At 45.5% G+C, this 66,636-nt stretch overlaps 1 protein-coding gene across 2 annotated transcripts; it reads right to left on the bottom strand.

The window, feature by feature from the left end:
* Positions 1 to 30,391: 30,391 nt before the first annotated feature.
* On the bottom strand, positions 30,392 to 59,101 carry LOC106581451 (TCDD-inducible poly(ADP-ribose) polymerase). 2 transcript variants are annotated; one of them, XM_014163517.2, is made up of 7 exons: positions 58,550 to 59,101; positions 56,532 to 57,568; positions 41,114 to 41,300; positions 39,247 to 39,434; positions 34,205 to 34,486; positions 32,761 to 33,018; positions 30,392 to 30,971 (listed from the first exon to the last, which is right to left on the bottom strand). In XM_014163517.2, the coding sequence occupies exons 2-7, from the start codon at positions 57,533 to 57,535 to the stop codon at positions 30,782 to 30,784; spliced, it is 2,109 nt and encodes a 702-aa protein (XP_014018992.1). In that variant the 5' UTR covers positions 57,536 to 57,568; positions 58,550 to 59,101; the 3' UTR covers positions 30,392 to 30,781. The 2 variants fall into 2 exon arrangements, with proteins under 2 accessions (XP_014018992.1, XP_014018991.1); XM_014163516.2 differs by lacking the exon at positions 58,550 to 59,101 and adding an exon at positions 57,846 to 58,373.
* Positions 59,102 to 66,636: the final 7,535 nt, after the last annotated feature.

A 66,636-nucleotide genomic window follows, 5' to 3' on the forward strand; every position in this document is an offset into this window, starting at 1 on the left:
AGGTATAAATACACAGGGGATAATGGGGAAGATGTGTGACACCTAGCAGGGGGTGGATACAAGCACAAAGACAGGTGAAACAGATAAGGGTGTGACACACTGTTTACAGCCTGCTCTCTGACTAACTGTATACAGCCTGCTCTCTTACTCACTGTATACAGCCTGCTCTCTGACTCACTGTATACAGCCTGCTCTCTGACTCACTGTATACAGCCTGCTCTCTTACTCACTGTATACAGCCTGCTCTCTGACTCACTGTACTGTATACAGCCTGCTCTCTGACTCACTGTATACAGCCTGCTCTCTGACTCACTGTATACAGCCTGCTCTCTGACTCACTGTATACAGCCTGCTCTCTTACTCACGCATTCCCGGGAAGTGAAGAAGCAGAAAGGTATGTGCTTCATAGCGGGGAGATCAGCTCAAATACATATTGAGTGGTGTGTGCCTGCGTGTGTGTGTGCGTGTCTTTTTACAAGATTGCTGTAAGTGTGTGTGTAGAATGGATTTGCCTGAGATCCAGTACGGTAACCCTGTCTCAGTGCTCTGTGTAACAAATATGAGAAGCGGATGTCGTGAGAGCGCTCCGCCAGATCACTTCAAATAAGAGTGGTGTGGCTGAGGCAGGGCAGTCACGCAGTAGTCAGTCAGGGTCTGAGAGAGAGAGAGAGAGAGAGAGAGAGAGAGAGAGACAGACAGAGAGAGACACAGAGGGAGAGAGAGAGAGACAGAGGAGAGAGAGAGAGAGAGAGAAAGAGAGACAGAGAGAGAGAGAGACAGAGAGAAAGACAGAGAGAGAGGGAGAGAGAGACAGAGAGAGGGAGAGAGAGAGACAGACAGAGACACAGAGGGAGAGAGAGAGAGACAGACAGAGACAGAGGGAGACAGAGGGAGAGAGAGAGAGAGAAAGAGAGACAGAGAGAAAGACAGAGAGAGAGAGAGAGGGAGACAGAGAGAGAGAGAGACAGAGAGAGAGGGAGAGAGAGAGAGACAGAGAGCGAGACAGAGGGAGAGAGAGAGAGAGAGCGAGAGAGAGAGAGAGCGAGAGAGAGAGAGAGAGCGAGACAGAGTGAGAGAGAGAGACAGAGGGAGGGAGAGAGAGAGACAGAGGGAGGGAGAGAGAGAGACAGAGGGAGCGAGAGAGAGAGACAGAGAGAGAGAGAGAGACAGAGGGAGAGAGAGAGACAGAGAGAGAGAGACAGAGAGAGAGAGAGAGAGAGAGGGAGGGAGAGAGAGAGAGAGAGAGAGAGAGAGAGAGAGAGAAAGAGCGAGAGAAAGAGCGAGAGAGAGAGAGACAGAGAGAGAGAGAGGGAGAGAGAGAGAGAGCAGGAGAGAGACAGAGAGAGGGAGAGAGAGAGAGAGACAGAGAGAGAGAGAGACAGAGGGAGAGAGAGAGAGAGACAGAGGGAGAGAGAGAGAGAGAGAGAGAGAGAGCGAGAGAGAGCGAAAGAGAGAGCGAGAGAGAGCGAGAGACAGAGAGAGGAAGAGAGAGAGGGAGAGAGAGAGCAGGAGAGAGAGAGAGCGATATTAAGCTGTCTATGTGTTATCAGTTTAAATTTGGGATTAAGTTTATTATTGTTTTAAAACAAAGATTACCAAGGTCTCACAAGGATATAGTTGACAGACAAATTGTTCAATCAGATCCATTCAGTGAGTAAAGAAGGCCACAGTCTCCACTCGTGCCAGTGCGTGAAACACAAGGACACCCATCACACGGAGTCATTGATGACGCGTGAGGCGTTAGAAACCTCACAGTGTGGAGCATCACAAAGGCAGTTATTTTCCCAGAAACTGTGATCTAAAACCCTGGAGCATGTTGGTAGGATAGCTCCCGTCTAACATGGTCCATATCGTGTCACACACCCCGTCAGCCGCCTGTAGGCGCCGGGGAAGGCGGTCTAGGGAGCACCCTGGCTGTGTGTGTGTGGGTTGGCTGTAAGACATCATTAAAACAGATTAGTGCAGCCACACAGAGACTGGGCTGAACTCGTCTGGACCACGACAATGACCTCTGGAAAACCCCTCTCATGTCACGCTGCCTTCAACAGAAATAACCCACAACTAAACGGTATCTTCATTTGAACTCACTGATGAAGTCTGATATCACATCAGAACGGTGTGTAATAGTCTGATACCACATCAGAACGGTGTGTAATAGTCTGATATCACATCAGAACGGTGTGTAATTGTCTGATATCACATCAGAACGGTGTGTAATAGTCTGATACCACATCAGAATGGTGTGTAATAGTCTGATATCACATCAGAACATTCTGATACCACATCAGAACGGTGTGTAATAGTCTGATATCACATCAGAATGGTGTGTAATAGTCTGATACCACATCAGAACGGTGTGTAATAGTCTGATACCACATCAGAACGGTGTGTAATAGTCTGATACCACATCAGAACGGTGTGTAATAGTCTGATACCACATCAGAACGGTGTGTAATAGTCTGATATCACATCAGAACGGTGTGTAATAGTCTGATACCACATCAGAACGGTGTGTAATAGTCTGATATCACATCAGAACGGTGTGTAATAGTCTGATACCACATCAGAATGTTGTGTAATAGTCTGATATCACATCAGAACGGTGTGTAATAGTCTGATATCACATCAGAATGGTGTTCAATAGTCTGATATCACATCAGAACAGTGTGTAATAGTCTGATATCACATCAGAACATTCTGATATCACATCAGAACGGTGTGTAATAGTCTGATACCACATCAGAACGGTGTGTAATAGTCTGATATCACATCAGAACGGTGTGTAATAGTCTGATATCACATCAGAACGGTGTGTAATAGTCTGATACCACATCAGAACGGTGTGTAATAGTCTGATATCACATCAGAACAGTGTGTAATAGTCTGATATCACATCAGAACGGTGTGTAATAGTCTGATATCACATCAGAACGGTGTGTAATAGTCTGATACCACATCAGAACGGTGTGTAATAGTCTGATATCACATCAGAACGGTGTGTAATAGTCTGATATCACATCAGAATGGTGTGTAATAGTCTGATATCACATCAGAATGGTGTGTAATAGTCTTATATGACATCAGAATGGTGTGTAATAGTCTTATATCACATCAGACATGACTTACTTAAATGACAGGAGCAAAGGGCAGGGCTGGCTGACTGTGGAACACCCACAGTCCTTCACAAACATAGTGAAACATCTCACTCAGCAGACTTCTCTCTCAAAGAATACCATGAGATAATGAGATGTTATAATTTCAAATGTATTTCCCTTTAATTTCATCCCATTTGAAAAACAAAGCTAACACACAAAGAAAACATCTGAATTGAATGTATTTTTGTTTTTAGCCAGTTCATCAACTCTTCAGCAGAAGAGAAGGGTGGAGTACCTCTTCATTTCTCTCTCATTCTGGTGTGTGTGTGTGTGTGTGTGTGTGTGTATTTCACTGGGCAGTGCTCCAGCCAGTCATCCCAATCTGATCGGTATCACATGTTATCTAGAGGAGGACCACCCTGCTGTGGCAAGAGAGGAACAAATGAATGTCATTCTTCTCCACCGCTGAAACAGAGGGAGGAAATCTGTCCATCCACAACTAGGGCTTACTTTCAATAACCAGCCAATCACAGACCTACACTGAGAGGGCCAGCCAAACACAGACCCACCCTGTGTTGTACTGTATACCAGTGCTGATGGTTTCTTCCCCTCTTCTTAGAACAGCGATAAGGGGCTGAATAAGGGTCTAGTCAGGCATGCTGGTGGGTTGTGTATCTAATCATGCTACCACCCAATCAACTACCACTGAACAAATGGGACTTGGAGATATGCCCGCAATGTTAATGTTTCTCAATTCCTCTCCATTGTTTTGTCTTTCCATGCTTCCATTAAAGGAAGACATGTCAAATGGAACAAGCAACAGAGAGATGACCAAATTCAAGTCGGCTCAAATGTAATCCTTTCAGATGTTCACAAGGGCCTTGGAGACGGTAGGACCTTGGAATCAGTTTGGAATTGAGAGGTTGTTTACAAAATTCCTTGCTCAAGATTTGAAAATCATTATTTTATTGAAACAATTAAAAGCTTGACGTTACTGTAACGTGTACGCTGGGAGTCGGGAAGCAAGTTCATGGAGTGTATTTAATAAATAAATGAACAAAACAAGAAACACGGTTAGCATACCGACATGAACACTGGAACAGAAACAATAACGCCTGGGGAAGGAACCAAAGGGAGTGACAGACATTGGGCAGGTAATCAGGGAGGTGATGGAGTCCAGGTGAGTCTGATGGGGCGCTGGTGCACATAACGATGGTGACAGGTGTGCGTAATAATGAGCAGCCTGGTGACCTGGAGACCGGAGAGGAAGTATACCTGACAGTTACAGCCTTCATCAATGGGCTTCATCAGAAAAAATCCTCCCACACTTTAACCATGTCATTACATTCCTATAGGGCCTCAGTTATAGAAGCTCACCTGTTGGCAATCCCAGAGTGCATTGAGTGTGGATTTGCATCCCAGGCATGAGTTAGCCACGTGCTAGACAAAGTGTTTGCGTTTGATTTGGCCCAAAACAACTCTGCCCTTTGTCAAGGTTGCACAAAGGCCTAGTTCCATAAACACAGGCCTAGTTACTTAAACACAGGCCTAGTTCCTTAAACACAGGCCTAGTTCCATAAACACAGGCCTAGTTCCTTAAACACAGGCCTAGTTCCTTAAACACAGGCCTTGTTCCTTAAACACAGGCCTAGTTCCTTAAACACAGGCCCAGTTCTTTAAACACAGGCCCAGTTCCTTAAACACAGGCCCAGTTCCTTAAACACAGGCCCAGTTCCTTAAACACAGGCCCAGTTCCTTAAACACAGGCCTAGTTCCTTAAACACAGGCCCAGTTCCTTAAACACAGGCCTGCACTGACACATGCATGTAAAATAATTACACCAAAACTGCAACTGTAGGCAGTTACATTACCAACTAAAATATTATAATCCAATTTCAGATACTTTTGAAAAACTAGATGACTTTTGGGATGACTTAAACATTTTGAAAGGATGTTTGCAGATGCGTTATGACCTTTTCTGTTTTCTCAATGACATTCAATTCAGCATTGAAGTTTATGTTTACGTTTGTTCCACCTGAGCGAGTCTGACCACCAATCAGAGACCTCTATGATGACACACCAAATGATAACCACCAATCAGAGACTACTATGATGACACCAAATGATGACCACCAATCAGAGACCACTATGATGACACACCAAATGATGACCACCAATCAGAGACCACTATGATGACACACCAAATGATGACCACCAATCAGAGACCACTATGATGACACACCAAATGATGACCACCAATCAGAGACCACTATGATGACACATGGATCTTTTTGTCATCTTCTAATGGCTCTTAAGGGGAAAGTAACTGAAAGTAATCAGATTACATTACTGCGTTTGGATAATCTAAAAATGTATTTACTGATTACAACTTTGGACAGGTAACTAGTAACTGTAACAGATTACATTTAGAAAGTAACCTACCCAACCTTGCACACACAAAGTCTCAACAAGCCAGAGCCTTGAATACTTCCTCACCACCTCACACGAGAAAGTGCATATTCACACATCTTAAAAAGTAGATGTTTTTATGCTCTCTTGTTCTCTCCCTCACTCAACAACCATCTTCCACTCCCTCCCTCCCTCCCACTTTCCACCACCATCCTCTGCTTCCTCCCTAAATTGGTTTTCTGTTGACTATTTGGTCATTGGCTCAGTTCTATTCCCAACTAGTAATTAAGCATTTGTTTTGAATCTCTATTGCATTTGCATGTGAAGCAGTAGAAACGCCCAGACAGTAAAACTATCCCTGGGTTCTCTGTAGACACACAGACCCCGGGTAGACATCACAGAGAAGAGAGGGAATACTGTATGGAGGAATAGAGGGAGGACAGAGGGAAAAGAGGGAGAAGTGCTGAGAGGGCAGTAGACAAGCCACAATAACAGACAGTGGAAGAAGAGGGAGTCTCACCAGAAATTGAAAGACCCAAAATGCTATGACACATAATGATATGACCATAATCAATCAAATTTATTTATAAAGCCCTTTTTACATCAGCCGATGTAGATTATAATAGTGCATGGTCAAGATGTTCAAACATTCATAGATGCCCAGCAGGGTCAGATAATAATAATCACAGTGATTGTAGAGGGTGCAACAGGTCAGCACCTCAGGGTGCAACAGCTCAGCACCTCAGGAGTAAATATCAGTTGGCTTTTCATAGCCGATCATTCAGAATTAGAGACAGCAGGTGTGGTAGAGAGAGAGAGTCGAAAACAGCAGGTCCGGTGAACAGGTCACGGTTCCATAGCCGCAGGCGGAACAGTTGTAACTGGAGCAGCAGCACGTCCAGGTGGACTGGGGACAGCAAGGAATCATCAGGCCAGGTAGTCCTGAGGCATGGTCCTAGTACTCAGGTCCTCCGAGAAGAGAGAGAGAGAGAGAGAGTGAGAGCGTTAGAGGGAGCATACTTAAATTCACACAGGACACCGGAAAAGACAGGAGAAATATATAACAGACTGACCCTACACCCGACAAACTATTGCAGCCGCCCAACAACCTGCCCGCTTGACCCTATCCCCTCCTCTCTTCTCCAGACCATTTCCGGAGACCTTCTCCCTTACCTCACCTCGCTCATCAACTCATCCTTGACCGCTGGCTACGTCCCTTCCATCTTCAAGAGAGCGAGAGTTGCACCCCTTCTCAAAAAACCTACACTCGATCCCTCCGATGTCAACAACTACAGACCAGTATCCCTTCTTTCTTTTCTCTCCAAAACTCTTGAGCGTACCGTCCTTGGCCAGCTCTCTTTCTATCTCTCTCAGAATGACCTTCTTGATCCAAATCAGTCAGGTTTGAAGACCGGTCATTCAACTGAGACTGCTCTTCTCTGTGTCACGGAGGCTCTCTACACTGCTAAAGCTAACTCTCTCTCCTCTGCTCTCATCCTTCTAGACCTCTATCTGCTGCCTTTGATACTGTGAACCATCAGATCTTCCTCTCCACCCTCTCCGAGTTGTGCATCTCCAGGGCGGCTCACTCTTGGATTGCGTCCTACCTGACAGGTCGCTCCTACCAGGTGGCGTGGCGAGAATCCGTCTCCGCACCACGTGCTCTCACCACTGGTGTCCCCCAGGGCTCAGTTCTAGGCCCCCTCCTATTCTCGCTATACACCAAGTCACTTGGCTCTGTCATATCCTCACATGGTCTCTCCTATCATTGCTACGCAGACGACACACAATTAATCTTCTCCTTTCCCCCTTCTGATAACCAGGTGGCAAATGGCATCTCTGCATGTCTGGCAGACATATCAGTGTGGATGACGGATCACCACCTCAAGCTGAACCTCGGCAAGACGGAGCTGCTCTTCCTCCCGGGGAAGGACTGCCCGTTCCATGATCTCGTGATCACGGTTGACAACTCCATTGTGTCCTCCTCCCAGAGTGCTAAGAGCCTTGGCGTGACCCTGGACAACACCCTGTTGTTCTCCGCTAACATCAAGGCGGTGACCCGATCCTGTAGGTACATGCTCTACAACATTCGCAGAGTACGACCCTGCCTCACACAGGAAGCGGCGCAGGTCCTAATCCAGGCACTTGTCATCTCCCGTCTGGATTACTGCAACTCGCTGTTGGCGGGGCTCCCTGCCTGTGCCATTAAACCCCTACAACTCATCCAGAACGCCGCAACCCGTCTGGTGTTCAACCTTCCCAAGTTCTCACTCCTCCGCCAGTGGTTCCAGTTGAAGCTCGCATCTGCTACAAGACCATGGTGCTTGCCTACGGAGCTGTGAGGGGAACGGCACCTCCGTACCTTCAGGCTCTGATCAGTCCCTACACCCAAAGAAGGGCACTGCGTTCATCCACCTCTGGCCTGCTCGCCTCCCTACCTCTGCGGAAGCACAGTTCCCGCTCAGCCCAGTCAAAACTGTTCGCTGCTCTGGCACCCCAATGGTGGAACAAGCTCCCTCACGATGCCAGGACAGCGGAGTCAATCACTACCTCCTGGAGACACCTGAAACCCCACCTCTTTAAGGAATACCTGGGATAGGATTAAGTAATCCTTCTAACCCTCCCCCCCTACCCTCCTCCCCAAAAAAGATATAGATGTACTATTGTAAAGTGGTTGTTCCACTGGATATCATATGGTGAATGCACCAATTTGTAAGTCGCTCTGGATAAGAGCGTCTGCTAAATGACGTAAATGTAAATGTAATTACTGGAGGCTGAGACAGGAGAGGTTCGGGAGAAACTGTGGCCCCGTCCGACTATACCCCCAGACAGGGCCAACCAGGCAGGATATAACCCCACCCACTTTGCCAAAGCTCAGCCCCCACACCAGAGGGATATCTTCAACCACCAACTTACTACCCTGAGACAAGGCCGAGTATAGCCCACGAAGTTCTCCCACATGGCAGGAACCCACTCAAGTGACGCACCCCTCCTAGGGACGGCATGGAAGAGCACCAGAAAGCCAGTGACTCAGCCCCTGTATTAGGATTAGAGGCAAAGAGAATCCCAGTGGAGAGGGGGGAACTGGCCAGGTGGGTGGTTCATCGCTTCAATGCCTTTCCATTGCCCTTCACACCCCTGGTCCCTGGGCCAGACTACACTCAATCATAGGACCTACTGAAGAGATGAGTCTTCAATAAAGACTTAAAGGTCGAGACCGAGTCTGCGTCTCTCACATGGATAGGCAGACCATTCCATAAAAATTGAGCTCTATAGGAGACAGCCCTGCCTCCAGCTGTTTGCTTTGAAATTCTAGGGACAATAAGGAGGCCTGCTGTGATGATCGTCATATGGAGTAGACCAAGGTGCAGCGTGTTGAGTGCTCATGATAAATATTTATTATTGACTCAGAACACTAAAGTAAAATAACAAACAAACGGAAAACGAACGTCACGTCTTGCAGGCTTTACAGAGCTGTGCAAAAACAAGATCCCACAACACCAGGTGGGAAAAAAATCTACTTAAGTATGATCTCGAATTAAAGACAACGAGGACCAGCTGCCTCTAATTGGAGATCATCCCAAACAAAACCAACATAGAAATACAAAAACTAGAACATGAACATAGAAATACAAAACATAGAATAACACCCCCTGTCACGCCCTGACCTACTCTACCATAGAAAATAACATCTTACTAAGGTCAGGACGTGACACCTGCGTCTTGTGACCGTAGTGTATGTGTAGGTATGTTCGGCAGGACCAAATCGGAAAGATAGATAGATAGGAGCAAGCCCATGTAATGCTTTGTAGGTTAGCAGTAAAACCTTGAAATCAGCCCTAGCCTTAACAGGAAGCCGGTGTAGAGAGGCTTTTTGGTTCTTGTCAAGATTCTAGCAGCTGTGTTTAGCACTAACTGAAATTTATTTGGTGCTTTATTCCGGGTAGCCGGAAAGTAGAGCATTGCAGTAGTCTAATATAGAAGTGACAAAAGCATGGATTAATTTTGGACAGAAAGTTTCTGATTGTTGCAATGTTACGTAGATGGGAAAAAAGCTGCCCTTGAAACAGTCTTGATATGTTCGTCAAAAGAGAGATCAGGGTCCAGAGTAACGTCGAGATCCTTCACAGTTGTATTTGAGACGACTGTACAACCATCAAGATTAATTGTCAGATGCAACAGAAGATCTCTTTGTTTCTTGGGACCTAGAACAAGCATCTCTGTTTTGTCCGTGTTTAAAAGTAAATTATTTGCCACCATCCACTTCCTTATGTCTGAAACACAGGCTTCCAGGGAGGGCAATTTTGGGGCTTCACCATATTTCATTGAAATGTACTACTGTGAATCGCCCTCATAGCAGTGAAAGTTAACATTATGTTTCCGAATGACATTACCAAGAGGTAAAATATATAGTGAAAACAGTGGTCCTAAAACAGAACCTTGAGGAACACCGAAATCTACAGTTGATTTGTCAGAGGACAAACCATCCACAGAGACAAACTGATATCTTTCCAACAGATAAGATCTAAACCAGGCCAGAACTTGTCCGTGTAGACCAATTTGGGTTTCCAATCTCTCCAAAAGAATGTGGTGATCGATGGTATCAAAAGCAGCACTAAGGTCTAGGAGCACGAGGACAGATGCAGAGCCTTGGTCTGACGCCATTAAAAGCTAATTTACCACCTTAACGAGTCCAGTCTCAGTGCTATGATGGGGTCTAAAACCAGACTGAAGTGTTTCGTATACATTGTTTGTCTTCAGGAAGGCAGTGAGTTTTTTCTTTAAAAAATTGAGAGGAATGGGAGATTTGATATAGGCCAATAGTTTTTTCTATATTTTCTGGATCAAGGTTTGGCTTTTTCAAGAGAAGCTTTATTACTGCCACTTTTAGTGAGTTTGGTACACATCCTGTGGATAGGGAGCCGTTCGTTATGTTCAACATAGGAGGGCCAAGCACAGGAAGCAGCTCTTTCAGTAGTTTAGTTGGAATATGGTTCAGTGTGCAGCTTGAGTAGGGGCAACGTTATGACCCACAATGTCATGACCCACAATGTTATGACCCATAATGTTATGACACATAACGTTATGACTCATAATGTTACGTGTCACGCCCTGATCTGTTTCACCTGTCCTTCTGATTGTCTCCACCCCCCTCCAGGTGTCGCCTATCTTCCCCATTATCCCCTGTGTATTTATACCGGTGTTCTCTGTTTGTATCTTGCCAGTTCGTCTTGTTTGTCAAGTCAACCAGCATTTTTGTCTCAGCTCCTGCTTTTTCCAGTCGCTCTTTTCCTCACCCTCCTGGTTTTGACCCTTGCCTGTCCTGACTCTGAGCCCGCCTGCCTCACCACTCTGCCTGCCCCTGACCCTGCCTGCCGTCCTGTGCCTTTGCCCCTACTCTGGATTACCGACCTCTGCCTGACCTGACCCTGAGCCTGCCTGCTGTTCTGTATCTTTGCCAAAGCACTCTGGATTATCGACCCCTGCCTGCCCGCCGCTGTTGCTGTAATAAACATTGTTACTTCAACACAATCTGCATTTGGGTCTTACCTGAAACGTTATAGTTATGTCATGTTATGAACGATAATGTTATGACCATAACGCTATGACTCTGTTATGACCCATAATGTTATGACCCTTAATGTTATGACCCTTAATGTTATGTAATGTTATGACCCATAATGTTATGACCCATAATGTTATGACCCTTAATGTTATGACCCTTAATATCACGACCCATAATGGTATTTCCCACAGGAATCCTCTGTAGTTTAATTACCAAGTTTGTGTAAGTATGATTTTCAAATCCTGTGAGTGACTGAATTTGAGAGTTATTAAGTAACGGACTGAATTTGAGAGAGATTGAGTAACGGACTGAATTTGAGAGAGATTGAGTAACGGACTGAATTTGAGAGAGATTGAGTAACGGACTGAATTTGAGAGAGATTGTGTAACGGACTGAATTTGAGAGAGATTGAGTAACGGACTGAATTTGAGAGAGATTGAGTAACGGACTGAATTTGAGAGAGATTGAGTCGTTGACTGAGCTGATTTAGTTTGGTTGCCAGTGGTTCTTTATTCTAGTCCTATTTTCCCACTCCTAATCCTCTGTCGTGAAAGGTTCCAACAACGGAATTCCGGTGACGCATGTACAGCAGTGATCAGTGATCGTGTTCGTGGAGGTGACCCTCACGCCGGTTGCCTTGACAACACCCTGCCTACCATCTCCCTTCATTCACCCTCTGAGAGTCACAACTACGCAGGCAGCAGCAGTGAACAGAACGGAGAGAGAAGAAGAAGAAGAATTTGTTGTTCTTCTCAGCTCTAAAGGGACACCCGCGGGGCTCCCACCTGTTCCCACATCTCAGCAGCAGAAATAGGTTGATCGTGTCTCTCTTAGAAAACAAGCTGAAACCGCTGTAATATTTAGATCTATTATAATCTGCAGAGAAAATGTGAATTCATTTTGTTATACATTTGTATCTACTTAGTGGTTAGTATGAATGTGGTGTGATGGAAGCCCCTCATAGAACATAGTGCAACATATCTGACGATGGGGTGGTGGAACTGGAAATCCTAAGTACTGGAAGTTCAGAACAGACAATCCTTTGTATAGAACCCTGGGCCTAGTTTAGAGCTCTCTCTCTCTCGTGTTTAGGGTCTGTGTAGGACACACTCCAGAGCTGCTCTGAGCCGACCGAAATATCCTGTCTCCTCCAGCACCTCGTCATCCCTGTTTATTGGGTGACGGTGTGTGTGTGTTTGTGTGCTCGCTTGCGTAAGTGAGTCCATGCGTATGTGCATCAGGCCTATCAGACGGGTCGTTATAACTGACAAAACTATATGGGATGATTAGGGACCATGACCCCCCCTGGGGTTATTGCCATGGATACAGGAAAAACAACAGTACCTGATGCAGCTGACTGACTTGTGGGAACTCACTGATAGGATGACTGGAGAAACGGCTAATTGGCTTAACGGTTACTCATTGGTAGCCTCCATTTCCAACTTTTTTTCTCACCAGACTTCATCGGAATCAATGTTGCCGAAACTCATTGGTTGAATGAGTTGTTTACTTGTAACGTATTAGCAGGGTTGAGTAGGTTACTTTCTAAATGTAATCTGTTAGAGTTACTAGTTACCTGTCCAAAATTGTAATCAGTAACGTAACCTTTGGATTACCCAAACTGATTACTTTCAGTTACTTTTGGATTATTTTCCCCTTATGAGGCAGTAAAAGATGACAAAAAGGATCCATCAAACTCATTTGGTGTGTCATCATAGTGGTCTCTGATTGGTGTGTCATCATTTGGTGTGTCATCATAGTGGTCTCTGATTGGTGGTCATCATTTGGTGTGTCATCATAGTGGTCTCTGATTGGTGTGTCATCATTTGGTGTGTCATCATAGTGGTCTCTGATTGGTGGTCATCATTTGGTGTGTCATCATAGTGGTCTCTGATTGGTCATCATTTGGTGTGTCATCATAGTGGTCTCTGATTGGTGTGTCATCATAGTGGTCTCTGATTGGTGGTCATCATTTGGTGTGTCATCATAGTGGTCTCTGATTGGTGTGTCATCATTTGGTGTGTCATCATAATGGTCTCTGATTGGTGGTCATCATTTGGTATGTCATCATAGTGGTCTCTGATTGGTGGTCAGAATCGCTCAGGCGGAACGAACTTAAACTTGCACCTTTTTTTCAATACTGAATTGAATGTCATTGAGAAAACAGAAAGGTGTCATGTATTTTTCCCCGCAAATATCCTTTCTACATTTTTAAGTAGTCCAAGAAGTAATCATCTCTTTTTTCAAAAGTATTTGTAGTTTGATTAAAATATTTTTGCTGGTAACGTAAGTGATTACATGTAATAGTTACTCCCCAAACCTGCTGATTAGGTGACTGATTACCAGTCGGCTAACTCATAGCTTTAGCTCACTGATTGACTTGCTAACTCATAGCCTGCCTGCCTGCCTGCCTGCCTGCCTGCCTGCCTGCCTGCCTGTCTTTCATTATGTCCCACTGGCTCTCCTTTCCTATTTATCTCTTGCTTTCATTCTCACCATCTCTCTTTATTTCTCTCTCCCCCGCCCCCCCTCTAGAGAGGGCAAGAGAGAGATAGGGAGAAAGGGGGAGGGATGAGTTTTGCAGACGTATAGCTGGGCTGTACGCATTCCTGAAGGGTTGAGCATCCTGTTCCTCTTTTTCCACAACTATGAGAGCTCACACCGCGTGGCACGTACGCACACTCACACACACACACACACACACACCATGCCGCCCCTCTCCCACAGGGAACCCAGCATATCCAAGTACCTCCCAGCTCTTTAGAACAGGAAATGGGTGCCACTCTCTCCCCCCTTCTTCCCATCCCTCCTCCCCACCCCTCCTCTCACCTTCTCCCCACCCTTCCTCTCTTCTTCCCCCAACCCTATTTTTCCTCACCCCGGCAAAGTAACACTTCAGCGTACCCTCGGCCTGAGATACTTCCAGGATAAGGGCTTTTCGTTTCTTCCCCTTTTCTTTTCTAGTTTTTGGATACGCTTTGGAAGTCCTCCCTCCTTCCCTCCCTTCTCTGTGATAAAGACTCAGTCTCAGGTGGTGAGAAGCAGTCTGGGGTCTCTCAGGGGAAAGAAGGATTGCATAGCTGCTTCTCCCATTCATAAACCACAATACTGTACAGTCCTTAGCCCTAGTTTTGCATATTGAATATTGAAGTGAGATTATCAATGTCACAATGAATTTACTTTGTAATGTGTGTGAGAGAAACCAGAGTTAGTGTGTGTGTGAGAGAGTGAGTTGTATCAGATTGTGTGTGTGTGAGAGAGAGAAAGAGAGATGAAAAGAGAGAGAGAGAGAGAGAAAGAAAGAGAGAGCTTGTGTGTGTGTGTTGTAATCCTCTAGGCTTTAGGGAGGTAAAACACATTTAGCCCTTTCCTGTTGCTTCCCATTAATTCCACCTGTATACACTGGGAATGAGCCCCTACCAACCCTGCCACTTCCTGAGTCCTCCCACCCCTTCCTCTCTCCCTAGCTCCCTTCATCCATTCCTCCCTCCCTCCATCCATCCACCTCTCCCTTCCTAATCCCCAGATGTCAGTTTATGGAACACCCAGAGAGAGGGGTTTGTTCTGGGATCTCACAGCAGAACGTTCTCATCCACAACTACTGTCCCCATAGGAGAACCCTTTTTGATTCCATGTAGAACCCTATTTGGTTCCAAGTAGAACCCTATTGGGTTCTATGTAGAACCCTCTGTGGAAAGTGTTCAACATAGAACCCAAAAGGGTTCTACCTGGAACTAAAAGGCTGGGACCAAAAAGGGTTATTCAAATGGTTATTCTATGGGGACAGCCAAACAACCCTTTTAGAGTGTAGAACTCATAGGTTCCAGAATGTTCACCCTCAACCAGCCTCAGTCCGAGAGTACAAAGGTTCACTATGTTAAAGCACAACTAGAAACCTGCAGTTAATTATTAATTTGTAACAAACAGGCAAGTGAGGTCCATTCATATGTTTCAGGGAGATGAGGGATCTTGACTTGTCATGCACTGCGCATCATTAAGGAAGAAGCCTTGTGGCTGTGCCACGACCCACAGCTAAAAACAGAACAGTCACCGTTGCACTTCTGAACCCAGCCTCTCTCTTTATTGTGAGGTCATCACTGATCTGGTCTGATCTGGTTGGATTGGTGAATGCAATAGGCAATAAACCTGCATATCACCTGATATATCACTGTTTCCCTCACATGTGTGAACAGAGTGCATTTTCTTAGTCACCAGCACTGTTATGTGCCTCCTCTCGCTCCAGCTCTCAGTTTGACAGGTCACGGCATGACAACACCTCCTCCACACTGACTCTTAACACAGGGGTCCCCCAGGGGTGTGTCCTCTGCTGTACTCCCTGTTCACCCTCGACTGTGTTGCTTTGTACCACACCAACTCCACCATCAACTTTAATGACGACACCACAGTTGTAGGCCTGATAACCGACAATGACAAGTCAGCCTATAGGGAGGGGGTAAGTGAACTGGCATCTTGGTGTCATGACAACAACCTCTCCCTCAACTTCAGCAAAACAAAGGAGTTGATTGTTGACTTCAGGAAGCAGAGGAGGGAACATGCCCCGATCCACATCAACAGGACTGTACAAGGCTGAGGCTAAGTGAACAGATCTGGATAAAACAGAATTAGATATATCCAGCAGACTGAGGCTGAGTGAACAGATCAGGATAAAACAGAACTAGATCTATCCAGCAGGCTGAGCGAACAGATCTGGATAAAACAGAACTAGATCTATCCAGCAGGCTGAGGGAACATATCTGGATAAACGGAACTAGATCTATCCAGCAGGCTGAGGGAACAGATCTGGATAAAACAGAACTAGATCTATCCACCAGGCTGAGGGAACAGATCAGGATAAAACAGAACTAGATCTATCCACCAGGCTGAGGGAACAGATCTGGATAAAACAGAACTAGATCTATCCACCAGGCTGAGTGAACAGATCTGGATAAAACAGAACTAGATCTATCCACCAGGCTGAGCGAACAGATCTGGATAAAACAGAACTAGATCTATCCAGCAGGCTGAGGGAACAGATCTGGATAAAACAGAACTAGATCTATCCAGCAGGCTGAGCGAACAGATCTGGATAAAACAGAACTAGATCTATCCAGCAGGCTGAGGGAACAGATCTGGATAAAACAGAACTAGATCTATCCACCAGGCTGAGGGAACAGATCTGGATAAAACAGAACTAGATCTATCCACCAGGCTGAGGGAACAGATCTGGATAAAACAGAACTAGATCTATCCAGCAGGCTGAGGGAACAGATCTGGATAAAACAGAACTAGATCTATCCACCAGGCTGAGCGAACAGATCTGGATAAAACAGAACTAGATCTATCCACCAGGCTGAGGGAACAGATCTGGATAAAACAGAACTAGATCTATCCAGCAGGCTGAGGGAACAGATCTGGATAAAACAGAACTAGATCTATCCAGCAGGCTGAGGGAACAGATCTGGATAAAACAGAACTAGATCTATCCAGCAGGCTGAGGGAACAGATCTGGATAAAACAGAACTAGATCTATCCACCAGGCTGAGCGAACAGATCTGGATAAAACAGAACTAGATCTATCCAGCAGGCTGAGGGAACAGATCTGGATAAAACAGAACTAGATCTATCCACCAGGCTGAGGGAACAGATCTGGATAAAACAGAACTAGATCTATCCAGCAGGCTGAGGGAACAGATCTGGATAAAACAGAACTAGATCTATCCACCAGGCTGAGGGAACAGATCTGGATAAACGGAACTAGATCTATCCAGCAGGCTGAGGGAACAGATCTGGATAAAACAGAACTAGATCTATCCACCAGGCTGAGGGAACAGATCTGGATAAAACAGAACTAGATCTATCCAGCAGGCTGAGGGAACAGATCTGGATAAAACAGAACTAGATCTATCCACCAGGCTGAGCGAACAGATCTGGATAAAACAGAACTAGATCTATCCAGCAGGCTGAGCGAACAGATCTGGATAAAACAGAACTAGATCTATCCAGCAGGCTGAGGGAACAGATCTGGATAAACGGAACTAGATCTATCCACCAGGCTGAGGGAACAGATCTGGATAAAACAGAACTAGATCTATCCAGCAGGCTGAGGGAACAGATCTGGATAAAACAGAACTAGATCTATACAGCAGGCTGAGCGAACAGATCTGGATAAAACAGAACTAGATCTATCCACCAGGCTGAGGGAACAGATCTGGATAAAACAGAACTAGATCTATCCAGCAGGCTGAGGGAACAGATCTGGATAAAACAGAACTAGATCTATCCAGCAGGCTGAGGGAACAGAGCTCTAAACAGATGAGTTCAGTTTGAACGTTCCCACCTGCTTTGACTCCTAATGGACCAATTCCTAGAAGACTCCCCCCCTAACCTACCATTCATTCAATTCTAAAAGTCCTCCCCCTCCTACCCCTTTAATTCGAGAGAAAGAGAGACAGAGAGAGACAGAGAGAGAGAGAGAGAGGAAAGACAGATACTGTAACTAAAAATAGATCATGAAATACTTACCAGGTACGTATGTAAAGGTTTATGAAAGAGACAAAAGGTGGAGCTCTACAGAGCATGCCCAGTAAGACTAATGCTGTTCTTTACTAAAAGGAGAGAAGTGACATCATCATAGACAGGATTAAGCTCAGGGAGATCTTGTCATTTCTCAAGGAGTGCTCAATAAATGTCATATAAGATAAACCCAGCTGCCGTTCAACGTCAGTCTTACAGTCAAGAGACTACACAGCCAGACGTGACAATAAGCAAGTAGGTTGACTAATAGTTCAGAGGTTACAGAGAGAAAGACACCCAGAGGCGAGGTGGAGGTCGAACAATCATGCTATGTCTAATCCCACCCCCGACCCTCCTTCCTCAGTGTGGGGTCTAAAAAGTCACGAGTACTGGGTCGCCATAAAAAGGTCAAACAAAGTTCGGACACAAGCCTGCACATATTTGTTCGCTGGTCCCCCTAAAGGCTCAGAGCAGACATGTGAAATGATAGAGGGAAAAAAGTCTCTACTGGAATGTTCATTGGTTACAGCTGGGCATCATGGGAGCAGTATAGACCTGAGCTTAAAGCAGGACATGTGTGTGTTTCCATATACTGTATGCGTGTGTGTGTCTACGTGTGTGTGTGTGTGTGTGTGTCCGTGTGTCTATGTCTGTGTGTGTCTATGTGTCTATGTCTGTGTGTGTGTGTGTGTTGGAGGGTACAAAGGGGTGAATGTGTGTGTGTGAGAGTGACTAAAACAGAGCACTGTGGACCGGAGCTTGAAGCCAGAATGGGGTACAGCTTGGAGCTATGTGCCCTGAACATCACTAGAAGGACATGCTGGAAAGGACAAAATGTCCTACATCACCAAAACTTTCTTGCATTTTATTCTGTATAGGTTTAGGGTTCAAGTTACTCCACCTATCCCTGCCCCTTCATCTCTCCACCTCTACCCCTCCACCTCTACCCCTCCACCTCCACCCCTTTCCCCTCCACCTCCACCCCTTTCCCTCCACCCCTCCACCTCCATCCCTTTCCCTCCACCTCCACCTCCATCCCTCCACCTCCACCCTTTTCCCTCCACCCCTCCACCCCCATATCCCTCCACCCCAATCACTCTACCTCTACCCCTCCACCCCTCCACCTTTACCCCTCCATCCCTCCACCTCTACCCCTCCACCTCCACCCCCATATCCCTCCACCTCTACCCCCTCCACCTCCATCCCTCCACACCTCTACCTCCACCCCCATATCCCTCCACCTCTACCTCTACCCCTCCACCTCTACCTCCACCTTTATCCCTCCACCCCTCTACCTCCACCCCTACCCCAATCCCTCCACCTCTACCTCTCCACCCATCCCTCTACCCCTCCACCTTTATCCCTCCACCCCTCCATCTTCATCCCATCCCTCCACCTCCACCCATATCCCTCCACCCCATATCCCTCCACCTCCACCCCTCCACCCCAATCCCTCCACCCCTTTCCCTCCTCCCCCATCCCTCCACACCTCTACCTCAACCCCCATATCCCTCCACCCCAATCCCTCCACCTTTATCCCTCCATTCCTCTACCTCCACCCCTACCTTAATCCCTCCACCTCTACCCCCATATCCCTCCACCTCTACCCCTCCACCTTTATCCCTCCACCTCCATCCCATCCCTCCACCCCTCTACCTCCAACCCTACCCCAATCCCTCCACCTCTCCACCCCATCCCTCTACACCTCCACCTTTATCCCTCCATCCCTACCCCATATCCCTCCACCTCCACCCCCATATCCCTCCACCTCCACCCCTCCACCTCTATCCCTCCATCTTCACCTCCATCTCTATCCCTCCATCTTCACCTCTCTCTCCATCTTCACCTCTATCCCTCCATCCCTCCATCTTCACCTCTATCCCTCCATCTTCACCTCTATCCCTCCATCTTCACTTCTATCCCTCCATCTTCACCTCCATCCCTCCATCTTCACTGCCATCCCTCCATCTTTACCTCCATCCCTCCATCTTCACCTCCATCCCTCCATCTTCACCTCCATCCCTCCATCTTCACCTCCATCCCTCCATCTTCACCTCCATCTTCACCGCTATATCTCCATCTTCACCGCTATTCCTCCATCTGCACCGCTATCCCTCCATCTGCACCGCTATCCCTCCATCTGCACCTCCATCTCTATCCCTCCATCTTCACCTCCATCTCTCCATCTTTTTTCTATTCCTCCAGACAAAACCTGTTCAGACCTACTGAATAATTGAGACTGTGCGTTTTAATGAGCTGTAGGCAAACGTCACTTAGTACAGGTGTGTGTGACGTGTGTGTAGACATGAATATAGTATCATTTGGTTATTTGTGTGTACAAGTAGAATGAAATGATGTGTTTGTGTGTATGAGAGAGAGAAGTGGTGAAGTATGCCGTTCACTGGAGCAACAACAAAATTCTTAATTATTCACTGAACCCTATACTGCAGTCTCACATAACTATCTGCAAACCAGTATGTGAGTTCATATCCCTAGTGTTGCCTGCAGTGTTTAGTACGCCTGAGAGAGGGCGGGAGGGAGAGAGAGAGAGAGAGAGAGAGGGGGACGCAGGACAGGCTACCTAAACAATCCACGATCCAGCGAGTTTTAATCCAGTCTGGATGGATCAATAAGTCATCAACGTTTAGTACAGTATCACACTTCAGCAGGCCTCAATCGATTAGCCTCCTTTGTCATAATCCTCCTCTCGATCTCTCCTCATCGCTCCACTCATTCGGTCTTCCCTCCTCCTCTCCCCCTATCTTCTCTGCAGTGGCTCCAACAGCCTGTGGGCTTATAAAGGAGTGTTTCTGTGTCCCAGCTATAATTCCTGGAGGGCAGTCAGGCAAACAAACCCAGCCTGCCTGTGCTCGCCGCATGACTTCCATAGCAGAGAGAGGGAAGGGGGGAGGAATAGAGAGATGGAGCGGAGAGAGAGAGAGAACAATATAGAGAAGAGTGGGGGAAGAGAGAGAGGAATAGAGAGGAGGGTGGGGGAAGAGAGAGAGGAATAGAGAGGAGGGTGGGGGAAGAGAGAGAGGAATAGAGAGGAGGGTGGGGGAAGAGAGAGAGGAATAGAGAGGAGGGTGGGGGAAGAGAGAGAGGAATAGAGAGGAGGGTGGGGGAAGAGAGAGAGGAATAGAGAAGGGGGTGGGGGAAGAGAGAGAGGAATAGAGAGGAGGGTGGGGGGAAGAGAGAGAGGAATAGAGAGGAGGGTGGGGGAGAGAGAGAGGAATAGAGAGGAGGGTGGGGGAAGAGAGAGAGGAATAGAGAGGAGGGTGGGGGAAGAGAGAGAGGAATAGAGAGGAGGGTGGGGGAAGAGAGAGAGGAATAGAGAGGAGGGTGGGGGAAGAGAGAGAGGAATAGAGAAGGGGGAGGACAAGGAAGGGAAAGAAGAAAAAGAGGGAAGAGAGGAGTCAGAGAATTGAAGAATAGAAAAGTAAGGAGGGAGAATAGGAAGAAAAAGGCAGAAGACAGAAAAAGGGAAGAGCAGAGGAGAGAGGAAGGGGAGGAGAAGAGAGGAGGAAGGGAGGAGGAGAGGGGAGAAAAAAAGGCAACCTGCACAATCTTGCATGCACACAAGGAGAGCAGACAGGCACACAGCTTAAGGAGGCACGAAGAGAGAGAGAAAATAACTCCTCCCTTTGTTTCTTTCTCTTTCTCCTCCCCCTTTCCAGCCTGAAGAGCAGAGCTCAGCACGACAGACTTACACGACACAGTAACCTGAGACAGAGGAGAGAAAAAACAAAAGAGAGTGAGAGGGAGGGGGAGATTGTGAGAATATAGAGGAGCATGTATGAGGGACAGGCGATGCTACAGCAGAACATGAGCTGTAAAGAAAAATGAAACGGTGGGGGGGTGAGAGAGGGGGAGTGGGAGAATGTGAGAAACAAAGATGGGGGGGATGTGAGAAACAGAGAGGGGGGATGTGAGAAACAGAGAGAGGGTAGGATAGAATGTGAGAAACAAAAAGGGTGATGTAAAGAACAAGAGAAAGTGTGATAAATAGAGAGGGACTGCAGGTTTAAATGAGCTGTTAGATAAATCTGGTGCAACACATCACTACTGAGACTTATGTTTTTGTTCTTCAAATAAATCAAGTAGAGGGAAGATTGGCCAAGGAGCTTGGTTAGATGGGATCCAGGAGAGGGGAAGAGGTCTGCTGTTGTTCCCTCAGCACGCTGCCTCCAGGCTGGGGAAGGCTGCTTCCTCTGCCAGGCCCGCTCTCTGGAGTTCTGGACTCCATTAACCTCACAACTCAGGCACTCTGGGGAATGGGGGGAGAGACGCAAAAGAGGAGTGAAGAGGGAGGGGACAGACGAGGGAAATCATAGGAAGAGAGAGAAGGGGGATTGGTGTTGGGAGTAAGGGTGGGACGGGGTTGACAGGCAAATTATTTTGCCTCCACATGCTTCAAATGAGAACAGGGTGACCAGACAGACACATGAAACCATAATCATGGTTTTCTGCTATAATGTATCAAATATGACGCATAATTATACTATTTTATACAACGGGTGGGTCTTATCCTGGATGCTGATTGGGTAAAATGCCCATTTCCTGTTCCATCTCACTGCGCAATACACTGTCTCATCAACCCAACCAGGAAATGGAGAAAGTTGATCTCCTCGGTAAAAAGGATCTAGACATCATCTCCCCTTACTTTAAGACTTGCATTTGGTTTTCAACAGCGGCGATTTGTATAAACCTTGCTGTCAGAACTGTGACGAGCTTGTGTTTAGAGGTAGGTGAAGGAGTCAAGCGCAGGAGAGCAGAGCTGTCCGAGATGCGTTACTTAATAGGCAAGTCCACAAACATACAGGTCAGGTACAATACCAAAATAAACACCCTTGACAACAGAGAAACCATAACTCACGGAAGGAGGGGGGGAAAAACAACGCTCCTAAACTTATACACACACATGGTATAATACGTGAAAACAAATAAGACACAACCTTAACGAGCAACATCACATGAATAATCCCGCACAAACCTAGGCAGGCAACAGGGGTAATTATACACACAGAAATTAAGGCAAATGAAACCAGGTGTGAAAGAACCACAGACAAAACAAACGGAAAAGGAAAAAAAGGATCGGTGACGGCTAGTAGGCCGCCGACCGCTGAGCAGTACCCCCCTCCTGACGCACGGCTCCCGCAGCGCGCCGACGCCAGCCTCGAGGACGACCCGGAGGACAAGGCGCAGGGCGATCCGGATGGAGGCGGTGAAACTCCCTCAGCAAAGATGGGTCTAATACGTCCTCCACCGGCACCCAGCATCTCTCCTCTGGGCCGTACCCTCCCAATCCACAAGGTACTGAAGGCCCCCCACCCGACCCCTCGAGTCCAGTATGGACCGAACTGCATACGCCGGGGCCCCCTCGATGTCCAGGGGGGGCGGAGGGACCTGCCGCACCTCAGCTTCTTGAAGCGGACCAGCCACCACCGGCCTGAGGAGAGACACATGAAACGAGGGGTTAATATGTTAATAACGGGGGAGCTGTAACCTATTACACACCTTGTTTATTCTCCTCAGGACTTTAAATGGCCCCACAAACCGCAGACCCAGCTTCCGGCAGGGCAGGCGGAGGGGCAGGTTTCGGGTCGAGAGCCAGACCCGGTCCCCCGGTGCGAACACCGGGGCCTCGCTGTGGTGGTGGTCAGCGCTTGCCTTCTGCAGCCCTTTGGCCCATTTAAGGTACCCGTGGGCGGCCTCCCAGGTCTCCCTCGAGCACCTCACCCAATCGTCCACAACAGGTGCCATGGTACCAGGACCGGCTGATACCCCAACACGCACTGGAAGGGCGACAGGTTCGTAGAGGAGTGGCGGAGTGAGTTCTGGGCCATCTCTGCCCATGGGATAAACTTCGCCCACTCTCCTGGCCTGTCCTGGCAATACGACTGCAGAAACCTACCCACATCCTGGTTCAGTCTCTCCACCTGCCCATTACTCTCGGGGTGAAAACCCGAGGTAAGGCTGACCGAGACCCCCAGACGTTCCATGAAGGCCTTCCACACCCTGGATGTGAACTGGGGAACCCGATCAGAAACTATGTCCTCAGGCACCCCGTAGTGCCGGAAGACATGAGTAAACAGGGCCTCCGCAGTCTGTAGGGCCGTAGGGAGACCGGGCAAAGGGAGGAGACGACAGGACTTAGAAAACCGATCCACAACAACCAGGATCATGGTGTTGCCCTGTGACGGAGGCAGATCGGTCAGGAAGTCCACCGACAGGTGTGACCAAGACCGCTGTGGAACGGGAATGGGTTGTAACTTCCCTCTGGGCAGGTGCCTGGGAGCCTTACACTGAGCGCACACCGAGCAGGAGGAAACATAAACCCTCACATCCTTGGCCAAAGTGGACCACCAGTACTTCCCACTAAGACAGCGCACCGTCCTACCGATGCCCGGATGACCAGAGGAGGGGGACGTGTGAGCCCACCAGATCAGCCCGTCATGAACCTCAAGCGGAACGTACACCCGTCCAGCTGGACACTGTGGTGGAGTAGGCTCTACACACGACGCCCGCTCGATGTCCGCGTCCACCTCCCACCTCACCGGTGCCACCAGACAAGAGGCCGAAGTATGGGAGTAGGATCGATGGACCGCTCCTCCGTATCATACAGTCGGGACAGTGTGTCTGCCTTAGTGTTCTGGGAACCTGGTCTATATGATATAGTAAATCTAAAATCGGGTGAAAAACATAGCCCACCTTGCCTGGCGAGGGTTCAGTCTCCTCGCCTCCCGGATGTACTCCAGATTACGGTGGTCAGTCCAGATGAGCAAAGGGTGTTGAGCTCCCTCAAGCCAATGTCTCCATACCTTCAGAGCTTTGACGACAGCCAACAACTCCCGACCCCCCACGTCATAGTTTCGCTCCGCCGGGCTTAGCTTCCTCGAAAAGAAAGCACAGGGGTGGAGCTTCGGTGGCGTACCCGAGCGCTGTGAGAGCACGGCTCCAATCCCAGCCTCGGACGGGTCCACCTCCACTATGAATGCCAAAGAGGGATCCGGATGAGCCAGCACGGGAGCCAAGGTAAACAGAGCCTTCAGGCGACCAAAAGCTCTGTCCATCTCAGCCGACCACCGCAGACGCACCGGTCCCCCCCTTCAGCAGTGACGTAATTGGAGCAGCCACCTGCCCAAAAGCCAGGATAAACCTCCGGTAGCAGTTGGAAAATCCTAAAAACCGCTGCACCTCCTTTACCGTAGTTGGAGTCGGCCAATTACGCACGGCTGCAATGTGGTCACACTCCATCACCAACCCTGATGTGGAAATGCAATACCCTAGGAAGGAGACAGCCTGTTTGAAGAACAAGCATTTCTCAGCCTTGACGTACAGGTCATGCTCCACCAGTCGCCCAAGAACCTTGTGCACCAGAGACACATGCGTGGCGCGGAATAGACCAGAATGTCATCGATATAAACCACCACACCCTGCCCATCTAGGTCCCTGAGAATCTCGTCTACAAAGGATTGGAAGACTGCTGGAGCATTCTTCAACCCGTACGGCATGACGAGGTACTCATAATGGCCGGATATGGTACTAAACGCTGTCTTCCACTCGTCTCCCTCCCGGATACGCACCAAGTTATACACACTCCTGAGATCCAGTTTTGTGAAGAAGCGGGCCCCGTGAAATGACTCAGTCGCCGTGGCGGTGAGAGGTAGCGGGTAACTGTACCCCACCATGATGGAATTTAGACCTCTATTGTCAATGCACGGACGCAGACCTCCATCCTCCTTCACAAAAAAGAAACTCGAGGAGGCAGGTGACGTGGAGGGCCGAATGTACCCCTGCCCCAGAGATTCAGAGACATATGTCTCCATAGCCACCGTCTCCTCCTGTGACAGGGGATACACGTGACTCCTGGGAAGTGCAGCGTCCACCAGGAGATTTATCACACAATCCCCTCGTTGATGAGGTGGTAATTGCGTCGCCTTCTTTTTACACAAGGCGATAGCCAAACCGGCATATTCTGAGGGAATGAGCATGGTGGAGACTTGGTCTGGACTCTCCACCGTCGTTGCACCGATGGAAACCCCTACACACCTGCGTGAGCACTCATCTGACCACCCCTTTAGAGCCCTCTGTTGCCACAAAATCTTAGGGTTGTGACAGGCCAACCAGGGGATCCCCAGCACCACCGAAAATGCAGGAGAATCAATGAGGAGGAGACTAATTCTCTCCTCATGACACTCCTGCGTAACCATGCCCAGTGGAGCCGTGGCCTCCCTGACTAGCCCTGTCCCTAATGGTCGGCTATCTAAGGCGTGCACTGGGAAGGGTTTATCAATTTATCAATTTGAACAAGGGGGATCCCTAAACTATGCACAAAACCGCGGTCAATAAAATTCCCTGCTGCGCCTGAATCTACTAGCGCCTAATGCCGGGAATGAGGGGAAAACTCAGGAAAAGAAATCAACACATACATGTGACCAACAGGGGACTCTGGGTGAGTCTGGTGCCGACTCACCTGGGGTGTCCGAGCAGTGCTCGGCTGGCGTCTCGACTCCCAGAAGAGCTCCTCCTGCACCGGTCAGCAGTGTGCCCTCAACGACCACAGCTGGTACAGGAAAGGGTCCTCCATGGGCGTTGGAGCGGAGGTGCCGGGGGATGAAACTGACGGACGTCCGGATCGGGCCCTGCGGGTCGCCAGCAAGTTGTCCAGCCGAATGGACATGTCTACCAGCTGGTCCAAGGTGAGGGTGGTGTCTCGACAGGCTAGCTCCCTACGGAGGTCCTCGCACAAACTGCCCCTATAGTGATCGATCAGGGCCCTGTCGTTCCATCCCGCGCCGGCGGCCAAGGTCCGGAAATCTAGGGCGAAGTCCTGTGCGCTCCTCGTCTCCTGCTTTGGATGGAACAGACGTTCACCCGCCGCTCGGCCCTCAGGTGGGTGATCGAACACGGCCCGGCAGCGGCGGGTGAACTCTGGGTAGTGGTCCCTCGCCGAGTCAGGATCCTTCCACACCGCGTTGGCCCACTCCAGGGCTTTGCCTGAGAGGCAGGAGACGAGGGCGTTCACGCTCTCATGTCCCGAAGGAGCCGGGTGGACGGTCGCCAGGTAGAGCTCCAGCTGGAGTAAGAACCCCTGGCACCCAGCAGCCGTCCCATCGTACTCCCTCGGGAGCGCGAGCCGAATACCACTGGAACCAGGCGACGAATGAGAGGGTTGTGGGACTGGATGGAGTGTGGCTGGTGGAGGAAGGCCACCTCTCTCCCATCTTTCCATTGTCGTCATCACCTGATCCATCGCGGTCCCCAGACTGTGTAATACTGCCGTGTGGTGTTGAACGCGCTCCTCCATAGATGTCGGGAGCGTGTCAGCTCCTGCTGACTCCAAGATGGTGCGGGATTCTGTGACGAGCTTGTGTTTAGAGGTAGGTGAAGGAGTCAAGCGCAGGAGAGCAGAGCTGTCCGAGATGCGTTACTTAATAGGCAAGTCCACAAACATACAGGTCAGGTACAATACCAAAATAAACGCCCTTGACAACAGAGAAACCAGTTACTCACGGAAGGAGGGGGGGAAAAACAATGCTCCTAAACTTATACACACATGGTATAATACGTGAAAACAAATAAGGCACAACCTTAACGAGCAACATCACATGAATAATCCCGCACAAACCTAGGCAGGCAACAGGGGTAATTATACACACAGAAATTAAGGCAAATGAAACCAGGTGTGAAAGAACCACAGACAAAACAAACGGAAAAGGAAAAAAAGGATCGGTGACGGCTAGTAGGCCGGCGATGCCGACCGCCGAGCGCCGCCCGAACGTGGAGAGGAACCACCTTCGGTGGAAGTCGTGACAAGAACGAGAAAGACAGCTTTTCTCAGCCAGTCAAAATCATGAATCAGCATCATTTTTCTGGATATACTGTATACAAAGAAAGAAAAAACCCCAGCTCAAACTAAACGAAATGCAGCTAGTTTGCAGTCTTTCCAGTTTCAGTTTGAAATGATTGTGTTAACGTTAGCTGTATAGTTAGCTTGCGCCTCTGAACAGTGTCCTGGCGAGTGAGCACATTTTTTATGCCAGGTGAAATCGCGCTTCATTAGCTCATTGTTATGGATGTATCCAAAATGAATTTAAAACAGACGCAAATGCGGTTACTATGTTGTTATTCTGTCTGCACTGTTTGACCTGACTGTGTTAGCCGTAGTTGGCTAGCTATCAAGAACGTCTGGGTCGCGTCCATAGATATCAATAACACGACTGGGTCAGGGCTCTGGCAACCTAACCAATAGAACAAACGACCAGCCGCCTTGGGTAGAAACCCTAGATTTGTGTCGGGACTATATCTCGTGGAAAGATGAAATAGTATGAATAAATACATTTAAAAAAAATGAAAACATGTCAATCATTATTTTAATGTTGGTAACCCATTGTATAAAAGTGATAATATCCTCGAATCCGGTGTTTGGAGGATAGATTGACACGGTTTGCCGGCCCTCTACGAAATGAATCCTCAAAACACCGGCATCTCCGGTATTATCACTAACACCAAATAGCATTATGGTCTTACATAAAGGTTGCTGAGGCTGTAGAAAGAGAGTAGTCAACTGCCAATGAAATATAAAACTTGGGCAATAAATCACCCAGGACAGTTCTATGATTTTCACTTTTAGATTCTTTATTTACTCAATGTTACATTAACTAACATAAATAAACATTTTTATGAACAAAAGGCACGCAGTTCAAATATAAACAAGGAGAACATATGTACAGCTTGTCTCAGCAAACATGTCTGCCCTCAGAGAGAGAGAGAGAGAGAGAGAGAGAGAGAGAGAGAGAGAGAGAAAGAGAGAGAGGTCTTAGAGAAAGAAAGAGAGGTCTTAGAGAAAGAGAGAGGTCTTAGAGAAAGAGAGAGGTCTTAGAGAAAGAGAGAGGTCTTAGAGAAAGAGAGAGAGAGAGAGAGAGAGAGGTCTTAAAGAGAGAGGGAGAGGTCTTAGAGAAAGAGAGAGAGAGAGAGAGAGAGAGGTCTTAAAGAGAGAGAGAGAGGTCTTGGAGAAGAGAGAGAGAGAGAAAGAGAGGTCTTAGAGAGAGAGAGAGGTCTTAGAGAAAGAAAGAGAGGTCTTAGAGAAAGAAAGAGAGGTCTTAGAGAAAGAGAGAGAAAGAGAGAGAGAGAGGTCTTAAAGAGAGAGAGAGAGAGGTCTTAAAAGAGAGAGAGAGAGAGAGAGAGAGAGAGAGAGGTCTTAAAGAGAGAGAGAGAGGTCTTAAAGAGAGAGAGAGAGAGGTCTTAAAGAGAGAGAGAGAGAGAGGTCTTAAAGAGAGAGAGAGAGAGGTCTTAAAGAGAGAGAGAGAGAGGTCTTAAAGAGAGAGAGAGAGAGGTCTTAAAGAGAGAGAGAGAGAGGTCTTAAAGAGAGAGAGAGAGAGGTCTTAAAGAGAGAGAGAGAGAGGTCTTAAAGAGAGAGAGAGAGAGGTCTTAAAGAGAGAGAGAGAGAGAGAGAGAGAGAGAGAGAGAGAGAGAGAGAGGTCTTAAAAGAGAGAGAGAGAGGTCTTAAAGAGAGAGAGAGAGAGGTCTTAAAGAGAGAGAGAGAGGTCTTAAAGAGAGAGAGAGAGAGGTCTTAAAGAGAGAGAGAGAGAGAGGTCTTAAAGAGAGAGAGAGAGAGAGAGAGAGAGAGAGAGGTCTTAAAGAGAGAGAGAGAGAGGTCTTAAAGAGAGAGAGAGAGAGAGAGAGAGAGAGAGAGAGAGAGAGAGAGAGAGAGAGAGAGAGAGAGAGAGAGAGAGAGAGAGAGAGAGAGAGAGAGAGGTCTTAAAGAGAGAGAGAGAGAGGTCTTAAGAGAGAGAGAGAGAGGTCTTAAAGAGAGAGAGAGGTCTTAAAGAGAGAGAGAGAGGTCTTAAAGAGAGAGAGAGAGGTCTTAAAGAGAGAGAGAGAGGTCTTAAAGAGAGAGAGAGAGAGGTCTTAAAGAGAGAGAGAGAGAGAGGTCTTAAAGAGAGAGAGAGAGAGGTCTTAAAGAGAGAGAGAGAGAGGTCTTAAAGAGAGAGAGAGAGAGGTCTTAAAGAGAGAGAGAGAGGTCTTAAAGAGAGAGAGAGAGAGGTCTTAAAGAGAGAGAGAGAGAGGTCTTAAAGAGAGAGAGAGAGAGAGGTCTTAAAGAGAGAGAGAGAGAGGTCTTAAAGAGAGAGAGAGAGAGAGAGGTCTTAAAGAGAGAGAGAGAGGTCTTAAAGAGAGAGAGAGAGAGAGAGGTCTTAAAGAGAGAGAGAGAGAGGTCTTAAGAGAGAGAGAGAGGTCTTAAAGAGAGAGAGAGAGAGGGTCTTAAAGAGAGAGAGAGAGAGGTCTTAAAGAGAGAGAGAGAGAGGTCTTAAAGAGAGAGAGAGAGAGGTCTTAGAGAGAGAGAGAGAGAGAGAGAGAGAGAGAGAGAGAGAGATGGAGAGAGAGAGAGAGAGAGAGAGAGAGAGAGAGAGAGTTGGGGGTGTTAGGGGGTTTGGTTTTAAACAGAAACGTTATGTTGTCACTCCAACACTGAGTCTCAGTGACACTGTCCACTGCTCAATTCCGATGTGAATCCAAAATGGCAGACGCCAAGGCAAATATCTATTCTGGGTCCAAATGAAACTCCATCTACAGTCCAGTTTAAGAGGCCCCAGAAATGGCTGCCCCAAAAGCCAGGGCTTCAAACCAACAGAATACAGACGGGAGCTGCTGTGGATGACGGGTGTTGGGAGAAACCACAGTAAATATATCCAGAACCTCGGTTGTTTGGTTCCTGGGTTCAGGTCTCAGATATTGACAGTACTGGTTAACTTCTCATACTGATGGTGAAGTACAGGGTCTCTCTGATTTGGTTCAGTCTGGTCTGTTCTCATATAGCCACAGTACTGGGTTTGGTTCAGTCTGGTCTGTTCTCATATAGCCACAGTACTGGGTTTGGTTCAGTCTGGTCTGTTCTCATATAGCCACAGTACTGGGTTTGGTTCAGTCTGGTCTGTTCTCATATAGTCACAGTACTGGGTTTGGTTCAGTCTGGTCTGTTCTCATATAGCCACAGTACTGGGTTTGGTTCAGTCTGGTCTGTTCTCATATAGCCACAGTACTGGGTTTGGTTCAGTCTGGTCTCGTGTCAGATAGCCACAGTACTGGGTTTGGTTCAGTCTGGTCTCGTGTCAGATAGCCACAGTACTGGGTTTGGTTCAGTCTGGTCTCGTGTCAGATAGCCATGGTACTGAGTTTGGTTCAGTCTGCTCTCGTGTCAGATAGCCACGGTACTGGGAACCTCTTCGTACTGGATGATAAAGTAGGGGTAGCTCTGGTCGTCGTTGAAAATAACATAGATCTGGGGGTCCACCCAGTTGTCTACACAGGAGTCGTACAGATCACTGGAGGGGTCCCGGGGGCTGAGTGGGGGCGGCCGACGCATGGAGGGATTCCCCACTGTAAACCTGAAGACACAGGAAAGAGGAACAACAAGTTCTGTCAGTGCTCACCAAATGGATCTATCATGGATGACTCACCAGGTTATTGTTGTCAGGAAGTGTTTTTTTAAACACATTTCTCTGCTGTGTGACGTGTTACTGTGCTGTGTGACGTGTTACTGTGCTGTGTGACGTGTTACTGTGCTGTGTGACGTGTTACTGTGCTGTGTGACGTGTTTCTGTGCTGTGTGACGTGTTTCTGTGCTGTGTGACGTGTTTCTGTGCTGTGTGACGTGTTTCTGTGCTGTGCCCCATAAAGACTACCAACCTGTCAGTGAGGACATAGTAATCCCCATAAAGACTACTAACCTGCCAGTGAGGACATAGTAATCCCCATAAAGACTACTAACCTGTCAGTGAGGACATAGTAATCCCCATGAAGACTACTAACCTGCCAGTGAGGACATAGTAATCCCCATAAAGACTACTAACCTGCCAGTGAGGACATAGTAATCCCCATAAAGACTACTAACCTGTCAGTGAGGACATAGTAATCCCCATAAAGACTACTAACCTGTCAGTGAGGACATAGTAATCCCCATAAAGACTACTAACCTGTCAGTGAGGACATAGTAATCCCCATAAAGACTACTAACCTGTCAGTGAGGACATAGTAATCCCCATAAAGACTACTAACCTGTCAGTGAGGACATAGTAATCCCCATAAAGACTACTAACCTGTCAGTGAGGACATAGTAATCCCCATAAAGACTACTAACCTGTCAGTGAGGACATAGTAATCCCCATAAAGACTACTAACCTGCCAGTGAGGACATAGTAATCCCCATAAAGACTACTAACCTGCCAGTGAGGACATAGTAATCCCCATAAAGACTACTAACCTGTCAGTGAGGACATAGTAATCCCCATAAAGACTACTAACCTGCCAGTGAGGACATAGTAATCCCCATAAAGACTACTAACCTGTCAGTGAGGACATAGTAATCCCCATAAAGACTACTAACCTGTCAGTGAGGACATAGTAATCCCCATAAAGACTACTAACCTGTCAGTGAGGACATAAAGACTACTAACCTGTCAGTGAGGACATAGTAATCCCCATAAAGACTACTAACCTGCCAGTGAGGACATAGTAATCCCCATAAAGACTACTAACCTGTCAGTGAGGACATAGTAATCCCCATAAAGACTACTAACCTGCCAGTGAGGACATAGTAATCCCCATAAAGACTACTAACCTGCCAGTGAGGACATAGTAATCCCCATAAAGACTACTAACCTGTCAGCGAGGACATAGTAATCCCCATAAAGACTACTAACCTGCCAGTGAGGACATAGTAATCCCCATAAAGACTACTAACCTGTCAGTGAGGACATAGTAATCCCCATAAAGACTACTAACCTGCCAGTGAGGACATAGTAATCCCCATAAAGACTACTAACCTGTCAGTGAGGACATAGTAATCCCCATAAAGACTACTAACCTGCCAGTGAGGACAGACCCCATAAAGACTACTAACCTGCCAGTGAGGACATAGTAATCCCCATAAAGACTACTAACCTGCCAGTGAGGACATAGTAATCCCCATAAAGACTACTAACCTGTCAGTGAGGACATAAAGACTACTAACCTGCCAGTGAGGACATAGTAATCCCCATAAAGACTACTAACCTGTCAGTGAGGACATAGTAATCCCCATAAAGACTACCAACCTGTCAGTGAGGACATAGTAATCCCCATAAAGACTACTAACCTGTCAGTGAGGACATAGTAATCCCCATAAAGACTACTAACCTGCCAGTGAGGACTTTGGCCAGGAACATGGAGTGGATCCCTTTAGGAGAGCGCTTGGAGAAGTTATGGGAGTAGACGGCCTTGCGGGCGAAGTAGGAGCCTTGTCCGAACATGGTGGCGTGTTTGCCACTGACACGCGGGTCAAAGTTGTGTTTGCAGATGCCCTCCACCACCTCAGTGGAGGTGCCGTGGAACAGGTGACGCTCGCTCAGCATCCTGTCCATCTCCGAGAGACGACGAGACATGTACTCCTTCTTCCTGTCAGGGGGAGAGGAGGGGGTTATGATGTCTTTAGGTCTAGTAATTGAATGTTTACACTTTGAACAGGATACAGTGAAACAGCTTTAAGGTTTTACTCTATAGTCCAGTCTATTTGATTCCCTGTTTCTACCAAGTAGGAAACACTCACACGCACCCACCCACCCACACCACCAACCAACACCTACCCACTACCCACCGTGATTCATCCTCACCTTCTGCCGTATCTATGGCAACCGGATGTATTTAAAAAAAATAATCAAGGAACCACTTCCTGTTCTTCTGAACTCACCTTCACTAGTGGGTTACACTAATGGAGAGAGCGCAGCTCAGTACGTGTTCAGAACACACATACACAGCCCGGGCTTTCTGTCATATTGAAACACAAGGCTAACCAACGTGGGAGCTTAGCTCTTAAAGAAGTTAGATTAGCCTAGTGGTTAGCACACTGCTCTCAATATCCACAACATCAATGACCTCTTTGGCCCCAATTGAAAGCATTCTGGTGCATTCTGGCATCAGAGTCGTTTAGCCTGGAACAGACCCTTTCCAGCACATTCAGAGCCACAGCAGACAGACATCCGGCTTTCCTCTAGGTCTGGTCTAAAGCCAGATCAGACATCCGGCTTTCCCCTAGGTCTGGTCTAAAGCGAGATCAGACATTCAGCTTTCCCCTAGGTCAGGTCTAAAGCGAGATCAGACATCCAGCTTTTCCATAGGTCTGGTCTAAAGCGAGATCAGACATCCAGCTTTCCCCTAGGTCTGGTCTAAAGCCAGATCAGACATCCAGCTTTCCCCTAGGTCTGGCCTAAAGCCAGATCAGACATCCAGCTTTCCCCTAGGTCTGGTCTAAAGCCAGATCAGACATCCAGCTTTCCCCTAGGTCTGGTCTAAAGCCAGATCAGACATCCAGCTTTCCCCTAGGTCTGGTCTAAAGCCAGATCAGACATCCAGCTTTCCCCTAGGTCTGGTCTAAAGCGAGATCAGACATCCAGCTATTCCATAGGTCTGGTCTAAAGCGAGATCTGTGTAGCAGCCAAGGCACACCAGCCATCTATCTACAGGAACAAATGGGCTCTGATTCAGAAAGTCATAACCAACTAACAACTCTAACTACTAAGTCAACCCTCTCCTTACCTCCACGAGGACACAGGTGAACCTGTGTAATAACGGTATGATAACTCACCTCTTGTATTTCTCCCAGAGGAAGGGGTTCTGGACGCGGAGTATCTTAAGGATGCGGAACTTAGTTTCGGACACCGTCTTGTGGAAGAGGGTGTAGACGGTCCGATAGCTCCGATCGTCACAGGATACCGGAACCTGCAGGAAGTCCTGGCTGGTTGTCATGGGTAACCAGGTCTCTGGGAATACGCTGGGAGTGTTGGTGGAGGACGGAGAGAGAGGGAGAGAAACGGACAGATCCACGGTGGAGGAGGAGGGGGAAAAGGAGGAGAGGCCACCAAGAGTCCTAGAAAAGAGAGGGAGAAACAGTGTTACACAGCATATCTGGGAATACACAGTTGAAGTCGGAAGTTTACGTACACCTTAGCCAAATACATTTAAACTCAGTTTTTCACAATTCCTGACATTTAATCCTAGTAAAAATTCCCTGTTTTCGGTCAGTTAGGATCACCACTTTATTTTAAGAATGTGAAATGTTAGAATAATAGTAGAGAGAATGATTTATTTCAGCTTTTATTTATTTCATCACATTCCCAGTGGGTCAGAAGTTTACATACACTCAATTAGTATTTGGTAGCATTGCCTTTAAATTGTTTAACAAACATTTTGGGTAGCCTTCCACAAGCTTCCCACAATAAGTTGGGTGAATTTTGGCCCATTCCTCCTGACAGAGCTGGTGCAACTGAGTCAGGTTTGTAGGCCTCCTTGCTCGCACACGCTTTTCAGTTCTGACAACAAATTTTCTATAGGATTGAGGTCTGGGCTTTGTGATGGCCACTCCAATACCTTGATTTTGTTGTCCTTCAGCCATTTTGCTACAACTTTGGAAGTATGCTTGGGGTCATTGTCCATTTGGAAGACCCATTTGTGAGCAAGCTTTAACTTCCTGTCTTGAGATTTTGCTTCAATATGTCCACATAATTTTCCTGCCTCATGATGCCATCTATTTTGTGAAGTGCATCAGTCCCTCCTGCAGCAAAACACCTCCACAACATGATGCTGCCACCCCCGTGCTTCATGGTTGGGATGGTGTTCTTGCAAGCCTCCCCCTTTTTCCTTCAAACATAACGATGGTCATTATGGTCAAACCGTTCAATTTTTGTTTCATCAGACCAGAGGACATTTCTCAAAAAAGTAATGATCTTTGTCCCCATGTGCAGTTGCAAACCGTAGTCTGGCTTTTTTATGGTGGTTTTGGAGCAGTGGCTTCTTCCGGCCTTTCAGGCCGCTCAGCAAAATGATATAGGACTCGTTTTACTGTGGACAAAGATACTTTTGAATCTGGAAATTGCTCCCAAGGATGAACCAGGCTTGTGGAGGTCTACATTTCTTTTTCGGAGGTCTTGGCTGATTTCTTTTGATTTTCCCATTTCCCTTGACTTTGTTATCCTTAAGCCATTTTGCCACAACTTTGGAAGTATGCTTGGGGTCATTGTCCATTTGGAAGACCCATTTGCGACCAAGCTTCAACTTCTCGACTGATGTCTTGAGATGTTGCTTCAATATATCCACATAATTTTCCTTCCTCATTGTGGCATCTATTTTGTGAAGTGCACCAGACATTTCTCCAAAAAGTACAATCTTTGTCCCCATGTGCAGTTGCAAACCGTAGTCTGGCTTTTTTATGGCGGTTTTGGAGCAGTGGATTCTTCCTTGCTGAGCAGCCTTTCAGGTTATGTCGATATAGAACTCGTTTTACTGAGGATATAGATACTTTTGTACCTGTTTCCTCCAGCTTCTTCACAAGGTCCTTTGCTGTTGTTCTGGGATTGATTTGCACTTTTCGCAGAAGAGAACGTTCATCTCTAGGAGACAGAACGTATCTCCTTCCTGAGCGGTATGACGGCTGTGTGGTCCCATGGTGTTTATACTTGCGTACTATTGTTTGTACAGATGAACGTGGTACCTTCAGGCGTTTGGAAATTGCTCCCAAGGTTGAACCAGACTTGTGGAGGACTACACATTTTTTTCTAAGATCTTGGCTGATTTCTTTTGATTTTCCCATGATGTCAAGCAAAGAGGCACTGAGTTTGAAGGTAGGCCTTGAAATATTTCCACAGGTACATCTCCAATTGACTCAAATGATGTCAATTAGCCTATTAGAAGCTTCTAAAGCCATGACATCATTTTCTGGAATTTTCCAAGCTGTTTAAAGGCACTGTCAACTTAGTGTATGTCAGCTTCTGACTCACTGGAATTGTGATACAGTGAATTATAGGTGAAATAATCTGTCTGTAAACAATTGTTGGAAAAATTGTGTGTCATGACAAAGTAGATGTCCTAACCGACTTGACAAAACTATAGTTTGTTAACAAGAAATATGTGGAGTGGTTGAAAAATGAGTTTTAATGACTCCAACCTAAGTGTATGTAAACTTCCCACTTAAACTGTTCATGGATCCCTTCTAGAATTATAAACCACATCCGGAATCATCCAATGATGTTTTATTTCATAATAACCTATGCTAATGGTGAATAACCAATAAAACTGAAGCTCCACCACATCCTGCATTAGAAACAACACGATCCCTGTCACCGATGATGATGTCATAGTGCTAGAAGCAGGCGACACTCTACTGCAGCAGCAGCCAAGGAGAAGGCTATGAGCTTCTCAGAAATGAGGAGCTGACACAGGATGAGAAAAACACAAAGCAATAGCATATCAGGAGGCTGTCAGAGAACTCACACAGAGAGAAAAGAAAAGCGATGGCCTGTCTGGCATTTTAGTCACTAACTGTAGGATCGCTGTCATGTTATTCTGTCTGGCTCAGACTACATGTCTTAATGGTATTAGCCTTATCTCGGTGTCTGTGTGTGTGTCATTCTCTGTGGCACAGTGACAATTTCTTTCTCTCCCTCCTGTGTCTCATCTTTCATCTCAGTTCTGTCTCGCTCTGTTTGAGTGTCAAGCTGAAATCTGTACCCACAAATCAAATGCTTTATTCCCCATGTGTTCTGAGAAGATCACAGGGAAGAGAGAGAGAATGTGAAATGAAAGAACCAGATAGCACGAGGGAAGAGGGAGAATAAAGAGATGGATAGATGCAGGGAAAGAGGACAACAGATGGAAAGCAAGAAGTGAAACATTGAAGGGAGAATGTGTTTAAGACAAGGTGAACAGACGTACGTACGTGTGTGTGTGTACGCGTGCGTGAGAGAGAGATGTATTTGCCCAAGTGAGAAATAACTTGCAAGCAGATAAAGATCCACAGTGCCAATCAAGCTAATGACTTCCACCTCTGTGCTCAGCAGCACTCACACACACAGGCACGCACACTGAACTCAAAATAAACACAGTAAGATTGCATATGTTTTAATCATATCATGATCAACTGTTTACGGCTAACGCACACACACGACCAGCATGACTGTCTGAGAATGTGATAACTGCAGAAGCTCCTCTCTCTCATGACTCGGTGACCAAAGAAGAAGAGACTCTCTCATCACTTGGTGACTAGAGAAGAGGAGACTCATCACATGGTGACTAGAGAAGAGGAGACTCATCACATGGTGACTAGAGAAGAGGAGACTCATCACATGGTGACTAGAGAAGAGGAGACTCATCACATGGTGACTAGAGAAGAGGAGACTCATCACATGGTGACTAGAGAAGAGGAGACTCATCACATGGTGACTAGAGAAGAGGAGACTCATCACATGGTGACTAGAGAAGAGGAGACTCATCACATGGTGACTAGAGAAGAGGAGACTCATCACATGGTGACTAGAGAAGAGGAGACTCATCACATGGTGACTAGAGAAGAGGAGACTCATCACATGGTGACTAGAGAAGAGGAGAACAGAACAGTCAAGCAGCAGCCGTAGATGTAAAGAAGGAAACAGATGAAAAAGTCCAGGGGACAAATCCCTTGCTCGCATTCCAACTCCTCAGTCACGTTTCACACTCGTTCAGTCATGCTGCTGCCCCTGTCTGGAAGCCATTTACACCTCTCTTTTTCCCCATTTTCTTTTCCATCCGTTCCCTTTTTCTTCTGTCTCTCCCTCTTCCTTGTTCTCTCTCTTTCTCCTCTATCTCTCTCTTTCCATCTGTTTGTTCCAGGTCTGGTTGGAACAGACCTGGACCAGCACAGTCTAGCTCCCCCAGTAGCAGTAGTACTGGACTGATAGGACTGGCAGGGACAGGGACAGGGCACCACTGTGTTCTGGTAGCTAGATCCATTTGCCACATTACACTAGGGACTGACTGCTACTTCCAGGGAGGACTGACTGACTGACTGCTACTTCCAGGGAGGACTGACTGACTGACTGCTACTTCCAGGGAGGACTGACTGACTGACTGCTACTTCCAGGGAGGACTGACTGACTGACTGACTGCTACTTCCAGGGAGGACTGACTGACTGACTGCTACTTCCAGGGAGGACTGACTGACTGACTGCTACTTCCAGGGAGGACTGACTGACTGACTGCTACTTCCAGGGAGGACTGACTGACTGACTGCTACTTCCAGGGAGGACTGACTGACTGGCTCTATGGAACACTGTTTCACAGTGACATTAGCTAAGTAAGAGAAGAGAGTGTGGTCACTGTGCTGGCACATCATGTCCAACCACAGTGTGCAGTGCCCTGGTACCATCCATACAAGACAAGTTGTTACGGTAGCAGCAGGCCATGTAAATGTTAACAGGACAGTTCACCTCACAATCACATTTTGTCAGACTTTTTCAACACTCAAGTGGGAGGTTGCTCATGGAGGCTCTCGATAAGAGTGTGTGCTAAATCTAATCGACTATATAAGTGTTATAGTATAGTAGTAATGGACTATATAAGTGTTATAGTATAGTAGTAATGGACTATATAAGTGTTATAGTATTGTAGTAATGGACAATATAAGTGTTATAGTATTGTAGTAATGAAGTAGATCTGAAACTAGTATAGTGTTATAGTATTGTAGTAATGGAGTAGATCTGAAACTAGTATAGTGTTATAGTATTGTAGTAATGGAGTAGATCTGAAACTAGTATAGTGTTATAGTATTGTAGTAATGGAGTAGATCTGAAACTAGTATAGTGTTAGTCCTGTACTCACTGTAGATGTGGCGTGAGGACCATGGAGGACAGGAAGAGGGGTCGTTTCTTGATCTGGCGTCTGAAGCCGAACACGGCGTTCTGCTGGAAGCCCTCTCTGATGTTGAGGATGTACTGGTTCTGTAGGGTGATGAAACGAACCTCCTTCAGACCACGACCACTAGCCTCCTCTATCAGACGCACTACCGGCTGGAGGGAGGGGGCGGGGGAGGGGGGCGGGAGAAAGAGAGGGGAGGGAGGGATCGACGTTTAATTGGAGATATTATTTCTTGTGGTGATTTATTCATCAGGAATAAAAATGTGATTCAAAGTTGTTCCACCTAATATTGTTTAACTAACACTTTTGGCATGAATCTGCTTTAGAAATGAATCTTCTTTAGAAATTAATCTGCTTTAGACAGACAGACAAAGACGGAGAGAGATGGAGAGAGAGAGAGCGGAGAGAGCGAAAGACGGAGAAAGAGAGAGCTCTGTACCATGAGTTGGAACCGGTTCAGGGAACAGAACCGGAATGAAAATGATCTATACTGTTCCGGAACAGAATCGTTATTTTAAAAGCATGGGAACTGGTTAATGAAGTTGTTTTACGTTCCGGGCAATGTTTTCTAAGCAACAAAGCGCCTATGCAAAGTCCTCACTCAGTCCTCACTCAGTCCTCACTCAGAAACCAGCTGAAAATCGTTGCCAGTGTGTGTTTAGGCTACCTGCCCCTCCGCCCTTCAAACCATAGGCTGCTGTACTGACGTTACAAGCATGATTCAGAAATTAGGGAAGAATGGATTCACTTTTTCAATGCTAGTTAAGAATACTATAGTTATCATGTTTCACTTTGGATTTATTAACTACAAAAAGTTAAGACTTGTTTTTATTTTAATTCTTCTGCCGCTCTGCAAACATAAGCTTGTTAGCTATCTAGCGCTGGTCCGTCCAACTCTCGGAAGTTCAAAGTTCCTCCATAGAAACCACTCCTAGGCATAATTCTGTGGGCCTAATTCAGATAATACATGTCATAACAAGATGGTTATATCAAGATGTTCAGAGCTTCTGGATGCCTCCTCCTCCATCCTCTCTCAACACTCATGCCCTATATACTTGTCTGTCCATTATGCATGTAAACAACTAGCTTGCAAGTTGCTCTATCTGCACGGATTGGTGAAGTCATTTAATGAACTAAAATGTAAAAAACCGGTAGATTTCACAGGTTAAAAGAGGAAACAGAAAGGAGAGTTCAAAGGTTAAAAGAGGAAACAGAAAGGAGAGTTCAAAGGTTAAAAGAGGAAACAGAAAGGAGGGTTCAAAGGTTAAAAAAGGAAACAGAAAGGAGGGTTCAAAGGTTAAAAGAGGAAACAGAAAGGAGAGTTCAAAGGTTAAAAGAGGAAACAGAAAGGAGAGTTCAAAGGTTAAAAGAGGAAACAGAAAGGAGGGTTCAAAGGTTAAAAAAGGAAACAGAAAGGAGGGTTCAAAGGTTAAAAAAGGAAACAGAAAGGAGAGTTCACAGGTTAAAATAGGAAACAGAAAGGAGGGTTCACAGGTTAAAAGAGGAAACAGAAAGGAGGGTTCAAAGGTTAAAAGAGGAAACAGAAAGGAGAGTTCAAAGGTTAAAAGAGGAAACAGAAAGGAGAGTTCAAAGGTTAAAAGAGGAAACAGAAAGGAGGGTTCAAAGGTTAAAAGAGGAAACAGAAAGGAACGATATAAATCGATACATTTTTTGGAGTTTGACCGGTTCAGAAATGTATTTTCCTGGTCGGACCAGTGGAACGGAATGAAAATAATCGTGGTTCTGTTCAGAGAAAAACTTTCGGTTCCAACCACTGCTCTGAACACGCACGCATGGACGCACGCACGCACGGACACACGCACACACTCACCTCAGAGTATTCTCTCCAGCCGAAGTTGTCTCTGCAGTAGTATTTCCACACTGTGTGGCAGTTAGGGGTGGGGTTTGTGTTTGGGGGCGGGGCGGCAGGGCTGGAGGGAGTGGTCAACCGTCTGACACGGTCGAACTCCAGGTCACATACACGCATCGTAGTGAAGTCTAAGGAAAACACACGACTCCTAGGAGAGAAGAGAGCACATGGTCAGTACGCCCCACACACACGGCCAATATCACTTGACGGACACATTCATCTTGCAACATCACATAAAACCGGCAGATATCACACACTGCGGTCAACTGTAAATGTGCTATCTAGGTCAAGATCAGCCTTATGTAATGATAGATCATGAGAGAGCGAGAGAGAGAGAGAGATCTGGGGTCTGCTCACAAAATGGGACAAACACCAAATTGAGACTGCATGCAGAATTCTGCAAAAATATCCTCTGTGTACAACGTAAAACACCAAATAATGCATGCAGAGCAGAATAAGGCCGATACCCGCTAAGAATCAAAATCCAGAAAAGAGATGTTAAATTCTACAACCACCTAAAACGAAGCGATTTCCAAACCTTCCATAACAAAGCCATCACCTACAGAGAGATGAACCTAGAGAAGAGTCCCCTAAGCAAGCTGGTCCTGGGGCTCTGTTCACAAACACAAACAGACCCCACAGAGCCCCACACTTGAAAAATGCACCAAAAAAACTGAATTTGAAAACAAATCCAATTTTGATACACTCCCATGTCTACTGGGTGAAATACCACAGTGTGACCTGTTGCCACAAGAAAAGGGTCAGTGGGGGTCAATTCAAGGGGCTTTATTGTATTTACAAACACCATTGTAAATACAACCCATATTTATGTTTATTTATTTTCCCTTTTTTCCCTATTTGCACATCATTATAACACCGTACATATCCATAATATGACATTTGAAATGTCTTTATTCTTTGGAACCTTTTACGAGTGTAATGTTTACTGTTTATTTTTATTGTTTATTTCACATTTCTTTATTATCTATTTCACTTGCTTTAGCAATGTTAACATATGCTTCCCATGCCAATAAATCCCCTTGAATTGAATTGAGAGAGACCTCTGTCTTTGTCTGTGCTAGTCTGGGTCAAATCCTACCGCCCCACCCCCCTACCACCGACCCACTAGCACCCCTCGGGCCCCTGGCAAGCCCTTTTCTGGGTCAGACATGCCCCTTACACATGCATGAGCAATGCATGCAGGCAAACACATAAATATGTCATGCACACACACACACACACACACACACACACACACACACACACACACACACACACACACACACACACACACACACACACACACACACACACACTGTCGGCTAGCTGTGCTGTGGCTGTGTTAATGGGCTGATTGATCGTGGCTGGGAGACTAATGGAATTTGAGGTTAAAGGAGTCTGGACAGGCAGAGACAGAGAGGTGTGACAAGCTGTGCATGGACAGTTAAGGCTCCCGCATGCATCCCAGCCGAAACAGTTCGGAAGACTTCGTGCATATATTATGATGACATTTTGTGACGTTGTTTGTTTTGGATTTTGGTGAGGATTTTCTCGGCTGTTCGGGCACACAACATTTCTTCTGGAGGCAAGCCGAAGTTCGGAGCCAAAGTCTAAGCCCCTTCGTCGGTGATTGGTCAACAGTAGGGATTCTTCAATAAAGTCTGTTTTCATGCACATTTTTTTCATTGAGAAATACCTCCCCAAACATCTTAGTTAGATGTAAAATTGCGTGACTAAGATTTCTTCAGCAAAAACGTCAAAATTAATGACAGATTTATTGAGTTGTCTTAGATTCATTCTGACTATTTTGAGGAAGTGTATACTGGCTATGGTGTCTCAAAATGGACAAACAGCACTATTGCCACGTTTTTCAAGCAAAGGTCTTTTAAGGGAGTATGCAGAGCAAACTCAATCGGTTGGGCTAGCCGAGTTCTGCTAGGGGCCAGCCGACCTGAAGCATACTGACGCCTTTGGTGTGTGTTTTGGTGACCTGTGTGGTATGTCTAGCTTACAAGATACATTTTTCTTCACAGCTCAGCTAGCCACTAGACTCTAGTCCACTGTCCAGTACATAGTTCACAGCTCAGCTAGCCACTAGACTCTAGTCCACTGTCCAGTACATAGTTCACAGCTCAGCTAGCCACTAGACTCTAGTCCACTGTCCAGTACATAGTTCACAGCTCAGCTAGCCACTAGACTCTAGTCCACTGTCCAGTACATAGTTCACAGCTCAGCTAGCCACTAGACTCTAGTCCACTGTCCAGTACATAGTTCACAGCTCAGCTAGCCACTAGACTCTAGTCCACTGTCCAGTACATAGTTCACAGCTCAGCTACCTATGCTAGCCAAAATATCCCATTTTAATTATAAACAAAGAGGCAGAGGAATCATCTGTCAAAATGAATACAAACGCCCCGCAAACACACCATCCTATGCCCAGCTCCAGCTCAACCACACATGACTCTACAGTTCATTGACTCACGACAGCTGAGAGAAGTGAAACACACTTTACCAAAAAAGTGTCAAGTCATAGTTTTACCCAATAAACGAATCAGTCAGCGGTTTTCTGAGACACGCACACACACACAGGCTACATTGCTACACTGTTCTTGAAAACATAGTCGTTGGTTTTTACAGAAACGTGAATACATTTCTCACAGATTGATTACCGTTTCTGTTTACACTAACTAGGAGTGTGGCGGTCCGTGTGAGGAACTGAAATGGGGATCCGCTACTGCTCTCTCGTGCTTCACAACCACCAGCCTGCTGTCACACCGTGACCATAGACAGCCCTTGTTTCTCTATGGTGTAGTAGGTCAGGGTGTGACGAGGAGGTGTTCTAGTTTAAAATGTCTATGTTGGTGTTTTGGTTTGTGTTTGTGCATGTGCACCACGTAGTCACGTTTCGTTGTTCGTTTATTGTTTTGCTGAAGTTTCACTTGATATTAAAGATGTGGAACGCTGCGCCTTGGTCCAGTTCTTACGACGAGCAAGACACCTGCTATCTATCTATTTCTATCATATGGCTAACGCTAAAGACACCTGCTATCTATCTATCTATTTCTATCATATGGCTAACGCTAAAGACACCTGCTATCTATCTATCTATTTCTATCATATGGCTAACGCTAAAGACACCTGCTATCTATCTATCTATTTCTATCATATGGCTAACGCTAAAGACACCTGCTATCTATCTATCTATTTCTATCATATGGCTAACGCTAAAGACACCTGCTATCTATCTATCTATTTCTATCATATGGCTAACGCTAAAGACACCTGCTATCTATCTATCTATTTCTATCATATGGCTAACGCTAAAGACACCTGCTATCTATCTATCTATTTCTATCATATGGCTAACGCTAAAGACACCTGCTATCTATCTATCTATTTCTATCATATGGCTAACGCTAAAGACACCTGCTATCTATCTATCTATTTCTATCATATGGCTAACGCTAAAGACACCTGCTATCTATCTATCTATCTATTTCTATCATATGGCTAACGCTAAAGACACCTGCTATCTATCTATCTATTTCTATCATATGGCTAACGCTAAAGACACCTGCTATCTATCTATTTCTATCATATGGCTAACGCTAAAGACACCTGCTATCTATCTATTTCTATCATATGGCTAACGCTAAAGACACCTGCTATCTATCTATTTCTATCATATGGCTAACGCTAAAGACACCTGCTATCTATCTATTTCTATCATATGGCTAACGCTAAAGACACCTGCTATCTATCTATTTCTATCATATGGCTAACGCTAAAGACACCTGCTATCTATCTATTTCTATCATATGGCTAACGCTAAAGACACCTGCTATCTATCTATTTCTATCATATGGCTAACGCTAAAGACACCTGCTATCTATCTATTTCTATCTTATGGCTAACGCTAAAGACACCTGCTATCTATCTATTTCTATCATATGGCTAACGCTAAAGACACCTGCTATCTATCTATTTCTATCATATGGGTAACGCTAAAGTCATTTTAGGTTCTGGTAAAGAATAAACGCTTTTGTTCACTTTGCAAGAACAAAATTGTTCGTTAACAAAAAGAGTTGTCACAGGTATTTTGGAAAAGAATAAAACATTTTAAAAAAATGATTGGACCAGCAACATACATGATAATACATAACTAATGAGAGGTGAGAGAAGGCATCAGGAAAGGAGGAAGAGGAACAGAAAGAGGATGAAGAAAAATACAGAGAGAGAACAGGAACAGGCTGCATTGTCAAAGTAGAGTATGTTCCATTCTCTCTGTTCTCTCCTCTTCTGTTCCGCTCCCTCGGTTCTTTCACTCTCTGTCTTCCCTCATTCGACTCCTCTCTTCTTTCTCTCAGAAGTGTCTCTGCCTGCAACACAACATTAACAAGGGAGCATGGCCGTCTGGCAGGGCTGTGTGTTTTTTAGGCTTGGGCAGTATACAGATGTGTTCATAGCGTCATACCGTCCTCGTCTCAACCCTGGATTTACGGTATTACCGGCATAGCACACAAGGGGGCGATAAAACGCAAGAAAAGCCCATTGGGCCTCTATTACCAGAATGCTAACAAAATTTGCACAAACTAATAGCAAAATCACAGATGCTGTTCGCTAAATGCTAACGAGCAAAAACGAACAAACTAATTGCAAAGAAAGGCAAATCCAGCTCAAAGTTATACAAGCATAGCTAGTATTTCATTTTCGGTGAGTGTGGACATTTACAAGCGAAAGTGAACAAGAGAAATTGTGCAAAAGAACAAAGTTGTGATCCATGCTTTTCGGGAAGGAACAGCAGCATGTGTACACGGACCAGATGGGAGAAGAACAGAGGACAAAAGAACACACTAGCAGGAAGCACAGGGAGAAAAATGTCCGCTGTACAGAACTCATCCAGAGCTCTTTGACTTCTGGCAGAAAGCCATTATAAGATATTTGATGGCAAACATTTAGTAGTGAATTGTAGACAAGTTTAAAAACTCTTTTAACTTCATTACCTCGTGAGCCACACAACAGAGACTCGTACTTAGATATAGAACGTTATGGAATGCTGATATTAACTTACACATTTGCTACAAATATTAACATTTATTGAAGAATAAATCGTTTTGACAATATAAAAAAACTTTTTTTCCAAATAGTCCAGTATACACTATACCGCCCAAGACTAGTTTGTGGACATCTTTGCTTATGTTCTCTCTGTATTGTTGGGAAGGGCCCGTCATTAAGCATTTCATGTTGGTCTACACCTGTTGTTTACCAAGCATGTGACAAATAAAATAGGATTTGATTGAACTATACTTGTGGGGACTAGAAGTCATTTTGCCAGTCCCCACAAGGGAAAAAAAAATTCTAGAGGGTTTCGGGTTGGAATTGGTGTTTTGGGGTTAAGGTTAGGTAAAATAAGATTTTTAGTAAAACAATAGTCATGAGCAATGTGTGAACTGTCACATTTATGAGCAGAATGGAACTACAGCCAATCACGCTACACTCCATCTCACCACAAACACACACGACCTTCAAATAGAACACCCATCTCATTCCAGACATCACACTACCCTTCACTACAGAGCCTCCTCCTTCTGATTATATAACACACCTAGAGCAGTTACAAGCTGAAAACAACGGCTTATAACAAGTTAATTACAATATACCATATATATACACATATACACACACACTCCTCCTCTGTCTCCCTCCAGCCCTTCCCCTCTGTCTCGCTCCAGTCCTTCTCCTCTCTCTCTCCTCCTCTGTCTCGCTCCAGTCCTTCTCCTCTCTCTCTCCTCCTCTGTCTCACTCCAGTCCTTCTCCTCTCCCTCTCCTCCGTCTCCCTCCAGCCCTTCCCCTCTGTCTCGCTCCAGTCCTTCTCCTCTCTCTCTCCTCCTCTGTCTCCCTCCAGCCCTTCCCCCCCTCTCTCTCTCTCCTCCGTCTCCCTCCAGCCCTTCCCCCCCTCTCTCTCTCTCCTCCTGTCTCCCTCCAGCCCTTCCCCCCTCTCTCTCTCTCTCTCTCTCTCTCCTCCTCTGTCTCCCTCCAGCCCTTCCCCCCTCTCTCTCTCTCTCTCCTCCTCTGTCTCTCTCCAGCCCTTCCCCCTCTGTCTCCCCCCAGCCCTTCCCCCCCTCTCTCTCTCTCTCTCTCTCCTCCTCTGTCTCCCTCCAGCCCTCCCCCCTCTCTCTCTCCTCCGTCTCCCTCCAGCCCTCGCCCTCTCTCTCTGGGCCAGATACGTAGCTTCATTCTAAAAATAAAATTCCCCTGGATAAATTAAGTGCACAGAGTGAGTCTGGGAGTTCATTAAGAGAGCCAATCAAATGCCAGACACAGTCCAAAGACACACCCCTTTTTGGAAGAGACAGCACTCAAAGGCTGGCTTAAAATTTGGGCTTTCCAGAGGTGCAAAGACACACTCTCACTGAACAGTCTCACACACACACACACACACACACACACACACACACACACACACACACACACACACACACACACACACACACACACACACACACACACACACACACACACAGTTCCACCTCAAATTCATTTCAGGTCATACCCTGAGAACAGTGAGAGTGGCTGAGAACTGTTTGTTCATTTGAGAAGACTAAAAAGTAATTTAGCCCTGGGGTGAGAGAAGAACAGAATGCGTGAGAGAGATGGGGTTGAAAAGAGGAGTGTGGACAGAGAGGAGTGTGAGAAAAGAGATGGAGGGAGGTAGGTACAGAGTGAGTAGGAGGAGTTTGATTCAGTTGGATCTGTGACATCTTGGAGGTCATGGTTACACCACCCTTTGATGTCCCAACAGACCAATCACAGAGCAGTACTGGAATCACCACGGTAACAGGGGCAACGCCTGGCCAACTATGGGGATGCTTTATTGTCAGTGAAACTATTAGGTCACACACACACACACACGCTCACACGCGCTCACACGCACACGATACACAGACTTCCTTGAATGCAGGGAACAGTCAACTGAAGTTTTGGATTGACACAGACAGACACCTACACCCACGACAGACAGACACCCACGACAGACAGACACCCACGACAGACAGACAACCACGACAGACAGACACCTACACCCACGACAGACAGACACCTACACCCACGACAGACAGACACCGTAGTTGAAATGACGGATGTGATGAGTTCAAGCCTGGAGTGTGTTTCAAATAAAGAGGGGGGGGGGCTGATAATTATCCCCCCCTTCAGGACTCTGTCACACACACCTCAGGGACAGCTTGGGTTTGTGATCTCTGGGAGTGTGAGGAGACAAAGAGACAGAGGGTGGCTTTTAGATCCAGCCCTAATCCCTCTCTCACCCACAGACATCAGCACAATTTAAGGCAGCTCACACTCGCCTGTACACACCCCAGGACTTTCTGACGGTCACACCTGCATGCCCGCATCAGTCACGCTCCCAGGAGTGTCACGGACTAGAACCAGATAAATTCACACGCAGTCACACACACACACAAGCCAGTGAACCGACCCTACTGAGGTCGATGCCCCAGAAGTCACACCATGACAGACATACCCTAGTGACACATACAAGAAGCCACTTCGGTGAGGAGGACAAGGCGTACACACTGGGTCATCCTCACATAACAGATTAAACGCTGTTCCTTCTCCTGTATTTGGTTCAGTTTCCCAGAAGCCACAACACACTTCACTTCCCTCCATCACCCAGTTTGTGGGGAGAGGTTGATGAATGGTAACATTTCAGAGGGGCAGGGTGAGGATAGGGAGAGAGAAAACAAGAGATGCTGGAGGAATAGGAGAGGAAATTGCTTCAGAATAGGCGTACGGAAGCCTGCAGGCACGAACACTCACAGGCCACAAAGAAAGAAAGAGAGAGAGAGAGAGAGAGAGAGAGAGAGAGAGTTAAAGGTAGAGGCTGAGTAATGGAAGGCAGGGCAACCCAGACCTCGCCCCAGTGAATCACTTCATAGGCAGTCTGACACGTTATCTCCTCACACACACACGTACACACACAAGTAGCACACACCACACACACGCAAGGAAGCACACACACACACACGCAAGGAAACATTCACACACACGCAAGGAAGCACACACACACAAGGAAACATTCACACACACACACACACGCAAGGAAACATTCACACACACAAGGAAACAGTCACACACACGCACAAAGGTACACACACACACACAGGTCAGGCTACACATTGTGTGAGAAATTATATTTTCTGACAAACAATGGCACACAGACACACACACAGCACACAGACACGAACACAGCACACAGACACGAACACAGCACACAGACACGAACACAGCACACAGACACGAACACAGCACACAGACACGAACACAGCACACAGACACGAACACAGCACACAGACACGAACACAGCACACAGACACGAACACAGCACACAGCACACAGACACGAACACAGCACACAGACACGAACACAGCACACAGACACGAACACAGCACACAGCACACAGACACGAACACAGCACACAGACACGAACACAGCACACACGAACACAGCACACAGCACACAGACACACTGGCAGTTGTGCAGATGGACAGAAGCAAATCACACACCCCTTGGTGTCAGGTCACTCTGTCCTTGGTGCTCAGTGACTCTGTGTCAGTTAATGACGTGTGAACCATTTACTGCCTGTCCAACAAAAGGCTCTCACACACACACACACACACACACACACACACACACACACACATCAAATATTCCTGTCACGGGGATGAGGGTAAAAAGCAAATCATGTGTTAAGTGATGACTATTCCGTTCCTCTCTCTATGTAACTGTAGCTGGCTTGAGGAATCCTGAGAGAAGAGGATGAGTGTTGAGTCCTTCCTTCCTGGGTATTTGGATGAGGATTAACCTATAGTCTCATACCGCCATGACAGACCCCCCCCCCCCCCCACCATATCAAAAACGCCTCTCTGCAGTTTGTCTGAACTCAAATCCAAACCAAAAAAAGTCATTCTCCAGTGTCACTTTGTTTAGATGTTGACATCCAGTGTCCTGGATAAGATGATGCCTCTTTTTCAGAATGAGAACGAGTTAACAATTCCTTATATAAATGTGTATTTTTATGCTCAATGTACATTTATAAAAACACAGACTAGACAGCTAGCATTTAAAATCTGTGGCGGTATGTGGTACCTACCATGCTGCGCGTGACTGAAACTGACCAGAACATTTTCCACAATCGTATTCCTTGATACTCCCATTTTAGAAGGGTCTCTGCTGTACATTTGGAGAGTTGTGACATAAAAAACGAGGGGTATCATTAGAAAGGATATTCAGGATGTTGGAAATGAGGTCCTTTATCTACTTCCCCAGTCAGATGAACTCATGGATACCATTGTTATGTCTGTGTCCAGTATGAAGGAAGTTAAGCGGTAGTTTCGCGGGCAAATGCTAACTAGCGTTAGCGCAATGACAAAGTCAATCAATCACATATATTTATATAGCCCTTCTTACATCAGCTGATATATCAAAATGCTGTACAGAAGCCCTGCCTAAAACCCCAAACAGCAAGTAATGCAGGTGTAGAAGCACGGTGGCTAGGAAAAACTCCCTAGAAAGGCCAGAACCTAGGAAGAAACCTAGAGAGGAAGCAGGCTCTGAGGGGTGGCCAGTCCTCTTCTGGCTGTGCCGGGTGGAGATGAAAGTAAACCTAGAGAGGAACCAGGCTCTGAGGGGTGGCCAGTCCTCTTCTGGCTGTGCCGGGTGGAGATGAAAGTAATGAACAAGCATTCTTGGCAGTATCCCTTTAAGTGTTCCTCTATTATATCAGACACACAGAGAGATCGGACTGCTGATGGGTCACTGTCACAGTACGAGGAACATACGATGCCCCTGCTGTGTACTGACTTGGTACCGACAAACTGGCCATTTCTACTTGTAGAATCATAATGCTCGTCAACGGCCCAGTAACATGACTGAGACAATTACAGGGCACGAACCTCGACGCTGGGGAGCCGACAGAAGTCACAATGAAAAGATGTCACTTTTCCTGGTGTAAACCACTTCCTCTTGCGTCACAATTGTTATAACTAAAACTACTAAACATAAATTCAAATGAATTTGATATGTTGCCCAGCCCTAATGGAGGAGGTGAGATGAGGAAGAGAGCTGAGTGGACACTTTTACAGCCCAACCTCTGGCCACTCGTCCTGCATCACACGCACTGACTGACAGACAGACAGTCTCAAATCATTCACATGATGTATAGGACATAGAAACATGTTGAGCTGGTAAACACAGGCAGAAGGAATTATTAACTCCCTCTCCCATGTTCACAGTCACACACATGCCCTCTCTCACACCAGACAGGTCACCAGCGATACAAGTCATTATTCGACGTCCATCCATGTCTGAGGACGTCGGGAGATGACGTGGAAACCGGCTACTAAGGAGCAACAACGTGCGGTGTTACCTTCAAGATGGTTTCAGTTCTGCTCGGGCGTTGTGGACGGGATAGCGGATGGCTGTGGTTCAAAAGTTTGCATGTTCGAATCCAGCGACAGGAAGTTGTTTTTTATATTTTTGTCTTTAGCTATTGCAAACCTTAACCCCTAACCATTCAGAGTTGATGCCTAAACTTAACCATTCAGAGTCAATGCCTAAACCTCGAGATTTGGCATGTGAGAAACATGGACGAACGTTTAATTCTCACGTGAGACTGTGAGAGCTTGTTCCTTACACACACACACACACACACACACACACACACACCAGCGGCTGCCAAATAAGTCTGTTGCCATGTTGACGGCCTGGCTTGTTTTGTCCTCTGCTGCTCTTCAGATAACAGCTGTTATCAACTGCATTCAGTTACTATGGCAACACAACATCACCCAGGGTGTGTGTGTGTGTTTATTGGGGGGGGAGATCTTCCAGATCCACATCTGATAGACTCTGGGAAATTAAGTACCGTTTTACTTGCTTAAATGTGAATTAAAATTCTGAGCATGTGAGGACCATGCCGGGAGCGTATTGGAGGCCGTTGTTTGAAATTGGATGGTCTAACACTTCACAAAAGTAAGCAATAACGAAGAAAACAAAAACCCTTTAAAAAGACTAATAGGAAGTATTTGAAACTTAAATACAAGTCCTACAGCCTGTCTATATACTGACTGTTACAATGTCTACTTTGGTTTTCTGAGCGAATGTAAGAAAAAAATATATAAATAAATTTAAAAAACAATTTTTTAAATGCATGAAATGAAATGTATGCATTCACTACTGTAAGTCGCTCTGGATAAGAGCATCTGCTAAATGACAAAAATGTAAAAAATGTAAAAGGTTTCTTTTAAAACCTGTTGGGGCTAGGGGGCAGTATTTCCACGGCCGGATAAAATACGTACCCGATTTAACCTGTTGGGTCTAGGGGGCAGCATTTGCACGTCTGGATAAAAAAAATGTACCCGATTTAATCTGGTTACTAATCCTACCCAGTAACTAGAATATGCATATACTTATTATATATGGATAGAAAACACTCTAAAGTTTCCAAAACTGTTTGAATGGTGTCTGTGAGTATAACAGAACTCATTTGGCAGGCAAAACCCTGAGACATTTTCTGACAGGAAGTGGATACCTGATGTGTTGTATTGACTTTAAACCTATCCCATTGAAAAACACAGGGGTTTAGGAATATTTTGGCACTTCCTATTGCTTCCACTAGATGTCACCAGCCTTTACAAAGTGTTTTGAGTCTTCTGGAGGGAGATCTGACCGAACAAGAGCCATGGAACGATGATGGCCCATTAGACACCTTGCGCGCGAGTTCATGTTGGGTACCCTCGTTCCAATACGTTATAAAAGAGTATGCATTCGTCCACCTTGAATATTATTCATGTTCTGGTTAAAAAAGGCCCTAATGATTTATGCTATACAACGTTTGACATGTTTGAACGAACGGCTGGCTTACATCATGTGCTAACGAGACGGAGATTTTTGGACATAAATGATGAGCTTTTTTGAACAAAACTACATTCGTTATGGACCTGTGATACCTGGAAGTGACATCTGATGAAGAGAATCAAAGGTAATGGATTATTTACATAGTATTTTCGATTTTAGATCTCCCCAACATGACGTCTAGTCTGTATCGCAACGCGTATTTTTCTGGGCGCAGTGCTCAGATTATTGCAAAGTGTGATTTCCCAGTAAGGTTATTTTTAAATCTGGCAAGTTGATTGCGTTCAAGAGATGTAAATCTATAATTCTTTAAATGACAATATAATATTTTACCAATGTTTTCTAATTTTAATTATTTAATTTGTTACGCTGACTTGACTGCCGGTTATTGGAGGGAAACGATTTCCTCAACATCAATGCCATAGTAAAACGCTGTTTTTGTATATAAATATGAACTTGATAGAACTAAAAATGCATGCATTGTCTAACATAATGTCCTAGGAGTGTCATCTGATGGAGATTGTAAAAGGTTAGTGCATCATTTTAGCTGGTTTTATGGTTTTGGTGACCCTGTCTTTGACTTGACAAAACATTACACACAACTCTTGTAAATGTACTGTCCTAACATACTCTAAATTTATGCTTTCGCCATAAAACCTTTTTGAAATCGTAAAACGTGGTTAGATTAAGGAGATGTTTATCTTTCAAATGGTGTAAAATAGTTGTATTTTTGAAAAATTTGAATTTTGACATTTATTTGGATTCAAATTTGCCGCTCTTGAAATGCACCTGCTGTTGATGGAGTGCACCACGGGTGGCACGCTAGCGTCCCACCTAGCCCCAAGAGGTTAAACTGGTTACTACTCTTGCCCAGAAACGAGAATATGCATATAATTAGTAGATTTCGATGGAAAACACTCTAAAGTTTCTAAAACTGTTTGAATGGTGTCTGTGAGTATACCAGAACTCATATGGCAGGCCAGAAACCCTGAGAAGATTCCATACAGGAAGTGCCCTGTCTGACAATTTGTTGTCCTTCTGTTGCATCTCTATCGAAAATAAAGCATCTGTGCTGTAACGTGACACTTTCTAAGGCTCCCATTGGCTCTCTAAAGCCGCCAGAAAGGGGAATGGGGTGTCTGCTGTCTCTGGGCAAAGTACAACAGCTCTGTTTGTGAGTGGTCAGCCTGGGGACAGTGAGACTGAGATGCGCTTTCACGCGAATTCTCAATTTTTTTCTTTCAGCCTTTGAATGAATACAACGTTGCCCGGTTGGAATATTATCGCTATTTTACGAGAAAAATAGTATAACAATTTATTTTAAACAGCATTTGACATGCTTCTAAGTACGGTAATGTAATATTTTGATTTTTTTTTTGTCACGGAATGCGCTCGCGCGTCACACTTCGGATAGTGACCTGAACGCACGAACAAAACAGAGCTATTTGAATATAACTATGGATTATTATTTTTCTAATAGTAATTCTGAGTTTAGTGAGTCTCAAACTTGGTGGGTGTCAAAATAGCTAGCCGTAATGGCCGAGCTATGTACTCAGAATATTGCAAAATGTGCTTTCGCCGAAAAGCTATTTTAAAATCTGACACCGCGATTGCATAAAGGAGTTCAGAATCTATAATTCTTAAAATAATTGTTATGTATTTTGTGAACGTTTATCATGAGTAATTTAGTAAATTCACCGGACGTTTTCGGTGGGTATGCTAGTTCTGAACATCACATGCTAATGTAAAAAGCTGTTTTTTGAGATAAATATGAACTTGATTGAACAAAACATGCATGTATTGTATAACATAATGTCCTAGGAGTCTCATCTGATGAAGATCATCAAAGGTTAGTGCTGCATTTAGCTGTGGTTTTGGTTTTTGTGACATATATGCTTGCTTTGAAAATGGCTGTGTGATTATTTTTGGCAGGGTACTCTCCTGACATAATCTAATGTTTTGCTTTCGCTGTAAAGCCTTTTTGAAATCGGACAATGTGGTTAGATTAACGAGAGTCTTGTCTTTAAAATGTTGTAAAATAGTCATATGTTTGAGAAATTGAAGTTATAGCATTTTTGAGGTATTTGTATTTTGCGCCAGGCGATTCCACTGGCTGTTGACTAGGGTGGGACCTAGCCCAGGGAAGTTAACTGTGTTTACTAGTCTGGTGCACAGCCACTCTCTAGGTGATTACACTGGTACACAGCCACTCTCTAGGTGATTACACTGGTACACAGTCACTCTCTAGGTGATTACACTGGTACACAGCCACTCTATAGGTGATTACACTGGTACACAGCCACTCTCTAGGTGATTACACTGGTACACAGCCACTCTCTAGGTGATTACACTGGTACACAGCCACTCTCTAGGTGATTACACTGGTACACAGCCACTCTCTAGGTGATTACACTGGTACACAGTCACTCTCTAGGTGATTACACTGGTACACAGCCTCTCTCTAGGTGATTACACTGGTACACAGCCACTCTAGGTGATTACACTGGTACACAGCCACTCTCTAGGTGATTACACTGGTACACAGCCACTCTCTAGGTGATTACACTGGTACACGGTCATTGTATAGGTGATTACACTGGTAGTTACTGTGGTATTTTGGCTCTGTATACAGACTGGCCATTTATAATGTTTGGAAACTGACAGTAGTATACTAAGCTGCTATCACCAGCACCTAATACAGTAACTTTAGACCCATGTGAGTGTGTTGCATATTCAAATAAGAGCTTGACTTCATTTGGGTTCTCATGGACAGGTGCATATCCTGTGGGTGGGAAGGTTTGCATGTAGTTTCACTTTAAAACCTAAAATCAACAACACACACAGTCACACACAGAGACACATAAACGAACCCCTCAGTTCCCTGAATAACTTGTGAGGTGTGTGTGGTGACATAGCTAACTGTGTCATTGTGTGAATGTGGGGTGTATAGCTTGAATCAGAGCACACTTTGTATGCCTGTCTGCTAGTGCGTGCCAAGTGCTTGTGTGTGTTTGTGCGTGCGTATGTGTGCGTGTGTGTTCGTGAGAGAGACTGCCAGTGCGTGTGTGTCAGTGACCGCACCAGGCAGCAGTAGGTCATGCAAGTTCCCAGCTCTAAGCTGCCATGGGTACAGCACTTCCTGGTTTGAGCTGTTTCAACCAATGAGAAGGCTTGGTTTGGGAGCAGAAAGAGCACACACACTATTGCAGGAACTCAACGTGCCATAAGAATGACACCCAAATAAGAACTGAGATAGGGGAAGTCGGGAACCAAAACGACTCAGTTAACCATTACAACACACACACCTACTGAAACTGAGATATCAAACACCATACCTTTCTCATATCAAAGCACCCCTGTCTTAAAAGTGTAAATACAATCTCAGCTCTATTAGGCTACATTCATATAGAACATAAACCAGGAGGAACCACTGTAACTAAATAAAAGCACTTACTGAAACTTGAGCCTGACTTGTTCATTGTCCGGATTGCAATAAAGCCTCTCCAACTGATCCTGTGAATCATCCGCAACGCTTTGCCAGCTTTCAGTATCACTCCTGCAGATCTGCCAGTGGTAGGGCAGCACAGTATGGTGGTAAGCGCAGTCACTCCCGTACACACACAACCCCTGCAGGAAATCCACGCAGATGGAAACCGAGTCGGCTTGGTGCGTGTGATACTGGAGCTGGGTTAGCAGATCAAAAACTAGGTCCAGGGAGGCCTCTTCGCTTTTATCCTGAAATATCTCGCCTTTGTCAGCCTGAAGACTGGTTTTTTTTTTACTGTCTTTAATGGTGAGGCAATTTGCCCCCCGCAAGGCTTTAGAAGCAAATAGGTCAATCATCGTGTTGCCCCCCTGGCATGGAGGGGATACTAGAGCGGTATCAGGTGTGGGGGGCACCGCCGCCACATCGCGCGCCCGGGGGTGAAGTTTGAGCTGGAATCTGCGCTCGTTAGAGTCCATTGTCACGCGCTGGAGATCTACCGGCACCTTGGTTACCCCCCCTTCTGTCTCCTCCAACTCGGCGGCGGCGTCCGCCATTTCCGTGTCACCGGTAATCATAGCCGTTACACCGGTAGCTGACGATTCTTTCCGGCACACAGGCCCACCAATCCGTGCCTGTTTGACCACCACAGCAGTGCACAGGTTCCCAGCTGTCCTTGGCGGAGGGTTCCTGGGGACAAACACTCCGTCTCCGGTAACAAGAGCATCCGTACTCAGTAATGTGGTCAAGATTGGGTCCTGAAGCGCACGGAGGCATTTTGAGTCCAGTTTCCTCTGTCCGTGTTTCTTTTTGAAATAGGGCTTCACTAACGGGATTTTATTGCTAAGTCTAATAGATTGTTCCGTGAATTCCCGGTCCCCTAAACTCATATCCAGAGGTATTCCCGTTCCACCGCCAAGGACCTTGTCGGTTGAGTCTGTCGGTTTCTGTAGAATATGCAAAGCTTTATCCATGGTCACCAGGGGCACTCCTAAAACCCGACAGTCCTGAAAGATAGATAGAGAAATGATAAGAGAGACAGACAGTGTGTGAGAGAAATAAGCATAGATGGAAAATAATACCTAAAATGTATGCCTCATAGGTTTCCAAGGTCCTGGCTATGTGTCATTAGATCAACTGTTAGTCAGCCCCTTGACAGAGTCAATAACCATTGCATTTTACTGGGTGTAAAACAATATGCGTAATCTTGGAAAACCCATCGTTTACTTTCCTGGGTAATGTTAAACTGATAAAATTGGTGAAACAGAAACTCATTATGTTTACCATTGAAAACTCTTCAAACTAGAAGATTGAATAGATAGGGAAAAGTCTCCCAAACTTAGAAACAGTTTTATTATATTATTTTCCTGTCAATGACGAGCGTCATGATGCAATTACAGTGCGTATAAGCTACTGTACAGCGCGATACAATCATTGTCGCACGATAACAAAACGTTCCCGAGAGAGTATGTTGATCACCGGAGGTAGATATACGGGGTCTACGGTATACGTGCCAGGTACAAATCGCTGCTCGAGCAAGTTTGCACGTAGGCCTACAGATACACACAGAGACGAGGGGGACTGCGTCGAACAGCACAAAGACTCGATGCTGACACTGCATTTTCCAATTGTAACGCACATCAAAAAGCCTACATCTATATAAATCGTATAGGTCCTAGCCTACGATGTTAATACCCGCATTTCGGTAGGTTTTATCCGCGAAAACACGGTGGATGTTAGAGATGAACTACACTAAAGCCGATCTACAGAACGTAGTAGACTGCTATATCATTTATAAAATGTAAAAATTCCCTTCCAGCAACCATGAAGATCTGGTGCGCTGCGCAAAAGAACTAGGCTACAATATAGTCGATCTCCAACACATACTGCTGCATAGACGTCCCGGCTTGGTGATTTATTATAGCGTTGCTTTCACAGAGCCCGTTTAGAATACAAAGCGTCCAGACACACACGTATCATATTCCTACCTGCGTAAAATCCGTTCAATCTCTTCTGTGAAATTGTCTCCTTCGCCACTTAATCCCTGTCCGGTCATGAATGTAGCGATATGTCGATCTGCGTTTGGGCTGCTGGTCCGGGGCTGGGGCAATGCGTGACAAAAGCCGCTGTTCGTCGTTCTGCACTGAGCTCAATTCCGCCAACTCCCGTGTTGGATAGAGGCAACTCGCAGCTGTTGCAAGGAACGCTCAGCCACTCACCGCGCTCCTCACCCGGTCGAGGGATGGGATTTGGCATCAAAGGAGAAGAGAGAGAGAGAGGAGGAAAAAACGAAACTGGTGTGTCATAGGGGGAGGAAAAGCAGGAAGTTGTGCTGTGTTCGTCAGGCGCCTGACCAGTAGTAGAAATATGTCTACTAAGTGCAGGGAGTTGGGTGGTCTCCCCCCTCCTTGTTTTTGTGATACTGACTGACTGGAAAGGTTTCTGGTTGTTAGCATATTCAAACAGCATTTCCAGTAGACCTACAGGACGAAGGGGATTATGGTAGGACAAACACACGCAGTAAATAGGCCTGTGACAGGACACAGAGTCAGAGGCATCAAGCCAGTAGGGGGGACGTGCCCCCTCAGATTTGTCCTGTTTAAAAAAAAATAACTATGAAACGAACTATCTTTTTTCTTCTTCTGTAATACTACTAGCTACCTAGCAACGTTATGAAGTAGGCTTTAGCTAGCCCAGATAGTTTCCCAATCTCCCAACCTCATAACTAACTACCCAGAATACATTTCAGGCTATTAATGAAGTTAGAGTAGCTATCTTGCCTAACTATTTTAGCAGGCATGCATGATGGCAAGGTCAATAGACTTTAGAAAATCAAGAAATTACTAAATGTACTGAATAAGTTACATTACTTTCAATCTTTTACTTAGATTTGAGCAGAGATACAGAGAAGCATATTTAGTTTATTTAACAATATAACCACCAATCAGGAGGATACAGACATCTGAAGAGATATACTTAGATATGCAAAACTAGAAACATATTTTTTTTACATAGAAATAAGCATAATATTTATGGCTCTAGATTACAGGGGAAAAAAGCTGTTTCAGTTGCTTGAAAAATGCTACATTTTAGCTCCCCTCTCCAGACCAACCCCAAACCATATTCACATACTTAGTGCCCCTACACAGTCACCATGATCCTACCGAAACCTACAGGTTGCCTATAGAAGTATTACACAGAAATACAATAATAGCCTAATAGGTAAAACATTGGTTGTTTATCTATGTAACACACGTTCAGATGTAAGTCTATAGGCCAGTAAAGCAGTAGATGTCTGTAGGCCTATGGCCTTTTATCTACACAATCAATGTTTTATCATGTGGAAGTCTCGTGTCCATTGATGGCTGAACTTCCTGGACTGTGCCGTGGTAATGATGGGATGTGATCGTTTGCACCCCAGTGCCCTAGTAAACATAAATGACAAAGAGCGAAAGGGCAATCCTGGCTTTGATGCTTGCCACATATTTAAAAAAATGTGAACCTTGTTTACTCCAAACGCCACACACACGCCACAGCTTAACTCCTCCCCCCTTCCACACACATACTACAGACACACGCTATGTCTGTCCCTCTCTCTCTCTGTCTGTCTCTCTTGCTGTCTCTGTCTGTCTGTCCGTCCGACCGTCTGTCTCGCTCTCTCTCTCTCACACACACACACACACACTACACACACACTTCAGACTGGAATTCATCGACCTTGCACTTAACAGGGCAACAATTAACAGAGCGTGTAAAACAACCGCCCAGATAAACGATGCCTTCAATGCTTTCAACAGATTCCATAATACATAAATTACAGCTCTGTCTCAACTTTTAACTGCGTGGAGCTGACGCAGGTAAATGATTGGCTGGTTACACACCTAGGCATGCACGTTTCCAGCATTCCACCCAAACCAACATGCGTAACCTCCCATTGTTCATGTTCTGACATGTCTATATGAGGCTTAAAAAAAGAACATGCAGATATGATTTCTATATAGACAGCCCACACATCTGACATACCAGGTGTTCCCTTTCATGGGCAGGTCTGGGATCATCTAACTCCCACCCAACATGCATTTTTACATATACAGTGCTTTCAGAAAGTACATTTTAGTCATTTAGCAGACACTCTTATCCAGAGCAACTTACAACTGCATTTCATTTCATGATTTTTTTTGTACTGGCCCCCCATGGGAATTGAACCCAGAACCCCGGTGTTGCACACACCATGCTGGCATTGCAAACACCATGATCTACCAACTGAGCCACAGGGAAGGCCTATTCAGACCTCTTGATTTTTTTCCCCACATTTTGTTACGTTACAGCCTTATTCTAAAATTGATTAAATAAAAAACATTCCTCTGCAATCTACACACAATACCCCATAATCACAAAGCGAAAACATTTTTTTTTTTTTTACAATTTTGCAAATGTATTAAAAATTCAAAACAGAAATACCTTATTTACAAGTATTCAGACCCTTTGCTATGAGACTTGACATTGAGCTCAGGTGCATCCTGTTTCCATTGATCATCCTTGAGATGTTCCTACAACTTGATCCACTTGTGGTAAATTCAATTGATTGGACATGATTTGGAAAGGCACACACCTGTCTATATAAGGTCCCACAGTTGACAATGCATGTCAAAGCAAAAAACAAGCCTTGAGGTAGAAGGTATTGTCCGTAGAGCTCTGAGACAGGATTGTGTCAAGGCACAGATCTGGGGAAGGGTACCAAAACATTTCTGCAGCATTGAAGGTCCCCAAGAACACAGTGTCCTCCATAATTCTTAAATAGAAGAAGTTTGGAACCACCAAGACTCTTTCTAGAGCTGGCTGCCTGGCCAAACTGAGCAATCGGGGGAGAAGGGCCTTGGTCAGGGAGGTGACCAAGAACCCAATGGTCACTCTGACAGAGCTGTAGAGTTCCACTGTGGAGATGGGTGAACCTTCCAGAAGGACAACCATCTCTGCAGCACTCCACCAATCAGGCATTTATGGTAGAGTGACCAGACGGAAGCCACTCCTCAGTAAAAGTCACATGACAGCCTGCTTGCAGGGACTGGGAGACTAGTCAGGATCGAGGCAAAGATGAACAGAGCAAAGTAGAGAGAGAGAGATCCTTGATGAAAATCTCCAAAGCGTTCAGGACCTCAGACTGGGGCGAAGATTCACCTTCCAATAAGACCACGACCCTAAGCACACAGCCAAGACAATGCAGGAGTGGCTTCAGGACAAGTCTCTGAATGTCCCTGAGTGGCCCAGCCAGAGCCTGGACTTGAACCCTATCGAACATCTCTGGAGAGACCTGAAAATAGCTGTGCAGCAACGCTCCCCATCCAACCTGACAGAGCTTGAGAGGATCTGCAGAGAAGAATGGGAGAAACTCCCCAAATACTTGTGTGCCAATCTTGTAGCGTCATACCCAAGAATACTCAAGACTGTAATCTCTGCCAAAGGTGCTTCAGCAAAGTACTGAGTAAAGGGTCTGAATACTTATGTAAATGTGATATTTCAGTCATTATTTTTTAAATATAAATTAGCAAACATAAAAAATAAATAAAAATTTGCTTTGTCATTATGGGGTATTGTGTGTTGATTTATGAGGAAAATAATACATTTTAGAATAATGCTGTAACCAAAACCAACAAAATGTGGAAAAAGTTAACTGGTCTGAATTCTTTCCGAAGGCACTGATGCTCTTGTCCAGAACGAATACACTGTTATTGGGTTAATGTGTTTTCGATTGGTGTGGAAGTCTTGCTATCATTAAGATGAAACACTTTTGTTATAATGCACTGTAATTTCCCTTCGCACAGCCTACCTTTTATTTAAATGAGAATGGTATAATCTGATTTGAGAAGTCTAAAGTTGCATGCGGTAGTCCATAACTCTTTAGGTGGATGGATCACTGTGTCCTTGTCTGACCCAGGATACTACGGTTTGTTTCAACAGTGTTTACACTAGTAACAGTCATGGCAGGTGGTAACATTATCTTACCCTCGAGTCATTGTGAACTTTGTCACGCAGGTTGTGAGCAATAAAGCAATGGTTGAAAAAGCAGAGTTGCTATGAAAAAGCCATATCTCAGACTGGCCAATAAAAATAAAACATTAAGATGGGCAAAGGTACACAGACACTGGACAGAGGAACTCTGCCTAGAAGGCCAGCATCCCGGATTCGCCTCTTCACTGTTGACATTGAGACTGGTGTTTTGCGCGTACTATTTAATGAAGCTGCCAGTTTAGGAATTGTGAGGCGTCTGTTTCTCAAACTAGACACTCCAATGGACTTGTCCTCTTGCTTAGTTGTGCACCGGGGCCCCACTCTTTCTATTCTGGTTAGAGCCAGTTTGCGCTGTTCTGTGAAGGGAGTAGTACACAGCGTTGTACGAGATCTTCAGTTTCTTGACAATTTCTCTCATGGAATAGCCTTCATTTTTCAGAACAAGAATAAACTGACGAGTTTCGGAAGAAAGTAATTTGTTTCTGGACATTTTGAACCTGTAATCGAACCCACAAATGCTGATGCTCCAGATACTCAACTAGTCTAAAGAAGGCCAATTTTATTGCTTCTTTAATCAGAACTACAGTTTTCAGCTGTGCTAACATAATTGCAAAAGGGTTTTCTAATGATAAATTATCCTTTTAAAATGATAAACTTGGATTAGCTAACACAACGTGCCATTGGAACAAAGGAGTGATGGTTGCTGATAATGGGCGTCTGTACACCTATGTAGATATTACACAAAAAAATCAGCTGTTTCCAGCACTTCCTAACCTCCTGCCAAATGTATGACCATATTAGAGACACATATTTCCCCCAGATTACACAGATCCACAAAGAATTCGAAAACAAATCCAATTTTGATAAACTCCCATATCTATTGGGTGAAATACCACAGTGTGACCTGTTGCCACAAGAAAAGGGCAACCAGTGAAGAACAAACACCATTGTAAATACAACCCATATTTATTTATTTTCCCTTTTGTAAGTATTTGCACATCATTACAACTCAGTATATAGACACAATATGACATTTGAAATGTCTTTATTCCTTTGAACCTTTTGTGAGTGTAATGTTTACTGTTAATTTCTGATTGTTTATTTCACTTTTGTTTATTATCTATTTAACTTGCTTTGGCAATGTTAACATGTGTTTCCCATGCCAATAAAGCCCTTTGATTTGAGAGAGAGAGAGAGATAGAGAGAGAGGGAGGAAGGAGAGAAAGGGAGAGAGGAGAGGAGACAGAGAGAGAGAGGAGAGGAGACAGAGAGAGAGAGAGAAGGAGAGAAAGGGAGAGAGAGATGGGAGAGAGAGAGATGGAGAGAGAATCGAATTGAAAAGCTAAATGGTTAAGGGGGGGTAGAGGAGAATGAGAGGGGGGTGGGGGTAGAAAGGTTAAAGGGGTGAGTGAGGGGGAGATGGGGGATGAGGGTCACCCTAAACAAAAGGACAAGGCTTAAGAGGGCAGGAAGTAAGGAACAATGTCCTGCTCTTGAACTAGAATACACACACACACACACACACACACACACACACACTGGGTGAATGTGCTGATAAAAGGGTCATTCAAGGAGGTAAGGGTCATTCAAGACCTCTTCAAAGCCAACCAACCATTCCTCTCCACTCTACTAGCTACAGAGACTTCAGGTAGCCATTGCTGCCTGCAGAGGGATGTTGTTGTTTAGTAAAATGGTGTTGTGAGGAGTACAGGCAGGTTTGACTTTTTTCTGTTTGTTTCTCAGATATTTGAATGAAGGTGACATCTGTAGAGAGCAGAGAACATGCCTCCGTGGAGAACAAGAAAAGAGAGAAAAAGAAAGTGTGAGATAAAGACAAGATTGAGAGAGGGAGAGAGAGACAGAGAAAAATACTTGGTTGGGGAATAGAGAGAGAGTGAGATAAAGACTAGTTTGGGGAATATATATATATATATATATATATAGAGAGAGAGAGAGATAAAGACTAGGTTGAGGAATAGAGAGAGAGAGAGAGATAAAGACTAGGTTGGGGAGGAGAGAGAGAGATAAAGACTAGGTAGGGGGAAAGAGAGATAGAGTTGGGCAGAGAGAGACATGGGTCAGGAAATGAGAGAGATTAACAGAAAAGTGACAAAGAGAGTGAAAGACAAACAGGGAGAAAGCTAAATTGAATTTGAGAGAAAGAGAGTGAGAGAGTGGGATTATACATAGAACGTGAGCTGAGCTTTGAAAGAGGGAGGGAGAGAGAGAGACAGAAGCAGAGAGAGGCGGCTCGTGGACAAGAGCCAACATGTAGCTGTGAGCTGTAGCTGTGCTGAAGGTGAAGGTGCAGAAGGGAGCTGGAATTTTAATGACCCCACAAAAACCAGCCCAGCAGGTCTCAGAGAACAGCAGAATGCCACATACACCACTTCTCCTCTCTGGACTACTCTGCTGGGCCAAGGGAAGGGATTCTCTCTCTCTCTGTCTGTGTCAATTTAATTGAATTCAAAGGGCTTTATTGGCATAGGAAACATATGTTAACGTTGCCAAAGCAAGTGAACTAGATAATAAAAACTAAAGTGAAAAAAACAATAACAAATTAACAGAAAACATTACACAACGTTTCAAAGGAATATAGACATTTTAAATATCATATTATGGATATGTACACTGTTATATTGATGTGCAAATAGTTAAAGTGCAAAAGGGAAAATATTATTTACAATGGTGTTTGTTCTTCACTGGTTGCCCTTTTCTTTTGGCAACTCTCTCTCTCTCTCTCTCTCTCTCTCTCTCTCTCTCTCTCTCTCTCTCTCTCTCTCTCTCTCTCTCTCTCTCTCTCTCTCTCTCTCTCTCTCTCTCTCTCTCTCTCTCTCTCTCTCTCTCTCTCTCTCTCTCTCTCTCTCTCTCTCTCTCTCTCTCTCTCTCTCTCTCTCTCTCTCTCTGTTACCTCACAGCAGATCAGGGGACAAGTCTCTCTGTTCTCCTCTGGTTCAATCCAACCTGTCACGGCAATGTTTACAAAAGCACTTGCGGGGGGAGTCAGAGGGTTATTACAGTACCACAGGCCATTCTGGGATTTTTTAAAACAATGAGGAATTGAGTTACAGGGTGCTGTTCACAGTGGGGTTAACCATGACCGAAGGGAAGGGCGGGATGACATCATCACTATGGAGACAGACTCCGCCCTTGTCTTAGGACCTTTACTGAGCAGGAAATTGAGATTCCCAGGAAGCACACTCTGAAAAGGAAAGAACAGTTGCATTTACATGTCATGTCATCAAACTGACCTGCTCTCTCTCTCTCTCTCTCTCTCTCTCATATATATATATATCTGACTGACAACCTGTTAGACTCTTCTCCCTTTCTATTTCTTGGTTTCTCTGTTTCCTTCTCATTTCTTGTGTCTCCTTCAAAGGAAGGAGACACAAAGAGAACAGATGTCTCTCAGGCTTACAAGGGTTTTCTCTGAAAGGAAAGGAGGGAGAGAGAGAGAGATGGGGTGGATGAGTTTATAGATAGCAGGTACAGTCAAAGAAAAAAGAGAGAGGGAAAGAAGGAGGGAGGGGTAGACAAAAGATAGAATGACAACACTCCTTCTGTTTCCTGAGTGGAACACAGAACCTTATAATGATGAGTAGAACTCCTTCTGTTTAATGAGTGGAACACAGAACCTTATAATGATGAGTAGAACTCCTTCTGTTTAATGAGTGGAACACAGAACCTTATAATGATGAGTAGAACTCCTTCTGTTTAATGAGTGGAACACAGAACCTTATAATGATGAGTAGAACTCCTTCTGTTTAATGAGTGGAACACAGAACCTTATAATGATGAGTAGAACTCCTTCTGTTTAATGAGTGGAACACAGAACCTTATAATGATGAGTAGAACTCCTTCTGTTTAATGAGTGGAACACAGAACCTTATAATGATGAGTAGAACTCCTTCTGTTTAATGAGTGGAACACAGAACCTTATAATGATGAGTAGAACTCCTTCTGTTTAATGAGTGGAACACAGAACCTTATAATGATGAGTAGAACTCTTCTGTTTAATGAGTGGAACACAGAACCTTATAATGATGAGTAGAACTCCTGTTCCAGA

The sequence above is a fragment of the Salmo salar genome, chromosome ssa20 (assembly GCF_905237065.1).
Source record: "Salmo salar chromosome ssa20, Ssal_v3.1, whole genome shotgun sequence".
NCBI lineage: Eukaryota > Metazoa > Chordata > Actinopteri > Salmoniformes > Salmonidae > Salmo > Salmo salar.

What these genes read in the sequence shown, in the direction of transcription:
- LOC106581451 (XM_014163516.2), bottom strand. An exon ending in CAAGTCAGGCTCAAGTTTCA is followed by an intron (nt 41,301 to 56,531) that starts GTAAGTGCTTTT and finishes CTTCTCTCCTAG; the next exon opens with GAGTCGTGTGTTTTCCTTAG. An exon ending in GCCAAAGTCCTCACTGGCAG is followed by an intron (nt 30,972 to 32,760) that starts GTTAGTAGTCTT and finishes CTGTGTCTTCAG; the next exon opens with GTTTACAGTGGGGAATCCCT.